We start from the raw sequence: 72089 nt of genomic DNA, 5'->3' as shown, positions 1-72089 counted from the left end.
AAATTGTTTCATAGGTGTGATATTCAAAAGGCAAATCCATACTTTTCTGAAAAGAGTATGCAAGAATTCCTCAATATCTTTGTGTCCAGAGTCAGTCAGGCTCAGCTGCGGTCATACAAAATCTACACTATTGTCCAAGGTCACCTTTTTTATAGTGAGAAAAGAGCTGTGGCTAACTATGAGTCTATGTAAATAAGCAAAAGAGGAAACCATAATAGAAAATTTTATAGATAAGAAACTTAGAGGTTAGGAAAAGGACCAGTGAGAAATATCAGGTCTCAAAATAATTGTTAAACCCTAAATTGTTGGCAGCGCTTTTAAGTTCTGTTAATTTCAGTACATTTTATCTGAATTTGGCATAATCACTGCTACTCCCAGTTGATGGTTATAGTTGGTTTGGGTGATATTAGTCCATTGCCATCATAACAGCTATTCAGCTGCCTGAATATGCTGTTATTTTTTTGAAAATAATCTCTCATTACAAATCAAAAAAGAAAACATAGATTTTTCTCTATTCAGCTTCTGGTGGTGAAAGACTAACATTCTCCAGAGTGCTGATAACAGAACAGCCAACACAGAGGCAACTGTAGTACCTCTGCACAGAAATATTTCAATCCATTTGAAGTAGGAGAATGATGGTGCAACAAACTTGAGACACACTCATAATGGCTGAAGAAAATGCACTGCCAGTTTGTGTCAGGAAGTACAATTGTTGATCTTACTTGGAAGTTTGGGGTTCACTGATAGCAAGTCACTCAATAAGCATGGATCAATGCAAGGTATTGTACAGGTTTATTGTTTAGTTGGTTTTTTAGTTGTATTTTTTCCCTTGAGAATATTGTGATCTAGTAAACAAATAACAATAAATAGAAAAAAGTAACAGAAATTGAGGTTCCAGTTAGGGAAACAAGAAACAAGAGAGCAGTTTCTAAAGTTTAGGTTAGTCAGGGAAAATCTCCTGCAGGAGCCAGGTAGGAGGAGGAGCTCCATGCTGGATTAGAGAAGGCAGGGACTGCCAGGCTTAGATTGGAAAAAGAAATAGTCCATCCTATAGCCCTAGCCAGTTTGGTTCAGTGGATAGAGTGTGGACTGAAGGGTCCCGGATTCGATTCTGGTCAAGGGCACATGCCTGGGTTTTGGATTTGATCCCCAATAGGGGGGTGTGCAGGAGGCAGCTGATCAATGATTCTTTGTCATCATTGATATTTCTATCTCTCTCTCCCTTCCTCTCAGAAATCAGTAAGAATATATTTTTTTAAAAAGAAAGAAATTGTCCAAATATATATATATATATAAATATATATATATATATGTATATATATTTATTTTAATTACTTTATTGATTAAGGTATCACATATTTGTCATCAACCCCCTCCCCCCGTTCCCTTCCCAAACCCCCCACACGCATGCCCCCCTCCCCCTGTTGTCCGTGATCACTGGTTAGGCTCATATGCAAGCACACAAGTCCTTTGGTTGATCTATCTCCCTTGTCCCCACCCTCCCCTGCCTTCCTCTGAGGTCTGACAGTCTGATCAATGCTGTTCTTGTTCTTCAGTCTATGTTGTTCATCTTTTCCCCTAGATGAGTGAGCTCATGTGATACTAGGAATATACTTATAGGAACTGAAAATGAGACAAGCAATAATAGTTATGCTGAGAGGCAAATGAATCAGTCTATAGTGAGTTTCTTTCTGGGCCAACAGTTCTTTTGAGTCCCGGTTTCTATGTCCAACGGTTGTTTATGTGTTCATAACAGCAATGATATTTCATTTCTGGATGGTGGACAAATGGTGGTAATGCAGGTCCGACCCTCTCTGGTTTGGTCCTGGGCAATCTGCAGTGACGCATATCTGCTGACTGCTAGTATGGCAAGGCGTCGTCAACGTCTTCCATCTCTGGACTGTTTCTCTTCTGACTTCATGGCTGGAGCACTCCTGTCAATTCCAGGAATCCACATGTCTCGGAGTTGTTTTCTGAAAATATACAAACATATTCTCGACCAAAAGTTAATAAAGGAATATTTTCTATAAATTTGACTCTGACCCTTTTTCATTTTTTTGCCCAAACGATTTTCCTTTGGCTTGTTTTGACACCATGTATATTTTACCTGGGTGACTTGCTGTTAGCATTACAAATGAAAGTTAATTTTCTAAAGTAAAAATTTTCTAGATGTAATTTATTTGCAGGATATTTTTCCTTACATGATATTCTTCTACTATCCCCCCTTTTTTGGTTTAAATATTGGGAGGCTTTTGGAAATTTTATGCTGTAATCTTGATAGCTTTTAAATTTTACTTTTTTTGCACTAAAATGTGACTGCTTTAGGTTCATTACATGTTATGCAATTTTAGAAGAAGGCAAATAATCCTCTCCACTAATAATTACAGGGTAAAACAAGATGGTTGTTAGAGTATTAAACTTGACAGTAAAATAGTAGTCAAGTTTTCAGAATAATTTAAATTGGCCAATCAAAATAAGCAAATACTCTAGAAAAATCAATTGTACTGGACAAAAAAGCTGCTACTAAAGTGTTAACTAAAATTTTTATTGGTAGTTCATCTCATGTCCAAATATATTTTAAATCTTGAGGTTTTGTATGCCAAGGGTTTGTTCAGTTATATCTGGTAGTTGCCTGAAGAATTGATTTGAGTTTAAAACAAATAGAACATCTATAAGTACAGATTATTTGTTTTATACAGAGAGGTTATTATTAATTTTGGAAATGTGATTTGTCTCAATGATGATCATGATACCTAGAATTGTTTGTATATATCTATATATAAATACAAGTACATTTGTGTGCTTGTTGTACAAAAATATATAATACTAGAGGCCTGATGCACAAATTCACGCACCAGTGGTGTCCCTTGGCCTGGCCTGCAGGATCGGGCCGAAACCTGTTCTCTTACATAACATAAGGGGTCCTGGATTGCGAGGGTGCAGGCCAGGTCGAGGGACCCCACCAGTGCATGATAGGGGCCAGGGAGGGATGCGGGAGGTTGGCCAGCTGGGGAGGGACCACGGGAGGGCTCCAGGGCATGTCTGGCCCATCTCACTCAGTCCCTATCGGCTGGACCCCAGCAGCAAGCTAACCTACCAGCCAGAGCATCTGTCCCCTGGTGGTCAATATATGTCATAGCGAGGGGTTGAGCAGCCTTAGCATATCATTAGCACATTACGCTTTGATTAGTTGAACAGCCAACGGGTCGACTGGACACTTAGCATATTAGGCTTTTATTATATAAGATATAAATATAAACATATATGTACTAGTGAGAATCAATTCATCTAGATTGTGTAAAATGGGTTTTTTCCTTTAAATACTTTAATGAAACATCTGATTTTCAGAAATCAATTGAACAATAAATACTACAGGAGATGTTCATATGCTTTAGTTAGAATTCTAAGTAAAACCATCCTAAAATTTCTTTAGAAGGGCCTATCTAGTGACAAAACAACCAATTAGAAAGTAGAAAATTAGTCAGTTAAACAATGATTTGGTAAACTATTTAGCAAAATGGAAATGCTTATGATATAAATTTATATGAAAATGTAGTACAGAATATAATAACTATACAATAGGTTAAATGTTGACTTATGGACAAGTATTAGCAATAAATTTACACATTTAAGAAGATAGTGTCATGGTATTATGGTTGATCATTGTTTAAAAAAAAGGTGGGAAGTTTGAGGGGTGGAGAGAGTAATTGGGTAACTTATATGCATATATGCATAGCCCATGGATACAGACAATAGTGTGGTGAAGACTTGGGAGGGGAAGGTGTAGGAAAGAGGAAGGTCAATGGTGAAAAAAAACAAAGGAGATATCTATAATACTTTCAACAATAAATATAAATTAAAAAGTAAAAATATAGGTTATTATTTGTAATTCTATAATTTTAAATGATAAGTCAATACAAATATGTTGAGAATTTCAATCATCATGTTGCAAAATAGACAAAGGTTATAGACTGGCTTATAGTCTAGGCACTAGATTAAGAAAACATAGCTGACATAGCAGTAACCTCGCCTGCATACCACCAGTCTGAAACCTGTGCTCATGACAGACCTCACTGATCAAACTTGGTCTTCTTTCCTTATCTACACAGAATTCCCAGTAGCTATTATCAATAACTCAGAATCTTCACAAAATATAAAGCGTCTGTGCCATCTCCAGCATATAAACAGCTTTCTATAGCAGATACTCAATTGAGAAAATTTCCCACAAAATAAAATAAAAGCAGAAGATACCATATTCCCACTTCTCTCTGAACTCACAGCTTCATTTACTTTAGGGCAAGATATGTCCAAAACACATTTGTTAAAATCTTATTTGGACATAATTAAACTGGGCAAAATTTTAGCAAGTACAAGTCTATTTCCATGTTAAGAATTTTGGAGAAATTAAAAAAAAATATATAGAAAACACAGTAAAGGATACTTGATGAATGCTATATTTTTATTAGCTTTGTCTACATAGCTTCCACTACTTTGGTGAATAAAATATGCATTTGCAGCTTCCATTGACAGAATATTTAAGAAATATTTGAAAATTTATTCTAGTGAGGAAACATCTACTAATGAACTTTCCCTCAATGGTGGAGTAGGCAGGAATGGGAAGCATCCAGCCCACAGACCGTACAGGCCCTTGAAATCATTTGGTCTCATCATGCCCAAGTATTAGGGGTGAGTTAATTAAATGTTTTACCAAATATAGCAGGCTAATTTTTAAGTTGATAATTTTATATTGGCCCTTAATGATGTTATAAATATCCAAATGGTCCTTGGCAGAAAAAAAGATTCCCCACCTCTGGGCTAGAGAAAGCTTCCCTTTTGTTGTTGGTGGTTTTTTTAACCTTAAAAACTGCTGAGGTACATTGAATATTTTTTTGTTTAAGTCTCTTGAATTGGTTTGCTGCCCATGAACTAAAAATCTCATCTAGAATAACAAGAGGGGTAAGTTAGTTTGTGTTATGACCAGGACACACATTTTTGAGAAAAAACACCTTGATTCTAAGCTGATCATTGACACTCCATCTCCATCCCTACCCACTGCTCCACTGTCATGTTCTAGCAATAACAGCAAACATAAAGGCAAGGTCTACATACAAATGAATGAGGAGAATATGACAAGCCTGGGCAATAATCCTTGGTTAAATTAAAGTCTCTTTTTCAAACTAGGAAAGAAATACTGCAAGGACCACTTGCAGCCAGCACTGAACAATAGCCACTCTTTAAAACATAATCCTGCCTTCCTACCTGTGGATATGCTCTTCACAAGGCCTGAGTTGACTACAATTCTTTTTAGTGCTGGATCAACACCTACTCATCTTTCATCACTCAACATACTTGCTGTTTTCTCTGTACTACTGCCAGAAACTCCAAACAGAGTTAATTACTTTTGTCTTTTAAGCTCTCTCATTGGCACTTGGTGTTTGCCTCTGATATAGCACTTACCTCAATTTATTAATCTATTAAATAAATTACACTAGTAATTTACACTAGTATGTGTAAATTCCTTGAAGGTAGGGAATATGGCTGGCCCAAAGCTTATCTCACTACCTTATTAATAAGAGTGTCACAATTCTTTGGTAATGGACTCTAAACTTTTTAGTGTTCAGTAATGCAACTTTTCCAGAGTAGTTGCTTCTCTCATGCAGAGTGAACATTATTTCTCTTCTCTGTACTTTCAGCAATATAATGATGCACATCATGGGAAGGGCTTATTTAACAAAATGACACATGCCAAAGGCAACTTCAATATTGAAAGAGACTGAAGTATGTTCCTGCTAACTTTGTAAATATTATCAAATGAGGCTATTTAGCAACACTTTTATTTAGGAACTGTCACTGTGAGAACTAGAAGCACATTTTACACCTTCTGAAATATTAGCCACTGGAAACTGCAGGAGGTATATCCAAGAAGAGAATTTCTCCATGTTTTAAATGCTCTGTTAAGGCTGGAAAAGGATTCCTCTTGGATTTAGTTTTTATACAAAGTGATATATACAACCAAAGACACTGAATGTACCTTACAGAAAAGTCAAATGTTAAGTTAAAAAAGAAAGTAACAATAGATAAAATTCTGCAGCACATCATTGCAAGATAGTCAGCCATGCAATTCTGATGTCTCTCAAAAATCAGAAAAAGGATTTAAGACAATAAAGTATCATTTATGAATTCTAAGGGCATCCTCCAAATTATTAGTGGTAAGCTCAGTACTAAAATCAAGTTTATTTCTCTATTTAATGAATCAGTCACCTGTTATATATTATGTCATTTTATAACCCAGGAATAATGGTTTTTAAGATTTTCATATTTGAATAGTTAGATAAACTATGATATAGTAAAGCAATAGGTGATTGCCTAACTATTTTAAAGGACATGAAGGTGGATGGCATATTATATAGATATTTATATATGAAATAGTTTCCAGTTATAGAAGCAAAATATAACAATGCACAAATACTGTATACACAGTCCAAAATATATTCACATTGCTAAAGATTGGAAGATGACAAGGAAAAAGTTTTGCATTTGACATTCTTACTTCATTTTAGAGATCACTGCTTAGCTGCACAATTTATATGTGAAAAACAATTTGTAATCTTTATATAAAATTGAAAAATCTCAAGATTTAAAGAAACCTTCAAGGTCATCTCGTCAAATATACCCTTATCCCCCTCAAATCTCTGTAAGAAACAATTTATTTCAGGAGAAAGAAACTATGTGCTGCTCTCAGGAAGAAATAGATATAGGTCTTTTGAGGATAAATGCAGGAAAAAGAATCCCTAAAACCATGGACATTGAGTAGCTGAAGAAATTTACTTAAGAGAAAAGATCAAAGGAGAAATAATAGGTGTATTTGACTACATAATGACTAAGGAGTTCCTGTCTGCAGGTATTTGAAAATCATAATAACAGATGGAAATTATAGAGATGATTTGAAGGGTATAATTACAAATAATTGGATTAAATTGAGAAAAGGAAAATGTACCTAAAATAGAAAATAAGTCCCCAATATTCAATGGATGAAATATATTAGACAAGGAAGTAATTTTCAAAGGAAGGCAGGAAAATCTTTCAATGCTCAGCACTTGAAAGCATCCTACAGGTCAAAGACGTGAAAGGAGAAACACTGCCCAGTTCTAGGCCATGGACGAAATGGCATGGAATGTGTTTGATCTTTTTTTTATCTGATTCTCTCTCTTGAGTAACCTCATTTGCCCAAAGTAATGATGGTTATCTTTTTATCTTGTCTTTTATTTCCTAACCTATCTGTCAAGGGCTGATGTACACCCTTGTGTGAGCAAACAAGTGAAAACAGAGGAGTAAAAATAAAGTTGTAGAAATCAAAAGGTAATTTAACTAAAGCTTTTTATTTTCCCTAAATCTGATTTATTTACTCTCCTATAGGGGTCATTTCCCCCCTGCCATCTAAAAAAGGGATATGTCTTTGCCACATAAATTAAATTTATATATTGTTATTATTACATTATCATTATTAAAAGCACATGGAAATAATAATCCAACAAGGACAGAAGGGTACAAAATGAAAGGTATGATTTTTCCCACTCCTGGTTTTTCTTAATCTATGGCCTGAATAAAGTTATGATGGTTGAGCTAAAACATCCATATGGATAGCAAGATGAAGGCTGTGTGTTGAGGATATAGCATAACAACATAATAAAAAGAGCCTAGATCCTGGATCATGTCAAGTCAACATACCAAACAGTCGTACCAACTACTTAAACTATTACATTAAAGGAAAAAAAATTATTTTGTCATTTCTTTGTCCCAGCAGCATAGTTTGTACTCTAAATAATAAAAAGTACCAATTTTGTATCTGCTATGAAATGTGAAAGATTTAACTCACCCCCACTACTACCCATCACTCTTTCTCTTCTTTCCAATTTTTGTATATTATGTTTTAATTTGAATTGTTCTCGTTCTGATAATATATATATATATATATATATATATATATATATATATATACCTAAGGGATCATTTGTTCGACCGTTAGACTTGTAGCTATGATGTGCACTGACCACCATGGGGCAGATGCTCAATGCACAGGCATGGAAACATGGAACAGACTGATGAATATCAGAGGGAAAGGGGGATGGGGGAAGGTGGAAAGACATTAACCAAAGATTTTATATGCATACTAGAGGCCCGGTGCACAGATTCTGTACATCAGTGGGGTTCCTTGGCCTGGCCTGCAGGGATCAGGCTGAAACTGGTAGTCCAATATCCCCTGAGGGGTCCCAGATTGTGAGATGGCACAGGCCAGGCCGAGGGACCCCACCGGTGCACGAATCCTTGCACTGGGCCTCTAATAACAAATAATATATTTAATGATTGTTTCTTGATCCATCAACTCTAGACAGTATCTCTTAACTCCCCACTATAGAACATATGTTACCATCTTTATATTTCCCTCTCTTTATGAGAGAGAATAATTGATTGGCTGCCTCCTGCATTCCCCACACTGGAAATTGAGCCCACAACCTGGACATATGCCCCAATCTGGAATTGAACCGTGACCTTCTGGTTCAGAGGTCGACGATCAACCACTGAGCCACACCTGATGGGCTATACTTCCCTCTCTTTTCCTTCTTATTGTTAAGCTGTATTGTATTTATAGCCTGTTTTTCAATTATAATTAAGTTTTCTGTGTTTTGGTTATAGATTGAGTTTAAAAACTGAAAACCAAGGAAACTATAAACCAATATCTCTCATGAACATATATGCAAATATCCTCAACAATTATCAATTTGAATCCCATAATGTATTTTTTAAAAATTATGCACCACAACCAACTGGAATTTATCCAAGATAACAAGATTGGTTTGACATTTGAGAATCAGTTAATATAACCCATCTTATCAAGAGTAAAAAAGAAAAAAAATCATATGATCACATCAATAGATGATGCAAAAACTTTTGACAAATTTCAACACCCATCCATGATAAAAAAAACTCTCAGCAAACTAGGAATACAGGGGAACTTCTTCAACTAGATAAAGAATATCTATGAAAAACCTACAGCTAATACGTACTTAATGGTTAGAAACATGAAGCTTTCCCACTAATATCTGGATGTCCCCTCTCACTACTCCTTTGCAACATCACTAAAAAATTCTAGTTAATGCTCCAGGTTCAAAGTCAAAGTTATTCTCCTTTTACAGAGTTCATTTTTGCTTAAAATCATTGCATATTTTTAAGTCATTTCATTTTGTTTGTTTTGTTTGTGGGGCATGACTCTCTGGTATCTAATTCTATTCTTCCTAAAATTATAAAGGCCTTCTATGTCTTATTTATAAAATGAATATATTCCTCCTTCACCATGAAATATCATTGAGCATCACAAGCATACTACTTGTAGAATGCAATAAAATGCTTTTAAGTCATGCCAGAGATTGCTAATTGCCCACCCCAAAATTAATGTTCACCCTGCTCCCAACTGGATATAATTTCCTTTACAACTAGGTTTGGCCAATGGCATCTAATTAGAAGTTGTTGGGTGGGCCTTCCAAGAAACTGACTTAATTGAGAGGTGCCTTTTGTTTTCCCTTTCTCCTGCTTTCCTATTTCAACCCAGAATGCCAATGTGATGGCTAGAACTTCGATATCCATTTGGAAATTGTAAAGTACTGTTGATACAACGCCAACTACCTCAACATTGTTTATAATATGATAAAAATAAATATTTGTGTATTTTAATTATTACAGTCAGGACTGTCATTAATAGCCAAACACAATTTCCAACTATTATACGGGAACTACTACACAGTTATCTTCCTGGGAATTATTTCTACTGTACTCATCAGTCTCACATTTTAAAGATTCTATTTCTAGTCTTTTTAATTTTATTGTTCCACAACCACAAAACCTTTCTGATCTTCTTAAAAGAAACTAATTCATGACTAAGTCTTTGCATTATTCAAATATTGCTCTCACTCTAATTTGTATAGGCACTGACTTCTAAATCCAAAATCATCATCCCTCAGAACTTTAAGGTATCGCCCCTTGTCTTCTAGAATTTCATGTCCCTACCTAGAAGTCTTGTCTTGTGCCAATCTTTTTATCATTATTTTGTAGATAATTGACTGTGTTTGTTTTGTCTCTTTTCTAGATACCTTTATATCTTATTCTTAATCCTTGTTATAACATCTTGTAAAGATTTGTCTGGGTATTTATTTTATTTCATCCATCATGCTCAGCAGCCAATGGACCCTTTCAATCTATAGAGCTTTGTATTTGTACAACACTGGGAAATTTCCTTTTATTTCTTTGCTACTTGCTGCTCTTCTCCCATATTCTCTGTTCTTTCTGGGCCTCCTAATCAGAAGGTTGTTTCTCCTTGTACCTGGTCATTAATGTCTTCTAACTTCCTGTCACATATTCTGCTTCATTTTCCCCCTCTGTCTTCTGAAAGCATTTTCAAACATATTTTCCAATCCTTATATTGAATTTCTTATTTTGGTAATCTTATTTTTAATTTTCCCAAACTCTTCCTTGCTTCTGATTATTCTTTTATACCAGAAGCCTACTTTTATTTTACAGATGTACATCTTATCAAATCTCTCTGAAAGAATAAACTAATTTTTCTAAGTTCTCTTCTTCTCCCTAAAAAACTACATGTATCTTCTGGAATAAGATGTAATTTTATTATTATGGTCCCTCTCTTTAGTTTCCTCAATGTTTTTAATGATTCTTGGTTTTCTGTTTGTATTTTTTTAAAAGAATATTTGATTAGGTAAGATAGTTAATAATTCCCTTTACTGTTAGCAGTCCCTATTATAAATTACTAGACCAAACTACACTTCTTTCTGCAAGTATAAATAACTTCTTTAATCAAAATCCTTGATTTTATTTATTTTCTCACTTTCATTCTACATAGCTGCTGTTTCTGGAGAATTGCACTGAGAAGAAAAATCTTCTCCTCTACTGGAACCTTCTTATGCAGGTGCTCTGACCTTTGTTCACCCTGCTCAGGATCATTTGTTAATATGGCCACCTGACTTTTCCATCCTCCCAAAATTCAACACAGCCCTTGTCCACTGATTACTCATCTATTTCAAAATGTCCTCCATATTTTCATTAACTTTTTTCCATTCTTTTGATGTTTGCATTAAATTCAAAGGATTGTGGCGGGGGGAGGAAAGAAAAGGTGAAAATGGCTTTCATCTAAAATCAGAAACCACAGATCTCTGCTTTTAAGAATTTTCTTAGTATAATTATGCTTTCATATTCAGTTACATAATCTATGGTTTTCAAATCTTTCAGATAACATACTTAAAGGATGGAATTATTAATTATATTAAAGAAAATCAATTGACTGAAGCTCTTTCATTATATTAGATTTCTATAATATTTATTAATATTATTTATATAAATCTTAGTATAATATAACATATTTTATGTTTTATTCTACAAATAATTTAATATTTTATTCTTACACCACCCTTTTGAAATAGCATTCCCAGAGTAAACAACAAATTCCCTACATAGCAGTCTACACAAAATTCCAAAATAGCACTACAAGCTAAAAATCAGATCAAACACTAAACTTCACAGAGGCATATTTTCTCTAACATTTACCTCAGCAACTCTAAATTGGGGAATAAATTCATTGAGAAATAAATCAATCTGGAAACCTCAGTGAATAACTATTAAATCTGTTTCCCTAGACACATTAATTGGTAAGGTTAGACCTCTGAACAGAAATGTCAAACAGATAAAAGGAATTTTGTAAGTGTAGCTACCATACACTTGGTGAAGGAGGAAAACAGGCAACTTGTTTTCTCTGTTTCCTGGACTTCAGTAAGAAAAACAAGCACATTCTTCCACAGTTGAGAATTCCCTCAAATGACAGGTGATTTGTAAAAGCCTCTGGCTGAATGCAGTGAAATTTCCATGTGAGACTTTATGATGCCATATATACAGCCTTTACCTTGAATGATGATTATATTACTTTATATAGGTTAAGTTTATGTTTCTGACCTAAAATCCAATTATCTGGAGAATGATTCTTTAACAATATGCATATTAAGAAGAAAGCAAGACATCAAATCCCATATATCAACAAAAAATACTGAAATATGACGTTTACTTTAATGTGTTTAGTGCAGGAAGGAAAGTGAATCTTTGAAAATGTCATAGTTCAGGTGAATATAGTTAAATTCTAATAATAGTAAGAGTGACACTGAACCACTTGAAAGTACAGGGAAAGAGCTAAAATATGAACATCTCAAGTTACTTTTAAGAACATCATGGGTGTGTTGAAGCAATCTGTTCTTAACTAACAAATGAAGAAGGGGCCTAAAGATGGGCCACATTAACCTTTGCTATACGCAACCTAATTGCTTTGATTTGTGTTTCATTGTTATGTCTCCTGAATGTGTGTGATGTTTTTAAAGCCTTAACATACTGACATAGCTACAGGAAGAGGATATTGTTTTAAGGCATCTTATTTCTCATAAATGTATAGCAATTACCAGTAAAATTAATCAATTCATTATACTCATACATTGAATTAATTAGACACTATAGAAAGACTGCAGATCCATTTCGATTACTGTAAGAAAAATAATTTTATCTGATATATTCCAATCACATTCTCTTTGGGAGTCTGCTAATATCTAGTGAGACAGCAATTATTCTTGATGTTAATGGCCAAAACAATTTCAATAGCCACTCAAGAGCAGCAAATGTATCAAGATACCCTGAGTGGCCAGATTATTATGATCACTGAATGCATAACAATCTGGCCACTCAGTGTATATCCTATATAATAAAAGGGTAATATGCAAACTGTCCCCTCGACCAGGAGTTTGACCTACAGGCAGGTCGGCTAACCGCCCATGTCCCCTCCCCCTGACCAGGCTGGCCGGACCCCACCCATGCACGAAATTCATGCACCAGGCCTCTAATATATATGTATATATGTATATATGTATATATGTATATATGTATATATGTATATATATCCTGATATCCTGAGTGGCCACATTATTATGCGTTCAGAGATCATAATAATCTGGCCACTCAGTGTATATGGTATGTAAAAAATGTCCTGCTAAATAGAGACCAAAAAAAGACAATACAAAATATCAATGAAACCAAGAGCTGGTTATTTGAAAGGATAAATAAGATTGATGAATCTCTAGCAAAAATAAACAAAATCAGAAATGAAAGAGGTGAAAGACCCCACAGAAATACAAAGGATTGTTAAAAATAATACTATGAACAACTTTATTCCAACAAACTAGACAACCTGGAGGAAATGGACATATTCCTAAAAAAATACAAGCTTCCAAAACTCAATCAGGAAGAATCTAAAAAGTTCAATAGGCCAATAACTATGGAAGAAATAGAAGCAGTAATCAAAAAGCTTCTAGCAAACAAAAGCCCAGGGTCAGACAGCTTTACAGGGGAGTTCTAATAAACATTCAAGGAACAACTAAAACCTATCCTCCTCAGACTATTCCAAAAAATTAAAGGGGAAGGGACACTTCCAAGCACATTCTATGAAACCAACATTACTCTAATCCCCCCAAAAGGTAATAACAACACAATGGAAGAGAATTATAGACCAATATCCCTCATGAATATAGATACCAAAATCCTCAACAAAATTCTAGCAAATCATATCCAGCATTATATCAGAAAGATCATATACCATGACCAAGTAGGATTTATACTGGGGATGCAAGGATGGTACAATATCCACAAATAAATAAACATGATAAATCACACAAACAAATTGAGAGATAAACATCACATAGTCAAATCAATTGATGCAGAAAAAGTGTTTTAGAAAATCCAACACCCTTTCTTGATAAAAATTCTCAGCAAGGTGGGTATAGAAGGCTCATACCTCAACATAATAAAAGCCATATATGACAAACCCACAGCCAACATCATACTCAATGGGTAAGAACTAAAACCATTTCCCCTAAGAACAGGAACAAGACAGGGATGTCCACTCTCACCACTCCTGTTCAACATAGTACTGGAAATACTAGCCATTGGGATGAGACAAGAAGAAGAAATAAAAAGCATCCAAATTGGAAAAGAAGAAGTAAAACTGTCCTTATTTGCAGATTACATGATACTGTACATAGAAAACCCCAAAGACTCCATCAAAAATTATTAGACTTAATAAATGAATTTGGCAATGTAGCAGGATACAAAATTAATTCCAAGAAATCTATGGCAGTTCTATACACCAATAGTGAACTTACAGAAAGAGAGACTAAAAATGCAATCCCATTTACCATTACACCAAAAAAATTAACATACCTAGGAATAAACTTAACTAAGGATGTAAAAGAACTGTATGTGGAAAACTACAGGACACTGAAAAAAAAGATAGAGGAAGACATAAACGGAAGAACATACTGTGTTCATGGATTGGTAGAATCAACATCATTAAAATATCCATACTACCCAAAGCAATCTATATATTCAATGCACTCCCCATTAAAATACCAACAGCATATTTCACAGACCTAGAACGAACTCTCCAAAAATTCATCTGGAATAAAAAAAGACCCCTAGTAGCTGCAGCAATCCTGAGAAAGAAGAACAAAGTAGGTGTGATCTCAATACCAGATATCAAGCTGTATTACAAACCCACTGTTCTTAAAACTGCGTGGTACTGGCACAAGAACAGACATATAGAGCAATGTAATAGAATAGGGAACCCAGCTATTGACCCAAACTACTATACTCAATATTTGACAAAGGAGGCAAGAAAATATAATGGAGTCAAGACACTCTCTTCAATAAATGGTGTTGGGAAAATTGGACAGATACATGCAAAAAAATGAAGCTAGACCACCAACTTATACCATACACAAAAATGAACTCCAAAAGGATAAAGAACTTAAACATAAGAAGGGAAACCATAAAAATACTAGAGGGATCCACAGGCAGCAAAATCTCAGACATATGCCAAAGCAATTTCTTCACCGATACCACTCCTAGGGCAATGGAAACTAAAGAGAAAATAAACAAATTGGACTACATCAAAATAAAAAGTTTCTGCACAGCAGAAGAAACCACCAACAAAACAACAAGAAAGCCCATTGCATGGGAGAACATATTTGCCAATGTTATCACTGATAAGGGTGTAATCTCCAATATTTACAGAAAACGCATACAACTTAACAAAAGGAAGATAAACAACCCAATCAAAAAATGGGAAACAGACCTAAATAGATATTTTTCAAAAGAGGACATAAGGAAGGCCAAGAGACATAAGAAAACATGCTCAAAGTCACTAATCATCCAAGAGATGCAAATCAAAATGAAAACAAGGTTCCATATCACACCTTTCAGATTGGTTATCATTAACAAATCAACTAATGACAAGTGCTGGCAAGAATGCGGAGAAAAGGGAACCCTTTTGCACTGCTGGTGGGAATGAAGACTGGTGCAGCCACTGTGGAGAACAGTATGGAGTTTCCTCAAAAAACTAAAAATGGAATTCCCATTTGATCCAGTGATCCCACTTCTAGGAATATATACACGAAACTAGAAACACCAATCAGAAAGGATATATGCACCCCTATATTCAGAGTGGCACAATTCACCATAGCTAAGATTTGGAAACAGCCTAAATGCTCATCAGCAGATGAGTAGATTAAAGTACTGTGGCACATCTACACAATGGAATACTATACCACTATTAAAAAGAAGGAACTTTTACCATTTGCAACAGTGTGGATGGAACTGGAGAGCATTATGCTAAGCTAAATAAGCCAGCCGGAGAAAGATAAATATCACATTATCTCATTTATATTGGGATACAATGATCAACATAATGTGATCAACAAGAATAGATTGATCTAGAGACAAATGGTAGGGGAGTGGGGGTGAGAGAGCAACCACAGGACTTATATGCATGCATATTAGCATAAACAAAGATCACAGACGCTGGGGGCTTGCCGGGGCTGGGAAGGGATGCAGGAGGGGGTCAATTGGGGAAAACGGAGAAATATGTAAAACTTTAAACAATAAAAAAACAACATTGTGGTACATCTACACAATGGAATACTATGCTGCAATAAAAAAGAAGTAATTCTTACCATTTGCAACAGCATGGATGGAACTGGAGAGCATTATGCTAAGCAAAATAAGCCAGTCAGAGAAAGATAAATATCACATGATCTCACTCATTTATGGAATATAATGAACAACATAATCTGATGAACAAAAACTTAGCCAGAGACAGAGAAGCATGGATCAGACTGTCAAACCTCAGAGGGAAGGTAGGGGAGGATGGGGGTAAGAGGGAGAGATCAACCAAAGGACCTATATGCATGCATATAAACTTAACCAATGGACACAGACAACAGGGGGGTCAGGGCATGAGTGGGGGGTGGGAGGAAAATGGGGGGATAAGGAAACATATGTAATACTTTAATAAAAAAACATTAAAAAAGAATTAAATATCAGCTCTTGCATAGATAAAAGGATTCCATTTGTAGAATCATATTCTCCTTTTATTATAGATTAAAATAAAATGAAATTATTTGAAACAAAGAAATTAGGTGAGATGTAATTCAATTCCATGGTATTTAGTAAGGCCTATATGTATGATAAAAATTATAAACTACAACACACCTTGATGATAGAGTTAACCCTTTGCACTCGCTTGCTTTTTTCTCAATTCCATTATTCTACTCGGGATTTAATTTTGAAAATACCCCAGATTTTACAAAGCGTGGCAGTAGAATAAAAAACTGGAGTTTCTTTTCATACAAAATTATTTATTTGGATTTTTTTATATTTCAAATTATTTATACATTCAAAGAGTATAAAAAGAGCTGCTACCGATGCTAACCATGTCGAGTCACACTCGACATCCGAGTGCAAAAGGTTAAATATAAAAGAATAGAAAAAAGCATCATTGACACAGTTAAATAACAAATTAAGTTGTGCATTTGTGTGTGTATATGTGTAGTTACTAAGGAGTTGTCAAAAGAAGAAGATTATACAGTTATCTGAATATAGGAGATGAATATAATTTATATTAGTGAAGAAGAGGATGAACAACCCAGAAAGAATTAACATAATTATAAAAATAGTAGAGCTATAGGATTGGTACCAACATAAATGGGGATATTTCTTGGGATGTAATGGAAGACATGAGATTATAGTAAAACTCCCTATCATTTCTAATGATCTTTATCATGTGTGAGTACATATTCACATATGTAATAGTATTGCTAGAATTATCATGCCCACTTGTAAAAAAGGAAAAGGCATTTCAGAGAAGAGAAATTATTTGACTGAGGCCTCATGGTTAGAATGGGGAGAACTAAGAATCAAACTTATTTTTATCTAATAGTATATGACCCTATTATGGAAGCTTTGAAAGCCAAGGAGAAGAATTTGATTACACAATCATGGATAAATTATCACAAATAAAAAATGGTTAGGCAGGAAAATGAACATTTGACTGATATCAGTAAATGTGTCCTTTTCCCTTGACTAAAAATATTTAACCATTAACCAACTTTTTAAATTAGCTTCACTTTTATAAGTCAGATTATTGGAAAACTAAACCTTTTGGCTATTAAACTTATATTTTCTCTAAAATCTCCCTCTTCCTATTTAATTCAATCTAATTAATTCCATAATGCCACTATCTTGTTGAACATTGAAATACCCAGAGTCACCCTGATATTCAATTTTCTTTGCCCAACTCATCTATTCCATATAAATCTCATTGTCTACCACATTGTGGTTCACACATATCTATCTTCAGATCTATAGCTATTACAATACTCCAGACTCTTACAAAAGCATGCTCAGAATATTCTACTGGTTCCTGTTTCTTTTTTTTAACACTTTCAGTCCATCTTTCTTCAGTGTTATGTAGACAGTGGAAAGAAAATATTCCTTACAAAATAATTAACGCCTCTAGTTGCCACTGTATTATCCTATATAATAAAAGGCTAATATGCAAATTGACCGAACGGCAGAACGACTGGTTGCTATTATGCACACTGACCTCCAGGAGGCAGACACTCCTGCCTCTGTCACAGTGTTAAGGATGTCCAGAGTGCAAGAGGGCACAGGCTGGGGTGAGGGACACACCCCCTGCAAGTGCACAAATTTTGTGCACCAGGCCTCTAGTATTAAATAATAATAATGACGATGATAATAGAATTCTAAAAGTCAGTACTATGTCTAAATTTCCAGTGGGGAAATAGTTTATTATGGGAGGTAATAACATGATTCTCTAGTTAGAAATACCTGTGATAAATTCTTGGCACTAGCATTTACTAGTTATACGACCTTGGGAAAGTTACTTAACCCTTCTGAAATGCATCTTCATCATTAATGCAATCAAACTATTAATATTTTACATGCTGGACTGCTAGGTGTATTAACTGAGATAATAAAGGTAGAGCACCTGCCCTAATATTATTGTATTAAACTTTCAAATAACATACAGAATCTAATCTGATATTCACAAACCTATGAAATAGGCTGTGTGTTATCATCAATTTGAAAGATGAACAAGAAAGGCAGAGATGCTTAGTGTCTGGCCAAAAGTCATTTTGAAAGTGTTCAATAATGGGGTAGGACTAAAAAAAGTAATATTTTGTGTAAAAACCCTAAGATGTCTGAATGGAGAAGAGGGTAAACTGTAAAGAGTTGTATACAAATAAGAGTTTATCATTGTATTGAGGATGGCGATCCTCACTGAGCACTTAGTAAGCCAGGCTTTGTTTTAAGTGACTTACAAATATATGCCATTCAATCCTCTCAATGATTCTAGGTTTGGGACTATTTGTTTCCCTATTTAATGAACTGAGGTTCAGAAATTCTGAGTACTTTTTGCCAATGGCACACAACTATTACATGGCAGAGAGGAAATTTGAACTCAGGTCTATTTTAGCTATTAACACTAAAAATACCAAAAAAAGGAGGTGTTTTTACACTGTGTTTCCACATTAATGCAACACAAATCTCACATACAGAAAAGTTTCATCAAAATTGCTTCTAATTTGCTGAGACAAATAATCCAAAATAACAATGTACTCATACACTATGACCATAATAATTTATGAAGAAGTCCTTGGAAGAAGTTATTTATATCCAAATATCCAAAAATCAAGAACTCTTTGTTCCTCAATTTTTTCTGAACACATGGACAAAGACAAACTAATAAGTAAGATGTTGTCCACACACCTCCCTCACATGCTTAGACTAATTAAAATGGATAATTGTTTGTTCAAATGCTGTTGTTTTACCCAAAGGCAAAAACCTCCAAAGTAATGAGTCATTTGTCATTTACAAAAATTTTCTTAATGTCCAGTTTCCCACATGTAGTTTTCCCCCCATGCTACTACTACAATCTTAAAGACCCACACAAGGAGGTACACCATTTACTGTCCTCAAATGCCCTTCCTTATTAAAACAAAGAACATTACTTAAGGTAGTACCCCCATTCAATTGTCCCTCTACACTTGGAAAGTGAACATGGGATCAGTAGTTTATTCCTTACATTTCTGTGCATGTATAATTTTATATGAGGGTTATTTCTGTGCTAACTGTTTCTACATTCTTGGACAAATTATCCAAAACTAAGGTATTATTTGCTACCAAAAGTCCCTGATGACTTGGGTAAAGAAACCCATCTCAAATGGTACTTGCCTCCACAATGACACTATAAAGAATTATGAGCAAAAAACAAGACAATTTGTCCTCAAACTGTACCTTATATACATGATGTGACTTGAAAACATAAATAAGGATTTATTTGTCCTCAGATTTTTTGTGTAACTTGGCAAAATGACCATAAATAAACCCTAGATTGTCCTAATATTAGCTCAAGTATTGGAAAACCTCTTGAAATCTGGAACAGTGATTCCCAATCATGTGGCCATAGTCTGTCACAAACACCAATATGTAATGCTATCAATTCTGCTTGTTCAAATGGAAAATCACTCTAAATAAGTATATATGTAACCTATATCAATTAATCTTCAGCAAATTAATCTAAAACAAGGAGCTCTCTATGCACAGTCAGTATCTACATACACAAAGAAACGAGTTAAAAATAAATGTTGTCCTCAAAACATCACTACACACATGGCCAGGGAACTCTGTATGAAAAAATATTTTATTTCTTAAATTTACCTGTCTATAGAGGTAAAGAGGCTTAGGAGATGTTGGTCTCTAGCTTGTCAATGAATGCTGGGTCAGCAAAATACCAATTCAGATTTACTCATTCTCAAGTTGTCCCTGAACACATAGAAAAACATTACCTCATAAGACTTTTCTTGAAAGGAGGAAGTATTTAAACTATCCTTGCATTCTCTGGCAATGAGCTTTGAGAAAGAAGCTATTTTCCCTAAACAATCCTTTATTCAATAAACTGCCAAAGATTTTATTTTTTATAAAACAGAACAATAATGTCCAAAATAAAACACACATATATACATACATATATCAAAACTAACCTTGTATTTGTTGACAAACATCCACTCATTTGCTCCTGAAGCCAAGAGTAGAGGATCAAGATCCTCCTTCAGAATTTAATACAAAATATGCCTTCAATAGACTACCATTTGTAAAACTTCTTTGCTTGATTGATCTGCTTTCTCTGAGTCTCTTAAGAAACAAAAGCCTACCCTTCTAGCTGCCCCAAATTCTTATATAATATACTTACATAATATTCAATGATGAAGAAAGCCATCTCTTTAAACCTACATCAGGAGTTGTCGGGATTAAAATATTTGATGTCAGCAAATTTAAATTACCTCCCTCCAAAAGTTTTACTCTAGTGATCAAAACAATACCAAGCTAAGATAAATACTGGTATGCATTATCTCTGCAAAATTTTGTCCAGATGCAACTAGATTGAGGAAGGGCTACATTCAAAGCAAAGACTTGCCTGGACAATAATGGAAGAAAACCCTAGCAAAAGCTCAATAAAACCTCAAATTCTTATTGGCATTTGCAAGATGGGGGACAGCTGCTACAAGATAAACCTTAAACTTATATACCCATAAGTACTTCACAATGTGTGCATGGACTGGTGTTGTGAGAAGCAAGCCACAAAGCTCTCTTATAGCCTGAAATCTGTGTGAGGGGTGCCACAACTAAAGCTGAGGATGCTTTCGTATCTTGCCCATGAATAGGATAGTGTTGCAAGAATAGAAAGGAGTAATAAAACAGAGAGAGAGAGAGAGAGAGAGAGAGAGAGAGAGAGAGAGAGAGAGAGAGAGAGAGAGAGAGAGAGCGCAAATTACATGAAAAGGAAACTGCCATTATCTCCATTTCCCACTCCAATATCTCATTTTACTTCCTACAGAGGGGATGAGAAGAATGTGCAGTATAAAGAGCAGTAATGATTGTGGAATATATTACAGTTGACTCAAACAATGTGAGAGGTTTAGGGCCGCTGATTCCTGTGCAATTGAAAATCCACATATAACTTTTGACTCCCTCAAAACTTAACTATTAATATCCTATTGTTGTCCAGAAGCCTTACAAAGAGCATAAACAGATGATTAACATATATTTGTATGTTATATATGCTATATACTGTATTCTTAAAAAGTATTCTAGAGAAAATAAAATGTTATTTAAAAATCATAGAAAGAGAAGAGTCATTTACAGTATTGATTGAAAAAAATTAATATATAAGTGGACCCACACAGTTCAAACCTATGCAATTCAAGTGTCAACTGTAGCTTTATATTTCTGTATAACAAATTTAGGGGTGTAAAGTAACACCAACTTATCAACTCACCATTTCCATGGGCCATGAGTCCAAAACTTGTTGGCTGGTTTCCCTGCACAGGGATTCTTAAGTCTGAAATACAGTGTTATCCAGGTATAGTCTCCTCTGGAGACTTGACTGGGGAAAGGTTTGTTTTCATATTCCTTCAGGTTATTGACAAAATCCATTGCCAGTGGTTGTGAGACTGAGGTCCCAGTTTACTTTGCTGACTGTAGATTGGACACTACCCTTGGCACCTAGGACACTTAAGCCCTTGCTACATGGCCCTCTTCATAGGACCTCTCACACATCAAATATCTCTTGCCTGGAAGAACCCAGACCATTTTTTTCTCTTACGGCATTTATTTATTAAAAAGTTCTCTGCCAAGATTTCACATTAGTTTAAAATTAAAATCAGTCTTTACATTTTGCTACTGAGGTATCCACCTCAGTGTATCTCATAAAAACACCTTCTCCAGCAATCAGTGTTATCATCATCCATATGGTGATCCCATGGTCAGCCTCTTTGTTCCCTAAGTGAACCAACTAGATGTTAATACTGCTCTGCTACAAGGTAAAACCTCATAACTCAAACTTATTGAAAAAAGAGTGAAACTTCTGCAAAGTGCACTTTAAGAAGAGGTACTTTTTGCTTCTGAAAAAAGACCAGTGAGTCCTCTAAAAATAATAAAAGGGAGTATTTTACAGTCAAGCACATGATTTGGATTGAAGAATTCAGATGTTGCTTTGCTGGTCTAAGCTGTTAATACTCTTCTTGTTCCTCCTGTGGGCCCCCTTCATCAGGTATAACAAAGCCTTCATCTGTGGCAGTGGTTCTCAACCTGTGGGTCGCGACAAGTTGATAACTGCTAGCAGCGTCACCTAAGACCATCGGAAAACACAGATATTTGCATTACGATTCATTAACAGTAGCAAAATTACAGTTGTGAAGTAGCCACGAAAATAATTTTATGGTTGGGGGTCACCACAACATGAGGAACTGTATTAAAAGGTCACGTCATTAGAAAGGTTGAGAACCACTGAGTGGCATAGAGAATGTCCACACTCCTCTGCAATACAGGGTTGTTTTCCCCCTAGTTCTCTTGGCAAATCAATTTAAAGGTCCTTACCTTTCCAAAGTAGAAATCTCTTTCTTTCTCCAATTCTTTTAGGGTAAGTTTCAATATGCTGACCTGCTGCATCAGTTCAGTTACTTCGTTGTCCCCATTGCTCACACCAGGATTCTTTCGCAGCACACCTGGGCCAGCCTTAGGGGTTACAGCAGTTCTGTGTGTAGCAATGGGCCTCTGTGGAGCTGCACTGCTAGAGCTGAGAGGTTTCTTCGGTTTGTTCATAGCTGGAGCAACAAGGTTTCTTCGGTTTGTTCATAGCTGGAGCATCAAAGCAGTTTCTTGATCTTGTCTGGAAGCTACAGGGTCATAGTCTTTTCCATCATAGTTTGCATCAAAAAACTTCTTGAACCACTGAATGAATTCAAAATTGTCCTGAAACTTTCCTTTTACTAATCTATCCACAGGAATAATTTTGTCAACACCCATTCTCTTAAAACCTGTTTGTAGTATTTTGAGGTTCTGGATGTATTCATATTCTAGCTTAGCTTGAAATTTCACTTTCTTCAAGGCAATGGAGCCAGGGAATAGCATGTCCATAAACTGACAACAGGCAGCTCCTGAGCACAACTGTTAGACCTTTGTCAGAGTCAATTGCAGGGACTCATTGATCCAGGCCAGCATGTCATCTCGACTTACCTTATCACTGGTGACTGAAGTTGAATATACGCTCACCACCGTGCCCGGCTCTGGTTCTCCGGTTCCATCTTCCTCTCTTCAAACCGTCCAACCCTGCCCGCCCACACGATGACCTCACACGCCCCCCTGTTACCCACCCACGTAAAGCACCCAGACCATTTTTAAGGATTCTTGTGATTAGATAAGATCCACCTGGATGATCACCCTATTTTAAATGATTTATGATTTAAACTACCTCTGTCAAATCCCTTTACAGCAGCATCTGTCTGATTAAATAAGTGGGAGAAGGTAAGTTTACAACAGAAATAAGAATCTTGGGGGACATCTCACACTTTTTTCCCATGACATTGAAGTAAGTGAAACCATGATCACCTCCTGCTAATGAGAACATAGGCTCAAATTAAGGCACCTCTCATTAATGGTTGAGCACTCCTCATTTCATATTAATTATGTATTCTCCATATAGACAATATTACCCTCGGAGGGGTGAAAATTGATTTGGATACAGGGGAGAAATCTTAGATAATACAATGGTTTGGATTCCTCCAAAGCTCTACCTGACAAAATTTAATTCATTGGTATTTAATTTTTCTCATTAGGGAGAAGTTAAATTAATTGAAATTTATTTTAATTCATTCATTGGATTTAATTAATGAATTGATTAATTTATATGGCATTTAAATTTAATTTGTTTTTTTCTCCTTTGCAGTCCAGTATAAGAGAAAGGTTTAGTAACTCAGTTTTTAAGGATTTCCCTGCATTTGCATTTTACACAAATTTCTATTCTCATTTCTGGAACTGTCATAGTTGTCTCTGTAGCTTTTCTTCCTTTACAATGACAGAAAATTTACTTCCTGCCACCAGTACAAAGTGCATGATAACTTAAACACACTTAAATATTGGTCAATTATCTTTATCATCCCCTAAAACTTTTAATTATCCTCAATAGGGGTCTGATATAACTTTTGGATATATTAGATACATATTGTCTGCCAGTTGTCCAATAAACATATGAAAGGATGTTCAATGTCACTAATCATTAGATAAATGCAAATTGAAACCACAATGAGATATCACCCACACCTGTCAGAAAGGCTATCATCAATAAATCAGCAAGCAAGTGTTGCTGAGAATGTGGAAGAAAGGGAACCCTGGTACACTGCTGATGGGAATGCAGATTGATGCAGCCACTGTGGAAAGAAGTATGAAGTTACCTCAAATTAAAAATGGAACTGTATTATGGCTCCGCGATTTCACTTCTGAGAATATATATGAAGAAATCTGAAACACCAATTCGAAAGAATATATGCACTCCATGTGTTCATTGCAGCGTTATTTACAATACCCTTATTTACAATAGACAATATTTGGAAGCAATGCAAGTGTCCATCAGTAGATGAGTGGATAAAAAGCTGTGGTATTTACTTGGTGGAATACTACTTAGCCATAAAAAAGAAGGAAACCTTACTCTTTGCAATGGATCTGAAGTATATTGTGCTAAGTAAAATAAATTATTCAGAGAAAGCAAGTACCATATGATTTTACTTATATGTGGAATCTAATGAACAAAATAAACTAATAATGTGGAGACGGTTCATGGATACAGAGAACAGACTGACAGCTTTCATAGGGGAGGGTGTTGGGGGCTGGGTTGGAAGGGTGCTCATCTACTGATGGACACTTGGGCTGTTTCCAGATCTTAACTATTGTAAATAGCACTGCTATAAACATATGGGGTGCATATATTCTTTCTGATTGGTGTTTCGAGTTTCTTAGAATATATTCTTAGAAGTGGGATCACTGGTTCAAATGGGAGTTCCATTTTTTTATAATTTTTGAGGAAACTCCATACTGTTTTTCACAGTGGCTACACTAGTCTGCATTCCCACCACCAGTGTATAGTAAAGTTCACTTTTCTCCACATCCTCACCAAAACTAGTCATTTGTTGATGATAGCCATTCTGACAGGTGTGAGGTGATACCCCATTGTCTTTTTAAAAAATGGGCAAAGGGCTTATATAGACACTTCTCCAAAGTGGACATACAGAAGGTCAAGAGATATATGAAAAAATGCTCAGTCATTGACTTCATATATTTTAATCTGGTGCCAGGTCTTGGTTTTGTATGTATCTACCAATATTAATTCCTTTATCTTTGAGAGTAATTATAATTATAATGAAGTATGTACACTGAGTGGCCAGATTATTATGATCTCTGAACACATAATAATCTGCCCACTCAGTGTATATCCTATATAATAGAAGGCTAATATGCAAATTGTCCCCTCGACCAGGAGTTCAACCAGCAGGCAGGCCAGCCAACCGCCCATGTCCTCTCCCCCTGGCCAGGCTGGCCGGACCCCACCCATGCACGAATTCATGCACCAGGCCTCTAATATATATATACTGAGTGGCCAGATTATTATGTGTTCAGAAATCATAATAATCTGGCCACTCAGTGTAGACTAGAGGAGAGAATGTATAAAATAGTTAAGGCAAGAGAAATGAGACAATCAAGAAATAAACTTCTCAGGAAGGAACCGGGGGGTGGGGAGCTATTGACATTTAGTTTCTTGAGATCAGTGATGCAAAACTTCTGTCAGTAAAGAGGTACTTAGGTGAGATTACCCAATTAAACCCAATAATTTTTGGTACCTTAACAAGCTTCAGGTTTGCCATGTGTATTTACCTTTGTTATTGGGAATGTAACTTTATTTTGGGGAAATTTCCAACCTCTAACCCCACCCCCTTTTCGGTAAGGGCTTGAAAGTAGTTATACTGCATCTTTTCTTTGTGTGACTGGACAACACCTGCTGGAATTTTGAAAAAGGTTGGTTGCTTTATTTTGAAGAGGTCTAGAATAAATGCAGGAGACTTTGTCCATGATCATCTTGGGTATTTTTTCAGTCAGTCTTTTCTCCCTGACACCTCCTTGTCTACCCCACCCCACACAAATACAAACATTGGATCTCTTTATTCAGATATGTTCAGGACATTTAGATCATAGACCTTGCATCATAATAAATAGGGACAAGAAGCTGGGTTGCCTAAACAAATCTCATTGAAAAGAAAACTGGATGTTGGTGCTTCAGCCAAGATGAATGAATATGAAATGTTGTAACCTATTACCAAGTTATAATCCAGAAACTTGATGTTCCCACTTCTCTCCACCTAGAACCTTAAACATGCCTTGCTTTTTTTTTTTCTCCATCCAAAGTTCAACGTAGCCAGTAGACTTTTTATGATAGGACTGGCTGTTTCCCAATTGTCACAGAAATTAACAAAAAGCCAATTAATACAAATGTTTTTGAAGATGTCCCAGAATCCAAAACAACAAAGAGACTCCAAATTATAGTCCTCTCATAATTCCTTATGAATATTAAATACCTACATTAAAGCAATATGCTCTCAAAAAACGTATCGAGTTTCCTTCCTATTGCATGAGATTAAGAATAATGTGCCCTTTCTGTATGATATGGAAAATAATCTATATTATTATGGAAACCCTTCTATATAACTAGAGTAAAATTATTTATTCTATGTGAAATGGATTCCTACCTCCATCCTCCTCAAATTCAGTTACAATAAATTAACCATGGCTGTCTGCCAAGTTGTATCTTGTTTTGTTTGGTGTTTTAATAAGCTTAAACCAGTAGCTGTGCATGTTTGTGCAATTCTAAACTCAGGATTTATATATGTAATTTTTAAACTGAGTAAAAAAATGTTAAACATATATTTAATTAACACATGGAAAGCCACTGAAAGAAATATACTGAGTGGCCAGATTATTATGATCTCTGAATGCATAATAATCTGGCCACTCAGTGTGTGTGTGTGTGTGTGTGTGTGTGTGTGTATAATAATATATATATATATATATATATATATGTATATATATATATATATATATGAGGCCCAGTGCATGAATTCATGCATGGGTGGGATCCAGCCAGCCTAGCCAGGGGGAGGGGATATGGGCAGTTGGCTGGCCTGCCTGCTGGTAGAACTCCTGGTCGAGTGGACAATTTGCATATTAGCCTTTTATTATATAGGATATACACTGAGTGGCCAGATTATTATGCATTCAGAGATCATAATAATCTGGCCACTCAGTGTAGGTCTTAGTTTCCACATCAAGTTCAACCTTATTCCCCTGTTCGCCAATAAACTTCCAGAAGCTGGTTTATAGTGAATGCTCAGCACTCCTGCATCCCTAAACTCATCGTTTTACCACTGGTTTGGCACTTAGTCTATATCATTGTCTGATGTCTTCCTTTCATATGAATGTTGTCCTTTTGTATGAAACAGAGTCAGTCATTGCCAGCAAGTAGCACAATAGCATGTTTCAGTTTCCCACATATGCCAGGCTTTTTCAGAACTCTCAGCCTTTGGTTATACTGTTACTACTCTCTGGAATATACTTGCTTATAATTTTCTACCTTAAAAATTTCTTCTCATCCTTCAGGATATAGCTTAGTTGTCACCATCTATGGGAAGCCTTGCCTGACCCAAACCTAATCCCATAAGGGCTCTTATCTGTTTTATTCCTGGCACTCTGCATGTGCCTCCATCTTATATCTATCACAGTGTAATACACTTGCCTGTTTAAGAAACTCTGGCTTGACCCAGCAGGCATGGCTCAGTGATTGAGCATCGACCTATGAACCAGGATGTCATGGTTCCATTCCTGGTAAGGGCACATACTTGGGTTGTGGGCTCTATCCCCAGTAGGGAAGGTACAGGAGGCAGCCAATCAATGATTCTCTCTCATCATTGATATTTCTATTTCTCCCTCTCCCTTCCTCTCTGAAATCAATAAAAATATGTTTAAAAAAATAAATGATGTTCAGGGAGCCTGAATAGTACCTGAGGGACAAATTGGGGTGACACTGGTTTGCAAAACCATACAGATCTCAAATGTACTACTCAACAAAACATCTGCACACTGGGTCATGTCCCATTTCCCTCCCTTTGCCCACCTCCACCTACCCACCACCCCACTTTCCATCTGGCTGTCACCACCCTGTTATCTGTGTCTATGTAATATATATCTACATGTATTATAGATATATATTATATATAGATCTATATATAATATATATAGATATATAGATATGTATATAGATCTATATTATGGAAAATTATATACATATAATGTGGCCATTATATGTATATAATTTTTCTTAATTCCTTAAATTTATTTCATCTACCACCCTCCCAATTTCCTTTTCCTTTGACAGCTGTCAGTTTGTTCCATGTATCCATGCCTCTGTTTCTATTTTATTCATTAAATAATATCCAAAATTCTGGTTTCAATAGAAGCTGAGGGTTATAGCTATCAACACAAGAAAGTCTAAGTTAAGAATAAAACAACTCAAATTATAATTCTGAAAATGCTTCATTGAACTATATTAATCAATTGATAGTCACTTATTCAAAAAGCCTGTATTTTACTTGATACTAATTAGTGAGTATAGAAGCAGATAAGTAAACTTGACATTATTAATTATCCCTAGTACATTGTTTTAGAAGAGAGAATATAGCAAGCATTGATGTGCTGAACAGGCTGATCGGTTCCATGAAACACACACACACACACACACACACACACACACACACCAGCTCTGAAATTGAATAGCATATGTTTTTAAATAGACTAATATGATAAGGCAAAATATGCTTGAATTTTTAAAAGATTAAAATCATAATTCAGTTAATGTTGAGGCTTGAAAATTTTCAGACATACTATTTAAGGGATTGTTATTTGATTCTAGTTAGAATTTAGTTAGCCCTTTAGGTACTTGTGTTTTATCCCCAAGCTTTAGAGACAAGCCAAAGTAGAGAGAGTTTATACATTTTTAAAAGTATATTTTATTGATTTTTTACAGAGAGGAAGGGAGAGGGATAGAGAGTTAGAAACATTGATGGGAGAGAAAGATCGATCAGCTGCCTCCTGCACACCTCCTACTGGGGATATGCCCGCAACCAAGGTACATGCCCTTGACCGGAATCGAACCTGGGACCTTTCAGTCCGCAGGCCGATGCTCTATCCACTGAATGAAACTGGTTAGGGCGAGAGTTTAAAAATTAAAAGATGACCCTGAGGGAACATTAATCCAGAAACTGTGCTGCCTCAACAATTTTATCTCAGAGAAATTGCTAAATAAAAAATATACATGTAATAATGAGTTGGTCTACATTCCACTTAGTTACATAGTTGGATTTCAATACATACATATTAAATTGATTTACTGAGTTGTACCTTATTTAAGGTGTTGTTAGATTTTAGAATCTACTTTTGGAAGAGTTATTAATATGGTAAAATGGCATCTATGGTCAGTCAATAGAGCAACTCCATTAACACAATATCATGAATAGACAGTAGACATTTACCACTAATATTTCTTAACCAATATTTATAGTAATTAGCATTTGATTTAATCAAGGTGAATAAAGTGTAGACATGTGACCAGCAAGATGAAAGGCCTATATTCAGGTTCTAAATGTGCTTCTGATTTGCTTTGCATGGTTTGGAAAAGTCATATAAAATCTGCATCTCACCTTTCCAGTGTGGCTCAGTAGTTTAGCATTGACCCATTCCTGGTCAGGGTACATGCCTGGGGTTGTGAGCTTGATCCCACATAGGGGACATGCAGGAGGCATCTGATCAATGATTCTCTCTCCTCATTGATGTTTCTATCTCTCTAACCCTCTTCCTTCATCTCTAGTATCAATAGAAATGTATTTTTTAAAATCTGCATCTCAATTTCCTCATCAGTAAAATTGAAGTAAATAGCTACCCTTGTGGTCACCAGAGTTTGGTGTGGCTTGTTACACATAACTAGACCCTCATTTCTATTATTGAATACTGTTCTATAGCAATGAATTTCAGCTTCTTATACTCTTTGATTATGGAGATAATCTAAAATATATATGTGTACAGTTTTATCTGAGAGCACATTTTGAGTACTGATATATGCATTTAAACCAGAAGTCCATCTTCTGGCTATAACACATGGATGCTAGAGTATTTTCAATTACTAATTTATGTTGACTGTTTTGCTATAAAATATAAATTATTACAAAACACTAAAGATCAAATAAAATACACTAGCCAAGGATGCCACTTAGAAAGTAGCTCTCCTAGTTTTCTGTATCCTCTTTCCAAATCTAAGTGTTGATAACTGAATGTATGACTAACTCTACTCGAAGGTATAAATAATCATATGAAACCCTTTGAAGGAATGAATAATCGAAAACAAACTCTATAATCAAGCCAAGCATATGTCTCCATAAAGTATTCCAACAGTAAATACTTTAAAAGAAATTATTCATTTCTTCTCTGTGAGGTATAAGAAACAGATTTAAAAAATCTACTTTTTCTTTTTATTCCTGGGCATAAATGATTTACAAAAATGCTTAGGTGCCCTGGTCAGTGTTGCTAAGTGGATAGAGCATCAGCCCATGCACCAAATGGTCAAGGGTTTGATTCCTGATCAAAGGCACATACATGGGTTTTGGGTTTGCTCTACAAACCCAGTTGGGGCACATGTAGGAGGAAACCAATTGATGTGCCTCTTTTATCTCTCTCTCTCCCTCTCCTCTCACTCTTTCTCTCTCCCCCTCTCTCTCCCTCCCTCTCTTCCACTCGCACTGAAAAATCAATGGAATAAAATATCCTTTAGTGAGCATTAGCAAAAAAAAAATATTTAGAAACTTTTAAAATTGTGTTGACAAACCAATTTCAGAGATTCAGAGTTTAGTGGATCTTTGTTTAAAAAAAAAAAAAAGGAAAAAAAAATACTTGATATAAAAAATAAGCTATTGCTTTGTCTTTTCCATCTTAAACATAGAGATGTTTACAGGGAAGGCATTTTTTAAAAAAATTACCAGGATACTTTCTTTACCACATACTGGAAATGTTAAATGATAATGACACTTAAAAACAACTGGTTCAATAAGAGTAGTCAAAGTGAACATTTTTTTCTTGTTCCCAATCCTATATAAAAAGAGGTAATATGCAAATTAACTATCATACCATCACAAGATGGCTGCACCCACAGTAGAGGTGGGGTTCCCATAACACAAGATGGCTGTGCCCACAGCAGAGGTGGGGTTCCCATAACACAAGATGGCTGCACCCACAGCGAAGGTGGGATTCCCATTATGAGCGATCAGCAGGTACCTGAGGCTGCATGGAGCGGGCTGGGACAGGGGACCTGAGACTGCACCCCCCACCCAACGGGGCTTGACTGAGGACCTCAGGCCACACCCCCAAACCTGGCCTGGGCCAGGAAAACTCAGACTACACCCCTGCCCCAGCGCCAGGCCAGGGGACCTCAGGCCATGCACCCCACCCCGGCGCTGAGCTGGGGGACCTGAGGGTGTGCTGGGGAACCTGAAGCTGCACCTCCCACCCAGCAAGGCTTGATGAGGGACCTGAGGTTGTGCCCCCCACCTGGCAGGGCTTGATGGGGCACCTGGGGTGCATCCCCTGCCTGGCACTGGGCCAGGGGACCTGAGGCTGCGTCCCCCATCTGGCAGGGCTTGACAGGGGTGGGGCCAGCTGGGTCTGGATCTTGCCCAATGTGGGTGGGGCTGGCCAGGTCTGGGTCTTGTGCAATTTTGAGGCATGCTTGGGTTGGTGAGGACTTGACTCTGGGACCCACGATGTGCTCCAGACTGACAGGAGGAAATTTTTCATATACATTTTACTGATTTTCTTTCATCTCTGACACTTCTATTATAGAGAAAGGGCAAATAGCAATATTAAAATATTTCCTCTAATTAATTCCCTTTTGATGTGCATGAATTTCGTGCACTGGGCCACTAGTCTTAGAATGAAAGTTTAAATACAATGGAAGTTAGTTGTAGGTTTTTGGAGATGGTTTTCATCAAATCAAGACTTTCTATTTTTATTTTTATGATAATTTTTATCATGCATGAGTGTTGAATTTTGTCAAATGCTCCTGAACATATTGATATGATTATTTTTCTTTAGCTTGTTCATATGGTTAATTACACTGATTGACTTTCAAATATTGAACCAGTCTTGCATCTCAGGAAGAAACTCCAGATGTGTATATGCTAAATTATTTTTAGGTTTTGTTAAATTCCATTTGCTAATATTTTGTTAAGGATTTTTTTTACCTCTAATTCATGATAAATATTTATCAGATATTTGTTTTGACATTTTGTCTGTTTCTGTATTATCATAACACAAGCATCATAAAACAGATTGAAAAATGTTTCCCCTTTTTCTATTTTCTGGAAGAAATTGTGTATTATTGGTATTAATTCTTTTCATAAATATCTGGTGTAATTCTCTCGGAAAACCATCTTGACCTGGGGATTTATCTTTTTTAATTAAAAATTCAGTTTTTTATTGTTATAAGGATATGCAAATTATGCATTTCATACTGCTTGTGTTGTGGTAGTGTGTGTTTTTCAGAGAATTGGTTCATTGACTAAAGAAGTTATATAGATGGCAAATAAGCACATGAAAAAAATGTTCACCATCATTAGCCAATAGTGAAACACAAATTAAAACCACAATGAGATATTACTTCACACTTATCAGAATGACTAAACTTTTAAAAATGACAAAACCAAATTCTGGTAAGGATGCAGAAAAGCTAAATCACTCAATCTTGCTGGTTGGAATGTAAAGTGGAACAGCCACAGTGGAAAATAATTTATCAGATTCTTTAAAACACTAAACATGCTATTGTCTGTGTCCATGGGTTATACATATATGTTATTTGGTTAATCTTTTGCTGTTCCATCTCCACTGACCCTCCCCCACTAAGGTCCATTATTCTGTTCCATGCATCCACACCTCTTGACCTAAAGGCCTGGGGTGGGGTGGAGGTTGGATGAAGGGGAGCAAAAAAAGACAGAAAATGGAAGACATCTGTAATATTGTCAACAATAAAATAAATAAATAAATAAATAAATAAATAAATAAATAAATAAATAAAGTTAGCATGCAACTACCATATGACACAGCAATTGCATTCCTGGGTATTAATCCTGGAGATATGGTCACAAAAAATCCTGAACACAAATATTTACACCAGCCTTATTCATAACTAGAGGCCCAGTGCACGAAATTTGTGCACAGGGTTCCCTCAGCTCAACCTGCACCCTCTACAATCCAGGAGCTCTCATGGGATGTCCTACTGATGGCTCAGGCCCACTCCCGTGGTTCTCTGCTTTCTGCGGGGCCTGGGGGTTTCACTGCAGCCATGGAGAGGAAGCCCCCATGCCCTGCTGTCTGCTCTCTGCCTGCTGCCACCATGCGAAGGAAGCCCCAATGCCCTGCAGTGTGCCCTGTCTGCCAGGCCTGGGGACTTCGCCGACACTGACACACTAAGGAAGCCCCTATTCCCTGTTGTCCTGGCTCTGTCTGCAGGGCCTGGGCGTGTTCCCGCCACCACCTTACTAAGGAAGCCCCCAAACCCTGCTGTCCGGATTCTGTCTGCCAGACCTGGGGCTTCACAGCCATCACCCTGCGAAAGAAACCCCCAAGCCCTGCTGTCTGGGCTCTGTCTGCCCTGTCTAGGGGATGATCCAGCTTTGCCCATTGGTCTGCATGAACCCCCGATGGGCTGACAGGCCCTACCGCTGGAGCGGGAAGGCTGGATCTGCCCCCTCTGGTGGACAGGCCCAGACACTCCAGCAGCAGGGCTAAGGGGACTGGGTGCCGCCATCTTGTGGCTATGGGAGGCTGCCATTTTTGTCGTGGAGTGATGGTTAATTTGCATATTAATCTTTTATTAGATAGGATAGCCAAAAACTAGAAACATCCCTGATATCTTTCCATGAGTGAATGGTTAAACTAATTGTCACATTCATACCATAGACTACTTCTGAGCATTATAAAGGAATTAACTACTGATACATGTAACAACCTGGATCAATCTCCAAATAATTATGATGAATGAAAAAATAAAAATCCATAAAGATTATATACTGTATGATTCCATTTATATAATACTAGAGGCCTGGTGCACGAAATTCATGCACGGGGGTGTGTGTCCCTCAGCCCAGCCTGCACCATCTCCAATCTGGAACCACTCAAGGGATGTCCAACTGCCGGGTGGGATCGGGCCTATAAGGGCAGTCAGACATCCCTCTCACAATCCAGGAATGCTGTTTCCCAACCACTCGCCTGCCTGCCTACTTGATTGCCCCTAACCGCTTCTGCCTGCCAGCCTGATCACCCCCTAATCACTCCCCTGCCAGCCTGATTGACCCCTAACTGCTCCTCTGCCAGCCCAATTGCCCTAACTGTCCTCCCCTGCTGGCCTGGTCACCCCTAACTGCCCTCCCCTGCTTGTCTTGTTGCCCCTAACTGCCCTTCCCTGCAGGCCTGATCACCCCTAATTGCCATCCCCTACCAGCCCAATTGCCCCCAACTGCCCTCCCTTGCCGGCCTGGTCCCTCCCAACTGCCCTCCCCTGCTGGCCATCTTGTGGTGGTCATCTTGTGTCCACATGGGGGTGGCCATCTTTGACCACATGGGGGTGGCCATCTTGTGTATTGGAGTGATGGTCAATTTGCATATTACCTCTTTATTATATAGGATTATTGAAATAACAAAATTATAGAAATGAAGAGCATAGTAGGGGTATAATGGCTGAAAAAGTGGTGAGGAAGTGGTAAGACAAAATAAATTGATGTGGATGTGAATTGGCAACATACAGGATTCCTGTACTGATAAAAATGTTCCATATCTTGATTATATCAATGTCCATATCCTGATTGTGATATTGTGCTATAATTTTGCAAGATTACCATTGGGTAAGGGTACAAGTATCTTTCTGTATTGTTTCTTATAAATGTATATAATATTTTCAATTACATTAAAATAAAGAGTGTTTTTTTAAACGAATGATAAAACAACTGATTCATACTAAAGTTTGAATTAGTTCAACAAATTGTTGGCTACTCTGATGTAGCTATGTGAAATAAATACTCCAATAGAAGTAAGACCTTAGAATTGAATAAACTATTAGGGTTATATTGCTTATAATTACTTAATCATTTATACATAAAAATTACATTAACTGAGTGACAACTGATTCCTAACTATAAGAAATTCATTGTAATAAAATATATAATAATATTTATTATGACTTAAATTAGTGATATTAGATATTATTTATCATTTATAACAACAGATCAGTTCATGTGGACATTTAGGGGACTTAAGACATTCAAGTACTACTTTATATTACTCACAGATGAATGACAATGCTACATCTAAAATATTTCTATATGGATTCCCATATACCAGGGAATCTCAAATACTATGTAGCAATGACTCCCAGAAGACAGTCTTTTTTTTTTTTTTATTGTTTTTTTACAGAGAGGAAGGGAGAGGGAATAGAGAGCTAGAAACATCGATGAGAGAGAAACATCGACCAGCTGCCTCCTGCACACCCCCCACCGGGGATGTGCCCGCAACCAACGTACATGCCCTTGACCGGAATCGAACCTGGGACCTTTCAGTCCGCAGACCGACGCTCTATCCACTGAGCCAAACCGGCTTCGGCAAGGCAGTCTTAATGAGCTAAGAAAATAAATGGGATGAGAAATCAGATATTCATAGAACCAGCCTGAGTTATATTCAATTTTATTCTAAGTAACATTTTTTAATACCTACTATGTGCCAGGAATTGTACACAGTGTCTTCATGCATTCAATTTCATAGCCACTCTGGGTGTCATGTGACAGGTGAGAGAACTGGGGTTCAAAGAGTTAAGTGTCCCCTAGCTTAACTATGGACACATTTATAGATCCCATAATCTGGAGTGATCTCTTACAGCCTTTTGTCCCACTTAAGGACTTTTGGTGGATACTAATTAAAATAAACATATGTAGATATTAATAATTTTCAATCTAGAAAACAAATAGAGCTAAGCAATAATACATGCTTGGCCAATATACAGAAAACTTTCTCCTCTACAGAAATCTATGACTCTCATGCAATTATTTATATATCTAAAATGCATATACTCCCCCATTCCATTTTTTCACCATTAGGGAGCCATTGAAGCAGAGGAAAAAGTTAGATTGACTTCGATAGCTGTCTGCAGAACAGGTTTTTGTAGAAAATTATATGTCTTTTCTTTTGCATCTGGGAATTGTGAAAGATTGATAGACGTGGCTAAAATTTGTAGCATATCCACCAAAAATGCAAATGGGATATATATTTCATGGACCTCTTCTTTTTTTAAAAAATATATTTTATTGATTTTTTACAGAGAGGAAGGGAAAGAGAGAGTCAGAAACATCAATGAGAGAGAAACATCGATCAGCCGCCTCCTGCATACCTCCTACTGGGGATGTGCCCGCAACCAAGGTACATGTCCCCGACCGGAATCGAACCCAGGATCCTTGAGTCCGCAGGCCGACGCTCTACCCACTAAGCCAAACTGGCTATGGCATGGACCTCTTCTTAAAAGCAACTTTTTATTTTGTTCTGTCATCATGTTTCATTAAAAATAATCATGTCCTTTATAGCACCAATTGTTTCTCAAGCTATATCTATGTGTTAAAAATAACCAGAATATGGTAAAGCCAAACAAAGACTGCCCATCTGAGGGATTAGTAGGGTATCACTGCAGGATTAATATGACTATAGATATTGATTATGAGAACAGCTGCAAAGGATTGATCTGCCTGGTTGGCTACATGTAAGCTATGCCTGCCATACCAGATTCTGAATAAAAGTTGAAAACTTTGAAAAATATTCAGATGCTTTGTCTCTACAATATCAGCATTTCAAAATTCAGAAACTCCTAAGCGCTTATTGAGTCAGTTTAGTTCAGTGATCCATATTAATATGAAGGAAAGGCAGTGTCCCAATTTGGTTGTTCAGAGGATTTAAACACACTACCCTATTGTGGGTACACACAAGATTACTTTAAGAGGATTAGCAGTTAAACAATAACCAGCAAGGAAGGAAGCTATTTATCTCCACATAGGGGCCAATTGTGACAGATGAGCAGAACACTCTGCATTTCTCCCAGATGGAAAGCCTACTTGCAGAATAAATATAAGATTTCCCCCCCAATAGCCTTAGATATGAACTCCATGCCTTTACCACAGAGGTTCTACTCTCAGATGCCAGTTAAAATAGACTAAGGCAAGATAATTTAAAAATATTGTTAGAAATAGAGGCAGCAAGGCAGCCCATTCCTCTGGTGATGTGTGTGTGTGTGTGTGTGTGTGTGTGTGTGTGTGTGTGTGTGTGTGTGTGTGTGTATCATCTGACATACTTAGGAATAGCTTCATTGATTTTGAATGCATCTCAGTGTATTGTGGCTGACTTGGTCTGGCAAAAGAATGGCTGGGCCCAGTTCAGTAAGGTGTAGCCAGGAAACTAAAAATGTCTGTTCTTACCATTCATGTAGCTATCTTCTTAAGAATAGAATGACAGACACCAAATATTATAATGGTGAACTATTATCACAAAAGAAATATAGTATTTTCTTTAGTCATAATGAAATCCAAACTCTTCAATAACTTATGGACCCTAGATAGTCTAGCCTCTGCCCACCCTCCAGCTTCATTTTCTGTCACCACCATGACCTCACCGCAAACCCCTCCATCCACTCACATTTACCAAGAAGCCCTTCTTAGAATCTATATAATCCCGATTCATAATAAAACCCTCCTATATAATTTTAATCTTCCATTTTGGTAATGTTACCATACTTGTTTAATATTCTTATCCTCCAATACATTTTAACTTCTTTAAGAACATAAATAATGTCTCAATTACCACTGTCTCTTTAGCACCTTGCACAGAGAATGGCACATAGTAGCCCCTTAGTAAATACTTATTAAAATCTAGAATAAACAAATAAATCCATGGGTGAGTAGAATTAGGTTCTGCTTTATTCTGAGAGCAAACAAAAATGTAGGATGACAAACCATCCTGGTTTGCCTGAAATTGAAGGGTATTCTCAGAGAATGTGGATCTTTCAGTTTTAATTGGGGCTGGTTCAGGTAAGCTGGGATGAGTTGGTCACCATAGATGTGACCCTTGCTTAGAAAGGGTAGAAATGTTGAATAGGCATCAGATATTTGTAGACATATTTTTTTCATGGATATTGCTGATTGCTTACTCACACAAAACTAAGCTAAACAACCAGAAAATAAAAAGAAAAAATAAAAATATATATATATACACACTGAATGGCCAGATTATTATGATCTCTGAAAGCATAATAATCTGGCCACATAGTGTGTGTGTGTGTGTGTGTGTGTGTGTGTGTGTGTGTGTGTGTGTGTGTATATATATATATATATATATATATATATATATATATATATGAGGCCCGGTGCATGTATTCATGCATGGGTGAGGTCCGGCCAGCCTGGCCAGGGAGAGGGGACATGGGCGGTTGGCTGGCCTGGCTGCTGGTGGAACTCCTGGTCGAGGGGACAATTTGCATATTAGCCTTTTATTATATAGGATATACACTGAGTGGCCCGATTATTATGCGTTCAGAGATCATAATAATCTGGCCACTCAGTGTGTGTGTGTGTGTGTTTGTGTGTATATATATATATAGAGAGAGATATCTATATCTATATCTATATCTATATCTATATCTATATCTATATCTATATCTATATCTATATCTATCTATCTATAGTGAGTGGCCAGATTATTATGACCACCTGACATTTGTAGGTAAATTATCTGTACACTGCATTGTATGGGATATGGAAGCCAAAGGCCTGTTTGAACACCTTTGCTGTCTGCAGTTACCAAGATAAAACGTCTCCAATTCGCACAGGAACACAAGGATTGGACAGTCGAGCATTGGAAAAAAGTTATGTGGTCCGATGAATCACGTTTCCAGTTGTCTGATGAATCACGTTTCCAGTTGCATCATGCAGATGGCAGAGTGAGAATTCTGCAGAAACAGCATGAAAGCATGCACCCCATATGCATGAGTACAACCCTTCAAGCTGGTGGGGGCAGTGTTATGGTTTGGGGCATGTTTTCCAGGCATGATTTGGGCCCTTTAATTCTTGTGGAACAAAGTCTGAATAGCACAACATACCTAAGTATCGTTGCTGATCATTCATCCTATCATGTTGATGGAGTATCCCAATGGAGATGGCTTCTTTCAACAAGACAATGCGCCATGCCATGGTGCTCATATTGTGCAGGAATGGTTTCAAGAACATGAGGGAGACTTTACCTTGCTTAGGTGGCCCCCACAATCACCAGATCTCAATCCAATTGAGCATTAGTGGGACGAAGTTAAAGGAGCCATCAGGCAGGTGGTTCCACAACCATCAAATCTCACAGAATTGGACAGTGCTATTCACCAGGCATAGTGTCATATTCCTCGCATCACCTATCAACATCTCGTGGAGTCAATGCCAAGAAGAATCGCCGCAGTGTTGAAGGCAAAAAGTGGCCCAACGAAGTACTGATGGAGCGGTCATAATAATCTGGCCACTCAGTGTATATATATTATTTTCTCCTGAACTGCAGAAATTTTAAGACCCTAGTTTTCCAAGTAATTTCAAATAAAGAAATCATTCCTTCTTAATCAGCCAAATAACAATAAATATTTGTGACCAATGAATTTTGACATAAATTCATGAACTTGGATAATATATGTCAGGTTTTCTTATTTCTGTACTCTCTTGAAAATGAATTCTTGCTTTTTCTGCTCAAATCATGATAGGAAAATTTCCTTGAAGCATTCAGAAATACATCAAAACTGAACTCACTTGACAGTTGAATCATAAAATAAGAAACTTGATGTCTCACCAAATGACCTCATTGGTGGGTATTGTATATCAACACAAAACATATTTTAGTGCACTTGTTTAGCTACCTTGGTTACACTCAAAGACTTCTCAAAATACCTTCTCTTTAGATCAATTTCCCTTTTTGTAATGTACCCCCTCAAAAAAAAAGCAGAAAAATTATTTTTAAATGTTATCTGTTCTTTAAATGTTGTATCTTCCAGTATTTCCTTTTACTCTCTGTAAATTTAGGCAACTTGAACTAGGAAGAGTGTTTATCTCAGAACACAAAGACAAAGAAGTCAGTTCTTAGTTTCTGAATTTCAAAAGCAAGACATTGGGCCTTGGCTGGTTTGGCTCAGTGGATAGAGCATCAGCCCTCAGACTGAAGGGTTCTGGGTTAAAAGGGTTCTGGGTTTGATTCCAGTCACAGACATGTACTTTGGTAGCAGGTTCCCTGGCCCTGGTTGGGGTGCATGCAGGAGGCAACCAATCAATGGGTCTCTCTCACATCAATGTTTCTCTCTGTCTCTCCCTCTCCCTTCCACTCTCTCTGAAAATCAATAGAATAATATCCTCAGGTGAAGATCAACAAAAACAACAACAAGCAAAACATTGGCTTAAACAATATATATGGGAAGACATCCCTTGATATGTTCATCCACCTGCCCACCTATCAAGACAAAAGTTAAAGTTCAAAGAAAGCTTAGACTAAAAACCAACAGGTTAATAGAAAAGTCTCAAAGCTTTGAGAATCAACAGGACTAAAATAGCCATGAAGTCAGGATGGAGGAGGGTAGACAGAGAGGGATGAGGATGTGTCACTCCATACCAGAGTTTAGAGTACAACAATGGGGAGCAGATGCACACCTCACCCTTAATCACTTGGCACAAAATAATTTCCCCAAACATAGGTGAAGGAAATGGGGAGCCCAAATTAACTACATGTTGTTTTTTTAATAGAGAGTTGAAGAAAATTGAAAGATGCTTACCTGATTTTGTGGAATTGACACTATCTTCTGTTAAAATTCAAATGAGGAAAACATTTTTTAATTGTTAGGTCAAAAAAGCATATAAGCAGGTGATCCAAGAGTTTCTAACTCTTCTCTGATGGCAAATTTTAAGAATGATTTTAGGTAAGTGGTTTTTTTTTTTTTAAGTTGTAAATTTTCAAAAGAAGATGGAAACAAGGGCAGTCTCCATCATATTTTATGTCCTTTTTAAACTTGAATTCATGACTTAGCTATTTGCAAATAATGTGGCAGCTTGGTAGTTGCAAAAAAGCAAATGCTTATACTTAATTACAAATTTGTTTCAGTCAACTGTAGGAATTACTAATTTAGGTTTTAAAATCTGTTCTGCAAAGTTGTCTAACAAAGGCTTAGACTTCTATAAGATAAGATGCTTCTGATTTCAACATTCTTTATTCCCAGGCTTTCTGCTTTCCCAGTAATATCCCTTACATGCATTATTTTTATTACATGCTTAGGAATGGTTTGTGACTCACAAATTATTCTTCAGCAACTATCACATTTAAATAATAGTTAATGTAAACCTGGGTAAGATGTAAATAATTAAATTTTCTTTCTTTTAGTCATCAGTTTCATAAGTCACCTTGTCCGCCTCCATAATTGGGCTCAGTGGAACCCCTGGGGTTGTGGTTCCAGGTGCATATCGTAACTCAAATTGAAAAAAAAAATGTGTTGCTTTGCTCTAAGTCTAAGCTCCTTGGTGAATGTGTAAGTTTTAATTAGAGAGCTACTTTGAGAATGACCAAGGATACTGGAATCAATCTGGCCACTAAAACAATTTAAATACCACCCCTTTCCCCTAACCTCTAAGCTAGCCTTCTCTTTTTAGTTAAATAAACTCAACCAAAACTATGCTTTTACAACCCAAAGAGGCATTTGTGTCTCCATGTATTTAGAGTAGGACCTGTATTTAGAACTAGGTGTACCATTGATAATGCGGATTTTGTAATCCAAGAAAACACGATAATTTCAAGAGAAACATAAAAAGTGCTTAATTCAAAGTAATGCCCATCTCTAGCTACACATTTCCCCCATCTTTCAGGTAATTTGTGGATACCATCCCAATAGAACTTTTCTTGTTTTGAGGCAAACCATTCAGAGACCCAATTTTCCACTTCTTCGTACGTTTTGAAATGCTGCTCAGAAAGTACGTGTGCCATCTATTGGAACAAGTGGTAATCTGAAGGAGCAATGTCTGGTGAATGCTGTGGGTGGGTTAATACTTCCCAGGCAAGATCTTTTAATGTGTCTTCTGGCCCTTTCTGGTCGTTTTACTATCAAAGCGTGGTTCAAATGGATTATTTGTTGTTGGTAGCAATAAGCATTAATGGTTTCACCTGGTTTTAGAAGCTCATAATACACCACACCTTCCTGATCCCACCAAACGCAGAGCTTTGTCTTCTTTCTGAAGCGATTTGGCCTTGCAGTAAATATTGCTGGTTGACCTGGATCAACCCATGATTTTGTGCATTTGGGATTCTCAAAATAAATCCACTTTTCATCACCAGTCACAACTTGATGCAAAAAAGACTTTCATTCGTGCAGTTGAAGCAACGTTTTACTGATGACTTTTATTTTTTCCATTTGTCTTTCGTTCAGTTGATGTGGCACCCATTTCCCTCCCTTTAAAATCTTTCCCATTGCTTGTAAATGATTGGAAATTGTTTTCTGAGCAACGTTTAATCTTTCTGCAGGTTGTTTTTGAGTTTGACATGCATCTTCATCCAATAATGCTAGTGATTGTTGGTCTTCAAACTTTTTCAGTTGACTTGGACGTTCTTTGTCTTTCACATTGAAATCATCACTTTTAAAGCATTTAAACCAGCGTTCACAAGTTTCTTGTGATGGAGCATGTTCACCATAAGCTTCCTGAAGTATACGATAACTTTCAGCAGCACTTTTCTTCAAAATAAAGTAATGAATTAAAACTTTCCACAAATGCTCTTTTTTGGCACGAAATTCGACATTTGTAAGCATAAAAATATCTATGATGTTAATACCTTCAGCAAATTTGAGATATGAAGTTTTGAAGCTTGCTGTCAATACAACAAAATAGCGTACATATAAAATTGCAAATCCGCATTATTAACTGGTACACATTTATTAACTGTTCTTAATTCAGCTTAAATTGTCTCTCTTTCAAGTGCTATCAATTAATACTTAATTAGCTCTAAATATAGCATCCTTACAGTCTAATAATTCGACTGTTTTAGAACTCACTGGTATTTCTATGGGGAAAAAATATGCCTGGTTCATAGCTTACTATATAGTTGGCTCAACAAAGGTACCTGAAGGAATTGGCTTGTTTTCCTTCAGAAAGAATGGTGACAGAAATTTCCCTAGAGGCCAGCCCCTTAAAAAAAAAAAAAAAAAGAAGAAGAAGAAGCCAAGGTGTGGCTAAATAGAATTATTTGATGAATAAAACTCAGTAACCAGTGGTTATCAGTGGCTAAGAGGGTTGAAGGAAATAGGGAGTTGTTTTTCCATAGGTATAGAGATTCTAATTATGCAGGATCAATAAATTCTAGAGATCTATTGTACAATATTGTGCCTATGGTGAATAATATGGGATTGTGCACTTAAAAATTTTGGTGGATAGATCTCACAGATTATTTTCTACTGGCAATTTATTTATATTTCCAGATTTATTGAGATAATTGACATGTAACATTGTGTAAGTTTAAGCTGTCTAATGTGATGATTTGGTATACATATATATTGCAAAATTATTAACATAATAATGTTAGTTAACATATCTGTCACATTATATACCATTTCCTTTCTGTGTGTGTGTGTGGCAGGGGGGAGAATATTTAAGATCTGCTGTATTAACAGCTTTCAAGTAGTCAATACATTATTTTTAACTATAGTCATCCAGAACTCATTAACCTTGTAACTGGAAGTGTGTACCCTTTAACCAACCAATATTGCCCCCATTCCCCTCAAGCTCCAGCCCTGGAAACCACCAATCGACTCTATATGAGTTTGGCTTTTTTTGGATTTCACAAATAAGTGTTTTCATACAGTATTTGTCTTACTCTGTCTGACTTATTTCACTTAATCTATCGCCCTCAAATTTCAATCACGTTACAGCAAAGGTAAGATTTCCTTCTTTTTAAATGTTGGATATACTGGTGGTCTAATTTCTTTCTTTTCTTTATTTTTATTTTTTGCATGTATCTGTCCAATTTTCCCAATACCATTCATTGAAGAGATTGTCTTAACTTCATTGTATGCTCTTGTCTCCTTTGTTAAATATCAATTGAGCATAATAGCTTGGGTTGATTTCTGGGGTCTCTATTCTGTTCCATTGATCTATATGCCTATTCTTATACCAGTACCAGGATGTTTTGATTACGGTGGCTTTGTAGTATAACTTATATCTGTTATACTACAGATATAAGTTAGGGATATTGTAATCCCTCCAACTTTGTTCTCATTTCTCAATATTGCTGCAGCTATTTGGGGTCTTTTTGGTTCCATATAAATTTGTGGGGTATTTTTTCTAGATCTGTGTAATATGCCTTTGGTATTTTAATAGGGATTGCATTGAATCTATAGATTACTTTAGATAGTATGGACATTTTAATTATGTTAATTCTACTAATTCATGAACATAGTATATTCTTCCACTTATTTATATCTTCTCTCTCTTTTTTCAACATCCTGTAGTTTTCTGAGTACAAGTCTTTTACCACCTCGGTTATGTTTATTCCTAAGTATCTTAATATTTTGTTGCAATAGTAAATGAGATTTTTTTTAGTTTCTCTTTCTGATAATTCATTATTGGTGTATAAAAATGCCATCAATTGCTGGGTACCTAAGATCTGAGAACAGCCCCATTGCCCATCAGTATATGAGTGTATAAAAAAGCTGTGGTACATTTACAACATGGAGTACTATGCAGCAGTAAAAAAGAAGGATATCTTACCCTTTGAAAGTGTGGAGGGACCTGGAGAATATTATGCTAAGCAAAATAAGCCAGTCAGAGAAAGACAAGTATTACATGGTCTCACTCATATGTGGAATGTAAAGAACAAAATAAATTGATGAACAAAATAGATTCAGAGACATAGAAGCATGGAACAGACTGATGAATCTCAGATGAAAGGCAGAGGTAGGTGGGTGGGTGGGAAGAAATTAATCAAAGAACTTATATGCATATATGCATATATGCATATATGCATAACCTGTGGACACAGACAATAGTGTGGTGAAAGCCTGGGGTGGGGGTAGGGGGTGGCCAAGAAGGAGTCAATGGGGGAAAAAGGGGTACATCTGTATTACTTTCAACAATAAAGATACACTTTTTAAAGTTAAATATTTTATTTAATAATATACAACATTTTCTTCATCCGTTCATCTGTTGACTGACAGATTGTTTCTGTCTTAGCTATTGCAAATTATGCTGCAATGAATGGGGTTTGTATATACCGCTTAGAGATTGTGATTTCATTTTCTTTGTGTATATATATCCAGAACTGAGACTACAGGGTCATATGGTAGTTCTATTTTCAATATTTAAGAAATCTCCATACTGTTTTCCATTGTGGCTATATGACTTTATATTCCCACCAACACTGCACAAGTATTCTCTGTTCTCTACATTTTTTTCCAACACTTATTATCTCTTGTCTTGATGATAGACATCCTAACAGGTGTGAGATGATATCGCATTGTGGTTTTGCTTTGCGTTTCCCTGATGACTAGTGATATTGAGCATCTTTTCACGTACCTCTTGGCCATTTGTATATCTGCTTTGGAAAAATGTCTATCAGGTTCTTTGCCCATTTTTATTCAGATTGGTTGTTTTGTTTGCTTTTGGGTTGTATGAATTCCTTATATAATTTGCCAGTGTTCTCTCCTCTTCTATTTTTTGGGAAGAGATTGAGAAAGATTGGTATGAATTATTCTTTAAATGTTTGGTCCCCTTCACCAGTGAAACCATCTGGTTCGGGATTTTCATTGTTGTTGTTTGGGAGGAGGGATGCATTACTGATTCTATCTCCTTACTCATTATTAATCTGTTCAGATTTTCTACTAATCATGATTCAGTCTTGATAATTTGTATGTTTCTAGGAATTTATCCATTTCTTCTGGGTTGTCTAATGTGTTGGCATATAATTGTTCATAGTAGTCTCCTATGATCCTTTACATTACTGTGGTATCAATTTTAATGTTTCTGCTTTCATTTATAGTTTTATTTATTTGAGTTCTCTTGTGTTTTTTTTTTCTTGGTTAATCTAGCTAATTTTTTTGTCATTTTTTTAAATTCTTTATTTCATTTATTTTTTATTATGGCCTTTCTTTTGCTAACTTTGGGCTTAGTTTGTTCTTCTCTAGTTCTTTAAGGTATAAATTTAGGTTAATACCTTTCTTATTTTTCTTTATGTAGGTACTTAAAGCTATAAACTTTTCCCTTATGACTGGTTGTGATCCAATCCATAAGATCTGGTATGCCATATTTCCATTTTCATTTGTTTCAAGATATTTTTTTAATTTCTCTTTTTATTTATTTGGGACCTATTGGTTATTCAGGCATATGTTGTTTGATTCTATGTGAATGTGAACTTTCCAGTTTTCTTCCTGTTATTGATTTTCAGTTTCATACAAATGGAATTATAGACGATATAATTTAAATATTTTTGTGTTTGTTAAGACTTTTTATGTGCATAACGTATAATTTACCATAGAGAATGTTGCATGTGCACTTGAGAAAAATGTGCATTCTGTTGCTGTTGAATGGAATATACTGTATATATGTGCAAGGTCCATTTGACTTAGTGTTGTTCAAATCTTCTGTTCTCCAAATCTCATGTTAAGTGCTCTTACTACAATAAAACAAAGCCACAGGGGACACAAGAAAATTCTAATAGGTGTTGCATATGTTTTTTATCTTGATTGTGGTGATAGTATCAGTGGTGCTTGCATATGACCAAACTTATCAATTGTACACGTTAAATATGCATTATTCTTGTATATCAATTATACCTCTACAAAACTGATAAGAAAAACAAAAGCTATTCTTGATTTCTTAGTACTGACAGCACAATCAATGCAATATATCTATTTCTTTATTCAAAATTGAGAAAATGTCACATCTATATTCTACACCCACAGGATAATACAAGCTGGGGCCTCATGTCATGATGGCCACATATTTCTGTTCTTTTTTTTCTTCTCATTTTGCCCTTCCCAACATTTCCATTTCATCTCTCAGAAAAGATTACTTTGATTCATGGCTACACATAGCTCCCACATAGAAAACTATGCATTTTTATTGTTGCTTTTATTTAAACCATTCTTGCAATTTATAACTTGATTCACAGTCACAGCAACACTGCTCTTCTTAGAGACTTTGCCCTCTTCTGAACTTTCAAAGCATAATTTGAATACAGAACAAAACATATCCCTTTGAAACAGATAAAAAGACCAGTGGTTTCTCAAGTCCACAAATCATGACAAATCCCCAATTATTGGATGGAAGCAAAAGAGAGTATAATGTTTCAGAAAACAACAAGGCCATTGGATGAGCCCAGAGCCAGCCAGTGAAGCCCAGGGGCCAAAAGTCCTGGGTGGATTTATCTATAGAGCAAAATAATGATTTCAAGAGCATCTGTGAGAAATGTAAAAGGAGCTGAATAATTCCTGATTGATGCGCAATAGTCAGAGTTGCAATTTGTAGGACCTGAATGAACGTGTTCTTAGTTTGTTTTTTTCCTATTTGTTTTTTTTCAAATCCAAATTCTCTGCCAAACCATTCCTTTGGATACATTCCTTTGCAGTAGTCACTGTACAGTCATAAGCTATACAGTGACTACTGCAAAGCATCATTTTTTGCTATCCTATCTAATAAAAGGGTAATATGCAAATTAACTGTCACTCTGTCACAAAAATGGTGGTGCCCATAGCAGTCGGGGCACTGGATGCTGGTGGCGTCGCCCTGGTGATGAGCCCCAGTGTCTCACACACCCTGGCCTGTGGAGGGAGGGAGGGAGGGAGGGAGGGTAGGTGGGCGGGCCTCTAGCTAGAGGCCAGCCGGGGCATGTGTGACGCTGGGGCGGCGTCGCACAGACCACGAGCCCCAGAGTCCAATGCGCCCCAGCCCATAGGGGGAGGGCAGATTGGCCTCTGGCCAGAGGCCAGCTGGGGCGTGGGATGCTGATGTCATTGCAGTCCGGGCTAAGGGACCCCCGCCAATGCACGAATTTCATGCACCAGGCCTCTAGTTAAATAATATTTCACAAACACCCCCTAATCCTAATCCAATTTCTTTGTGATGTATCAATTCTTTAATGACTATGAAAAACACATTCTTATAATATTAAAAGAGACTAGTTTAATATAAGTATGGGTTCATCAGTGAGTTCCAGTATTTCATAGTCTCTGAACCTCAGTTAATCTTAATCATGTGGTTTCCAGGATAGCTGAGCATTTATTGCTTTAAGCTCAAAAACTTGATTTTAATCATTTACTGTATATATATTTTTCAAGCAGGGTATACTCTTCCCTGCCTCCATAAAATGAAAAATATGAATGGAAGCTAACTATTTCCCACTGTCTTAGGATACTGACTCTGAATGCATTATTATACTTTATTGCAATATAATTTGGGCTCTTGTGAACTATTTATACATATTTAGGGTTATTTGCCATAGATCGCTTTGTGATATGTTTTAATAGTTTTCTTACATTCTTTTGTCTGTCAACTATCACTATGTGCTTCAGTCAACAGCTCAACATTTAGAAACTTATCTCCCTTCTAATTTACTGCCTCTAATATAGGGTGGATTTAGAAACATTACAATCCATGCATATTACTATTGCAGTTGAAATAAGAAAAAAAAAGGTGCTGAATCTAAACAAGAGAAACTTTAAATTTTATCAACATTATTGGACATCCCAATCCATATTTTGCATGAGTAAGATTTCTAGTTTGGTGAGATGTTACTATATTTTTTATATTGGTACTAGAGACCTAGTGCATGAAAATTCATGCACTGGGGGGGGGGAGTCCTTCAGCCTGGCCTGCCCCCTCTCACAATCCGGGAGCCCTCAGGGGTGGGAGGTGACCTGGCAATCAGGGGAAGGCAATGCCCTATCTCACCTCTGCTGCTGCCACTGCTGGCAGCACAAGCCTTGGCTGGCCCTGGTTACCTGAGCCTTGAGCTGGCCCTGGGAAGCTGGGCAGCTGACATCTGAGGCTTGCCTGCACCTTGGGCTGGCCCTGTGCAGCTGGGCAGCCACCATCTGAGGCTTGCCTGTGCCTCGGGCTGGCCCTGGACAGCTGGGGGGCTAATGGGACTGGGGGAATCTGTAGGCAGGTGCGCGAAGCAGCCGGGCCAGCCTGGGGGCGGGCCTGGCCTTGCCACATGACTGCCATCCCAGTGGGGCTGAGGGGACTGGGCCCCACCATCTTGTGGCTGTGGGTGCCACCATCTTTGAGGGAAGGTCAGTCAATTAGCATATTCCCTCCTTATTGGTTGTGGGTGCCACAATCTTTGTGATGGTGTGAGTGTCAATTAGCATATTTCCTCTTTATTAGATAGGTACTTCAAAGATTAGAATTTTGTTTATTTTGATTTTGTAATTCCAAGTAACTCCTCTGGTCTATTAATGAAAAATATCAAGAAATTTGATTTTTATCTACACTGACATGATTGCTTGTATTTGAATACAAAATAGATCATTCTTATGGAATACTAATATTTAGGAAATGAGTTATGCACAGGTCTATTTTCCTTTCATTACATTTTATCTAATCAAGAGTCATTGATCTCAACTAAGAAAGTGCATTTTGCTGGCAACTGCTTTTTCTATTTCTGAGCTAGTTATTTTTTTAAAATATATTTTATTAATTTTTTACAGAGAGAAAGGGAGAGGGATAGAGAGTTAGAAACATCGAAGGACCTATTGGTTATTCAGGCATATGTTGTTTGATTCTGTTTATGTGAACTTTCCAGTTTTCTTCCTGTTACTGATTTTCAGTTTCATACCAACGTTGTCTGGAATTATAGACAATATAATTTAAATATTTTTGTGTTTGTTAAGACTTTTTATGTGCATAACGTATAATCTACCACAGAGAATGTTGCATGTGCACTTGAGAAAAATGTGGTATGGAATTGATTTTTGTTGTGTTTTTTACTTGAGAAAAATGTGGTCTGGAATTGATTTTTGTTGTGTGTTCTACAGAGAAACATCAATCAACTGCTTCCTGCACACCTCCCACTGGGGATGTGCCCACAACCAAGGTACATGCCCTTGACTGGAATCAAACCTGGGACCTTTCAGTCTGCAGGCTGACACTCCTTCCACTGAACCAAACCAGTTAGGGCTGAGCTAGTTCTTTTATATATATATATTTTCCCTTTAGTCATTTTACTCTCAATGGACAATTTAGTAAATTTTTCATATTTTAATTTTAAGTATAGAACTAGTAATACTAATATTTTTACATGATTTCTCTCAAACCACAATACTTTGTCTAACTAAATGATGCAAAACAGAATAAACATTGTATGCTATTTTTTTCTTTCTTAGAGATATATAGATAACTTTTAAAGGGAAATATATTAAAGTGAGATATAACAGGCTTTTCTATATTTAATTGTTCAACAGACAGTATGATGATATTTGTTTTCACTCCATATCAGATTATAGCTTCTTTTTCTTTATAATGTTTACTATTCTTCTATCTCTGTGTGTATATGTGTGTGTATGTATGTGATGTGTGTGTGTGTGTGTGTGTGTGTGTGTGTGTGTGTGTGTGTGTGTTGCATTGGGGGAATAATATTAGAGTTTGGATAGGCTTTTTACCAATATCAGGTGCCATATAGCTATATTTAGAGGTATAATGTTGCTTTATGTGAGAAAGAGTAGATTTTGGAGAAAGGCAAATCTAGATTCATATATCCTCTATCCCAAATATTAGCTGTGTGACCTTAGGTTATGTTATGTCTCTAAGCCTCAGTTTTGGATCACTTGTTAAATGAGAATAATAATGCATACTTTGAAGGATTTGGGAGATTAGAACTGATATGTCACACATAAAGGAAAGGATAGCCCTGGTTGTGTGGCTCAATTGTTTGGAGCATTGTCCCATACACCAAAAGGTTGCAGGTTTGATTCCTGGTCAGAAAACATACCTAGGTTGCAAGTTAGATCCCTGATTGGGGGACATACAGTAGGCCATCAATCCATATTTCTTTCTCATGTAGATGTTTCTTTCTCTCTCTCTCTCTCCCATCCTCTCTTTCTCTAAAAAACACAACAAAAATCAATAAGAAAAATATATCATCCCTAAGGAAAAAAAATGTACACACACAACAACAACTGGATAAATAGTAATGATCATAAACCTTATTACCATACCTAATTAGGAAACCGGATAAAATCCAACTCAAACCTCCGCTCTTCTACTTACTAGCTGTTCATATCTGAGTCATGTTAAACTGAACATTTATGAGCCTAAATTTTATCACCTACACCAAATAAGATTATACTTCTTAGTGTCATTATGAAGATTAAGTGAGATAATGTATATAAAGTGCCCATCATGGTGCCTGGCTCAGGTTGAGCTCTCTCAAAGATTTAGTATCTTTTCGACTCTCCTTTGAGAACATGATGAAGGATAGATTAATAATGTGAATCTAACCAAGGCTTTATTATCATTCCATGCCTTGTAATGAACATTCATAGAGCCTCTTTTTTTTTTGTCTTACTAACAAAATAAAGACATCTACAATGTGCAAAACACTTTGCATGTTTATAAGACGCAATGTTTAAATCAAACATTCTATGTCTCTTTCTCTAACTGGCTTATTTCACTTAGCATAATACTCTCCAGGTTCATCAATGTTGTCACAAAGGGTAAGGTCTCCTTTTTTTATTACGGAGTACTCTTCCACGTGTACATGTACCACAGGTTTTATATCCACTCATCTACTGATGGGTACTTGGGCTGTTTCCAAATACCATATGATTTCACTTATATGTGGAATCTAATTAAGAAAATAAACTAACAAAACAGCAACAGACTCATAGATACAGACTGACAGCTGTCAAAGGGGAAGGCATTGAGGGGCTGGGTGAAAGGGGTGAAGGAGTAAGCAAAAAAGCAAAACAAACAAAAGAATATGTTCATTACCAGAGGAGAAAGAGGGGTTGAGGGAAGTAGGGAAGGGTAAAGAGCAGATAAATGCTGATGGAAGAAGACTTGACTTTGGGTGGTGAACCCACAATACAATATACAGATGATGTATTATACAATTGTACATCTGAAACCTGTATAATTTTATTAAGCAATGTCACCCCAATAAATTCAACTACATTTAAACAAATATTTAAATTATCTTGGGTTGTAAGTATATATGCAGATTATGTTTCTTCCATCATATACTGGTTATTAGCCCTAGGCAACTCTTTGTTTGACACAAAAAAATATTTGGTCACAAACCAGAAGATAAAAGAGTACTCAACATGGATTTAAGCTTTTCAGTTCAAATAGTTCTGTCTTATAGCCAGAAATATTGATATTTAATAAAGTTTAATTTAATGTGATTAAGTGATTGTACATGAATAAAACATCCATTAAATGATTACAAATTAATTGGGTATAAAAATACATACTGTAAAAAATCTTCTCATTCTCTCCCTCTCCCACCAGACAAACAATATTACATTTTCTTGTGTAGTCTTGGAGGAAACTTAAAAAGTTGATTCTCATTTATCCTGTGTCTCTCTCTTCTCTATAATTTCCTGAAATGAGTATGTAATAATTATTCAGAAAGACTTATGCAACTTGCCCAAGGTAAAGAGCTAGGGAAATGGTAGATGCTATTACATCAATGTTTTCACCGTCATTTCATTTATATCAAACTAGAGGCCCGGTGCATGAAATTTGTGCACGGAGTTGGGGGGGGGGAGGGAGAGACACCTTAGTACTGCCTGCACCCTCTGCAATTTGGGACCCCTACACCTTTTTCTTATCTAGCTAACCTCTTCACATTTAAAAAAAATTAACTGAAATATCACCTACTCTAGGAAATCCTCTTTGAACAAATGTCTTTACAATCTGTATTAATTATTTCCATAGCATACCATTCTTTTTCTTTAACAGCTACTTAGAGTGGATGCAATGTGGTTTTCATTCTTGCATCTGAATTTTTTCTTCTTGCTCTTATAATAGCAAAACTTATTCAATTTACATTTGCCCTTCAAGGGCTTATATTTGGTTCAGTTTCTAGTTGGCTCCCTGCTTTATTTTTAAGCAATAAATTTGGGTTGTGATAGTAAACCTCACTTGTAATCAAGCCTGTAGGTCTCTCTATCTGAATATTTCTATAATACCTATCACTTTAGCATACCAGAGATTGTCTTCATTTATAGAAAATAACAATAAATGTCACCTGCTCATTTGACCTTCTAGTAATATTTTATTTTTTATATATATTTTATTGATTTTTTACAGAGAGGAAGGGAGAGGGATAGAGGGTTAGAAACATCGATCAGCTGCCTCCTGCACACCTCCCACTGGGGATGTGCCCACAACAAAGTACATGCCCTTGACCGGAATCGAACCTGGGACCGTTCAGTCCGCAGACCGATGCTCTATCCACTGAGCCAAACCAGTTTTGGTAATCTAATAATATTTTATAGCAAGATGTATTATTCTAGTAATTTAACTATTACAAAACTGAGGCATATAGAAATAAATTACATTGAACAATAAAGAATGACTCAAATATCAAGGCATTGTACACTTAGGGCCTCCCTTGTCCTGTACCTCAGATATCATAGCATAGTTCACAGTTCACATGGAACTCAGCTTCCTTTAAAATAGAAAGGGATGCCATACTCATGAAGCAGCTACTTCCACATATATATTTTTAAATTTAATTCATAGCACATACTCTTTGTACTAATTATTGGAAAACCATCCTAGCAATTGCCTCTGTTCCTCTCTGTATTGTTGCCTTACATTCTGATGTTATTACTTTGCTTTTATCATCCACTCGCTCTAATAAGATAGTGAATTTAAGGGCAGAGATCATGACTTGAGCTTGTGTTTCTCTGTCATGGTGCCTAGATAAATACTCAAAGGTCATCCAGTCCAAATGACTTGTGATGAGAGAGGCCCACTGTTGCTGGAGACCTCTAATTTTTATTTAAGGGCCTCACTTGTTCTGTGCCTTTACAGAGGGGTAAGTAGGGGCTGAGGGAATTTGAGGAAACCCAGACAGAATTCTCTTCCTAAAAGATTTTGCTAAGCTGGCCCCTCTGGGACCACTGGGCATTTGTCCAATTAAAACCCAGACACACAGCAATAACAAAGGCACTAGTCCGTGGGGATCAAACCTGCAGGAACTCACCCCTGCATTCAGGACCAGGCCACTGGGTAGACCTGGGCTGGTGCTCCTAACTCTGGGGACAGGGAGAATTCCCTTGGCTGCACCCCGTCATCTCAGGTCAGCTCTGCCTGGTCTGCTCTGCTCCCCCATGATGGCGATGGTGGGTTCGGCTTGGCCTGGCCTGTTCTGCTCGCTCCGTGATCACGATCCTGGGTCTCTTCTCTGCCTTCTCTGCTTGCCCCATGATGGCGACCCTGGGTCTCTTCTCTGCCTGCTCTGCTCGTCTCATGATGGTGATCATGGGTCTCTTCTCTGCCTGCTCTGCTCGCCTCATGATGGTGATCATGGGTCTCTTCTCTGCCTGCTCTGCTCGCCCTGTGATGGCGATCATGGGTCTCAGCAAGGCCTGGCTTGCTCTGCTCACCCCGCAATGGCGATTGTGGGTCTCTTCTCTGCCTGCTCTGCTCGCCCCTGATTGTGATCACGGGTCTCAGCTCGGCCTGGCCTGCTCTGCTGGCCCCGTGATGGCCATCGTGGGTCTTGTCTCTGCCTGCTCTGCTCACCCGATGATGGTGATCACGGGTTCCACTAGGCCTGTCCTGCTCTGCTAGCCCTGTGACCGCCATCGGGGTCTCGGCTTGGCCTGGCCTCTTCACCCTGTGATGGTGGGGCAGGGCAGCTTAGGGCGCTGCCCCCTGCCACCTGCCCAGGTCCCCTTGAATCCTCCGGAGGCTTAGGGCACTGCTCCTACAGCCTGCATATGCAAATTAGCCTCCATTTTTGTTGGGTTAATTTGCATACTCACTCTGATTGGCTGTGGGCATTGCGAAGGTACGGTCAATTTACATGTTTCTCTATTATTAGTGTAGATGATAAAATCAGCTAAAAACCTTTTTAGTTCTACAGTCCTTGAATGCATCAGAGATTTCCCCAGTGAGAGGCCTCAAGAAATTAAAATGAACTCTGTTGCTGTGTTATATAGCATTCTAGGATAGCTCAAAATAAACAAGTCATAGTAGCAAATATACCACAGAAAATAGACATCCTCCCAGAGAACACATTCATCTTGACTTTTCAAACACATTTGTGTTCATTATTTTAAAGAGAGTTCAATTTTCTTTCCATATATTCATTTGAAGTTACCTGGTTAACTGCTATTTGCCTTCGAAAACTTAGTATTACTCATGCTTTTTAAAAAATAGACATTATCTGAAGAATTGTAGGAAACAAATTATCTGCTGCAACCATCTTTTTCTTTTTTAAGCTATTTCATTGCTGTAAGCAGTGTAACATAATTAAGGTTTTAGTGGTTTAATGAGTTGAATGACATGCTTTAGAAACAGATAAAGCTGAATTCAGATTTGGGCTCCTTGTCTGCTGAACCCAACTAAGTCTCCGCTTTCTACATGTAAAATCAAGATAATAATACCTACATGCTGCAATGCTGTAGTGGGGCTTTAAAGGAACCACGTCATATAACACTAGAAGTCACTTTAAAATAAATAATACTGGAAAGCACTCAAATGGTAGTTGTTGTTGTTGCTGTTCATGCTCTTGTTCTTGTTATATAAAGCAAATTATGCTGAAACAGGCAAGCACTTGCTTTGAGCACAATTCAGGAAGTAGAATTGGGGACAGGTTGTATTTATAACAATAATACATCATGGTGATTCTAAACTTCTCAGAATCAACTGACTGGTGATAGCAGCCACAAATTTAGTAACCTAAAGACTGGAGAGGGCTTTCAATGCAGTGTGGGTAGTAGGGGGAGATTCAACAATATGGATAATCCCAAATGCTGTCAAGGGTCTGAACAAAATGAGGTGGAAGGAATTCTAGACTTTAAGAGCAACTTTTTTTGAGGGGTGCCTAGCCTTATTGCTGTATGTGTGATTTCAGCAAATCTCACCTCCAATTAGATTCTCTACACACTTATGATAATCTCCAAGAACTTCTATTGGGAGTATCAATATGATAAAGGGTAGGAGAGTCTTATACAATAGGGAAGACAATAGAGGTGCTTTCTGCTTATTGGCTCTTCCATAAATGCCTTGGTGCCTGACATTTTCCAAACTTTGTCCTCCCACGTTTTTTTCTTAATCTTATGAGTCCCTGATATTCTTCCAATGCCTTTTTTATTTAGCAAGAGTCAGCTTCAGTTGCTTGCAATCAAGAAACTTGTCAGATATATTATCCTTGAGTTACAAAAGTGGGTTTTTAATGATTTTGTTATTGACCAAAAAAATTAATGCTATTTCTTCTGGATTTTTGTCTGTGTTTACATAGAAATAGCATGCTATTAGGATAATTTAAAAGATAGTCCATAAAAGAGTCTCCTAAGTTTGAAAAATATAAATGACTCTTTTTCAGAGATTGCAGTCTAAATACCATCCGTGCTGACAAAACAAACAAACAAACAAAACAAAACAAAAAACAAATTAATGTTATGAGTTGAAAAACAGAAATCTTTGTTGTGGAGATAGTTTGATACTCAGTCTAGCATATGATACAGCAATTCGACTCCTGGGTATATATCCAAAGAAATTAAAATTAGTATCTCGAGATACTTGCATACCCACACTCAATGCAGCATTATTTACAATAGCCAACACATGAAAAGACTGTAAATCTCCTTTGACAGATGAATGGATGAGTGAAATAAGCTAAGTGAAATAAGCCAGACAGATAGAGATAAATACTATACAATGTCACTTATATATGGAATCTAAAAAAGCCAATTTTATGGAAATAGAGAATAGAATGTTGGTTGCTAAGGGTGGGAAGGGGGGAAATGGGGTGATATATGTCAGAGATATGAACTTTCACTTGCAAGGGAATAAGTTCTAAAGATCTAATATATAGTACGGTGACTATATTTAATAATACAGTATTGTGTACTTGAAAGTTGGTAAGAGTAGATCATACGCATCTCACCACATACACAAAATAAGAGTTAAGTCTGTGAGGTGACAGACTCGTTAATTACCTTCTTTTTGGTAATCATTCCACAATGTATACATATATCAAACCACAGTGTACACTTTAAATATATACAGTTATATTTGTTAATTATTCCTCATAAAGTTTTTTAGTGATGGAAACTTTTTTAAAAAATATAATTTGTGATCAATAGTAAGATAACTTGAGTTATTCGGTGATTGCATGCTTTACATTTTAAAGTAAAAATCTATTCATCAGTAAAAAGGAGAAACATATATAAGAAAAAATAAAGTACTTTCAACATATTCTATAGTTGAGCTATTAAATTATCTGACTTCATAATCAAGAAACATTGAATCTCAGTATAATAACAAGGAAGTCCTATTCAAGTGTTCAATGCCATTCATATAATAACTACAAGTAAAAATAGTGCATAGTTTATAAAATTACATAACTTATTGAATCTTACTCCAAACTGAGAAAGGCAGCCTGGAAAAGCAAAGTCTGAAAAGCAAAAACTCTCTTCTCTGAGATCTTCAATAGAGTTGATGGAGGCCACCATTCAAGAGCTCCTCTCTCTGAGACCCCTGGTCATGTAGGTTGTCCCAAGATTTGGGGATTGTGGTAGAAAATAAGTATCAGGAAGGCATAGAGACGAATTCCATGTACATAGATATTCATAGACAAACAGTGCTGAGCAATACAAACAAAATAAGACAATGCAATAAAAGAAAAAAAAATAAATTCCAACCAAGCTACTACTAGTAGATAGTATAAGAATTAAGAGTTCAAGTTCATGAATCAGCAGGCTTAGATTTCCATAGTTTTCTCATCTGTATAATAAAGATAACAGCATCTGCCTGATATAGTTGTTCTTAACCTTTGATTAAATGATATACATCAGTATTTGATGCAAAATAAGAACTCAATGAGTATAACCTCTCTGAGCCTCAGTTTTGCTATCTCTAAAGTGGTATAAACAAGTAGCACCTGCCTCTTGAAGCTGTTATGAGTATTAAATGAGATAATGCAAGTAAATCACTGAGCACTCTGCCTGACAAATGTTAAATGTTCAGTAAATATCTATTATTATTATTATTATTATTATTATTATTATTATTTATAATCCCTTTTTATCTCCCACTAGATGTTCCATTGCCAAGCACACTACCTGTGTTTTCTACACCTAAGCTACAACTCCTTTTCTCTTAATTGGTCTAGTACTGGTGGAGGTTGAGGCAGAGAAAAGCTTAAGGTTTCCCTAGGAGTTAGGGTACATGGCCAACTATAGGCTAAGATGTTCTCTTCAGCACCCATGTCATTTTTATCAGCTATCATCAGAATAAGTGCCATCAAATAGACAGGGGGAACAAGCAAGGAAGGCTGTAAATAAGGGATTATGCTTGTTCCTAATGCAAGTATGCCCCCATACCCTCAAAGCTTCCATTCAAAAGCCTCACAATTGAGACTTTCCCACATTTTAACAAATAAATCCCTTTAATGTAAAAACCATTTGCATGCAAAGATAGCAGAGTTGATAGCATTGCATAATGAGGAAAATATTTTATAAACTAATAGATAAAAAAGAACAATGACCCTAGCCGGTTTGGCTCAGTGGATAGAACGTTGGCCCGCACAGGTTGAAGGGTTCCAGTTAGATTCCACTCAAGGGCACATACCTCAGTTGCAGGTTCCATCCCCAGCCAGTCGGGGCACTTGTGGGAGGCAACCAATGTGGATGTGAGATCATATGGATGTTTCTCTTTCTCTGTCTATCCCCCTCCCTTCCACTCTCTCTAAAACTTAATGGAAAAATATCCTCGGGTAAGGATTAACAAAACAAACAAGCAAAAAGAACTATGTAGTGGTGTCTGAAATATTTCACACTTTTGATGTCTGGCAAGCAAGCAAAGATTGGGTTCTGAGGCTGTATTTGTAAAATATATATTACTGACATTTGATCCTAGAGATAAAATTAATCAGTTTCCACTAACTTTTAAGAGTAGCTCCCTGCATTTCTTCTAAAATTTTCGTTCCAAGTAGAGAAAGAGTAAGGGCCCAGGGAATACAGAGCATATTCATGAGAAGGAAGTTGATTCTCTGTGGCTAGGCAAAACCATAGAAGGGAGGACTTAGCAAAAAATAAAGCAGGAAAGGAAGGCTTGAGTTAGATTGTGAGGTATTGAACACCATGCTTTGGATTTTCAAATGTTTCGAGCTGGAATGTTAAGCAAGCTTATCTTAAATATATATGTTGATTATGTTTTGAGTTGTATAACTTGGTAAACATGTCTGAAGGAAAAGAAAAGAAGATATAGGGCATTGTTCAGCTTTTCTATTTAGGTGGATAGACATTATGAAGTACTGTAAAATTCTAATAATATATTTTCCAATAAGTCAAGCATTTCATTACACTTTAGAGTATAAGACTGGTAGTTATTTGATTTGAGCAAGGTGTCAAATATGTACATTTCTAACTGTTTCACCCATTTTATCTCCAAATTTCTCACATTGATGGGCATTCTTCCTCTTAGAATCATATATTCTAGATCTGTTTTGAGCATTGTTTTCCATCTATTATTTCAAATCCAAACACTTTGTCAGAGTACTCTCTAGATTTCCCTTGGAAACATTTTGAAAATATAAAACTGAATATTTTGAATGAAAGCTTGAAATACTTGCATTTAAGTAATCTTTGAATATGTGGAATTTCATTTGCTAAACTTAAATAACAGGTCTTAATACTTAGAATGCTTAACCATAAGACATCATAAGCACCCATATCAAATAGCCCAGGAGACTAATTAGTTTAGAAAACTAATGGTCTCAAGTCTTTCTCTTCATCCCCACACCAACCCAGGGTCATTGTTATTTACTAGGTTTTAATCTGAAAGAATATATAAGGCTAAATTGGAAAAGCCTTAAACTAGCCTTTAAAAATATTGACAGGCTTTTAATTATGTCAATAGTATAAATAGAAAAGTACCCTTAGACTATGCATTACTTTTACAAATGCTTATAATGAACTTCTTTATAAAACCATGCCAGTGTAGAGCTAATTTAACTCAGTTTTCAATTAAAACTCAAAAGAACTATAGTCTATTGCCTGTAATTATTTTCTCAAATACAGTGCAACAACTTTCATTTTAATTATCCAGTAGTTAATTCAGAAGAATAATGCTAACTTTAGGAAATAATTAAATAATCTGCAACTGCATGTTGTCAGCCATTTCATATAAGATTCTGCTTCTAATAAGTTATTACAATAAGGCATTATAATAATGATTCACTCCCATTAAAAAAGTGTGGTGTGTATTTGTGTGTGTGAATGTGTGTCATGGTATAAAGCAAAGTTTGGCAAACTATTGCCCTTTGATCAAATCCATATTACCACCTATGTTGAAAATTAAAATTTTATTGGAACAAAATCATGTCAATTCATTTGTGCATTATCTATGACTGTTTTTTCAATACAACAGCAAATCTGAGTAGTTGCAACAAAGACCATATGGTCCAAAAGCCCTAAAACATGTACTATTTTGTCCTTTCAAAAGGGGTCTGCAAACCCCTGGTTTTAAGGATCAGATATAGATACCACATACTAAAAAAAAGTCTATTCAGTATCAAATATATACACATGCATGCAAAATGAAGACATTATGCAAGTAATCTCTCTGATAAAGGATTATGTTTATCATAATTTCAAATAGTTACTAAAGATTCACAGGCACATCAGTGAGAGATAATATGCACAGACTCAATGTAGCACACTTATATCTCTTTAGATGTATGGACTAGGATAATTCATGAATTGCATTCATTTTGCATAGTGTTCTCTGAGTTTATATACACATGGGCTTGAACAAATATTTGTTTAAAGAAAAATTCAGTAAACTTGTTATTCTTCACATAAACCATGTAAAGCTAATTTTTATTTCCCCTATAGAATAATTAAGCATGTTTTGACAAATTACAGTATGTCCTTGAACAAAAAGATCAGTAGTCAGACAATTAAAGCTTTAAAAATAGTTTAAATAGCTCAGAGTCAGCCTTATATAGTAGATAAAACTCACAAATTTATTAACAGACCAAACCTCAACTCCTGATTATGCTTCTTTTCAGAGTGTAACCTTAAGCAAGTGGTTTGTCCTCTCTCTAAGCATGTTTTTTTCATCTGCTTATATCTACTTCACAAGGTACATGTAAGGATGAAATGAGACACGTGTATATAATACATACTGCAACACCTGGCATTTAGTCAACAATCATGAAAACATAATGTCCTTCCCTTTACAAATAATATCTACTTTTTAAATTGCTTATTCACATACATAAAGAACTATTGAAAACTGAGTGCATTTTGACAATTATCATTACTGAAAAAAACACACAGATCGTTGGGGTTAAAATGAAACTGATATAAATCTAAGTCCAGAGCAAGAAGGAGTATATTCAAATAGACAGAACTTTCTAGAAGGGATATATTCAAATAGAATGTTCACATTACCAATTGCTTGCTTTATCAATGATACATAATAGTTTGTTCTTTCTTTTCTTTTCTTTTCTTTTTTTTCTAGAAAGAGGCTAAATGTCCATACCTGTCATTGGAACTACCATCTTTTCCCATGATAGGCAAAAATCCAACTTAAACAAGTTTTAGATGGAGCCTGTTTTAAATAGAAAAAAAGAGCTACTCAGAATCATGGAGATAATTCTAGCAATGATTTACTTAGTGGTGGATTTTTTAATTTGACATAATTTAATAACATACAACAGTAGAATTGTAATATTTTAAAAATATGGCATGGAGTTAGAAAGAACACAATAGCACTAGTCTCATTATTTTAAACTGAGTGGATAAAAAAAAGCTGTGGTACATTTATACAATTGAATACTACTCATTGCTCAGCCATAAAAAATAAGGAACTCTTACCCTTTTGATAGCATGGATGGACCTGGAGAGGATTATGCTAAGTGAAATAAGTCAATCAGAGAAAAACAAGTATGATTTCCTTCATATATGGAATCTAATGAACAAACGGAATAACAAGCAAAATACAAATGGACTCTTAGAAAGCATGCTGACAGCTGGCCTGGGATATGGACTGGGAGGCTAAATGGGGCAGTGGAGGGATTGAGCAAAAAGGAAAAAAGATTAAAAAGAAAACTTATGGACAAAGACAACAGTGTGGTGATTGCTGGAGAGAGATGGTGGGAGAGGTGGAAGAGGGTATATGGAGGATAAATGGTGATGTAGAGCCTTGACTTGGGGTGGTGAACACCCAATACAGTGTACAGATGATGTATTATGGAATTGTGCACCTAAAAATTGTATAATTTTTTTAACCAGTGTCACCCCAATAAATTCAATAAAAAGAAAAAAATAATAAAATATCATTTTAGTTAAATTATTATTATTGTTATAAAATGTTACATTGTATTAAAATTTATAGTCTATTATATCCTTCTAGAAATATGTTTTATTGGATTTATTAGAAAAAATATACATGTAAAGTATTGTAAAATTTATAAATGTAAATTACATTGAAATTTTTAAGTAAATATAAATTAAAATATTTAAAACAAAATTTTTAAAAATACTACTTTAAGACTAAAATTTTTTGGAATGAATAGAAATATCAAAATGGTAAGGAGAAAAGAATCCCCAGTAGCATATATTATGGCAACATCTCTGGAGAGAATTCTTTCCATTTCCAGTAAAAGACAGAGATTAATGTATTCTTTGATTGGTAGATTAGAAATGTAAGAGAAGGGCACTAATCATTCATTTAATTCAATTATTTGAGGGTAACAAAAATTACGTCTTTGGGAACTGAATAATTTGATTATTATAAAGGCAATTTCAAATGTCTGCTTGCAATCCATATTTATTTTATATATATATTAAGGATAAATTATACCACCTTATTTAACAGAAAAATAAAATAATTTGGATGCTTTCAGAAAAATTAAAGTTCTTATGTGTGGTCCCTTTTATTCAAGTACGATCAAGTTCATTTGTAGAAAAATCAGCAAATACATGAATTAATATTTTAAAAGTATCTAACACTATTATCAAAGAAATATTGCACCTGGGGCATTATTTTTGAGATCCTGTTTAGAAGTTTAAATGTATTTATACAATTGATGTTTTTGCAAATTAGATATTTGGAACCATAACTCTACTTTTATATCAATAATAATTGATATGATATTTAATAATCTTAATTTGAGAAAGATGTCAAATTAAAATCAGACTTGCCATTCTATTTTTTAACATTTGGAGGGTTTTCATTTCCCTTGTGTTTTTATTCTTTAAAAAATCCCTATGCAGGGCATTTTAATGAAATAATTTGCTTACTCTTCTGGCTTACATTGCATAAAGAAACCAGTTAGAGTACAGACTTTGTAGTCACGTGAGCCTAAGTATATATCCTCCTTTGGCCCTTCTTGACTGTATGACCTTGGTCAAGTTTCTTTACCTCTCTAAACTGTGGTTTATTTTCTTTTGTAAATTAGGGATAAAAATAACATCAGTGTCATGGATGGCTGTGAAGACTTAAATAAGTCATGCAGATAAAGCAATAAAAACAAATATATGTAAATACATTATAAATGTATTTATAAGTACATTAATATATATATATATATAAATGCCTAAGTGACCTTTGCAACTGAATGGACAACTGAACAGGCTGCGTAAGGTGAATAGGCCAGCAGGGGGGTTAGTGAGAGGTGACCAAATGACTGAGCAGCAGGCTGCGTTGGGTGACCAGGCCAGCGGGGGGGCAGTGAGGGGCAACCAGGGCAGTGGGGGGCAGTTAGGGGTGACCAGGCTGGCAGGTGGAGAGTTAGGGGAGACCAGGCAGGCAGGCAGGTGAGCAGTTAGGAGCCAGTGGTCCCGGATTGTGAGAGGGATGTCTGACTGTTGGTTTAGGTCCAATCCCAAGGATTGGGCCTAAATTGGCAGTCAGACATCCCCCAAAGGGTCCCAGATTGGAGAGGGTGCAGGCTGGGCTGAGGGGAACCCCCCATGCATGAATTTTGTGCACTGGACTTCTAGTATATATACATAAAGAGCCAGGGTCTGTAACATCCAAAACGACTGAAGGCTTGACCTAATGCCCAGGCTGCGCGTGCAGCAGGCTCTGGTGGGTGGGACTTGTGGCAGCGGAGATGGGGCCAGGGGAGGCAGGGCTGGCACTCACACTCATTCACAACTGCACACACACACAGACACACACAGCGCCCACCAGCTCACAGCCTCTTCTCCCTTTCTATCCCTCCCTCCCAGCTCACTCTAGGAGCCTCTCTCAGAATGAGGCACCAGGGTGGGCAGAGGGTGGAGCTGCCCCTACTGGCCCTGCCCCCTCCCAGCCAGGAAAGAGGAAGAAGGAGAGAGGAAGGCAGGGAGCCCTGGAGGACTGCTGAGAAAAACAAAGAGAGATAGAGACTGGGAGATACTGGGATGGAGAGATGAAAACAAACCAGACTGGCCCTGAAGAGGCCTGGATGGAAGGGAAGGTGGGCAGAGGGTGGAGCTGCCCCCACTGGCCCCACCCCCTCTCAGCCAGGAAAGAGGAAGAGGGAAAGAGGGAGGCAGGGAGGCCTGGAGAACTGCTGAAAAAAAAAAAAAAAAAGAGAGACAGAGACAGGGTCTTTTTAATTGTACTAGATTTATTATCAAAAGATTGTGACCTAACATTATTGAAGCTGAAGTATTAACAGGATCTGCAGAAGGAGAGGTTGTTCTGATTCCAAGAATTGATTTGTACCCATCTGACACTGGCCTCCCATTTAAATTAATTTGAAGACAGTTTTCAGTGATGCCAGCATTTTCGATGACTATTAATAAATCACAAGGACAAACTCTAGACAGAGTAGGAATATTCCTACCTGAACCCGTTTCGCACATGGTCAGTTATATGTTGCTTTCTCTTGAGTTCAAAGAGTGTGTGACATTAAAATTAAAGTTGTAAATACTTCAGAAACCAAGATGGCGGCCTAGGTTAAACACCTAACCTGCAGCCTTGCACAACAATTTCAAAAATACAACTAAAAGTCAAAACGGACATCATCCAGAACCACAGGAAAGCTGGCTGACTGAAACGCCCACAACTAGAAGGAAAGAGAAAACCACAAGGAAAATCAGAGGAGCCGTAAAAGCCTGAGATATGGAGACACGGGTGGAGACACAAGCACGAGCGCGTGCGGGGAGGATGGAGCTGGAGAGGAAGGGGCGGCTGACAGCCTGGCCGGCGTTCTCTAGTGGGAAGGAGATAAAAGCTCCAGATTGCGCTGAACCCCAGCTCCGACTGCACTGAACCCTAGTTCTGGGCGAGACCATGGGGACCCAGCCTCATACTGGGGGAATCTGGGCTGTAAGGCGGAAACGCAGAGGAGTGGTGAAAGGCAGAGCTCTGGAGGCGCGCACGGGAATGCGAGCTGAGGATGGACTGTTGACAGGGCCACTGAATTACCCTAGTGGGAAGGAAACAAAAGCTCCGGACTGCGCTGAGCCCCAGTTCCGACTACACTGAAACCCAGTTCCGGGTGAGAATCTGGGAATCCAGATTCATTGGGGGAGAGACTAGACTGTTTGGCAGCGGGCGAAATTGCAGGGAGTACAGAGGGAAACTGAGGGACACTGAGACCCAGGAACCTCATAGGGCGGGGCTGACGGGAAGCCAAGGCTGTAGGCTCCACCCTGAAACTCCACCCCATCCAAGCTGAGCACAGAGGCTTTTACAATTTTGCAAGTCTAGTTGAATAAGGCTGTCTCCCGGCATAGACACAGCTGATCCTCACAGCCAATTGGACTGGAGGTAAAATCCTCCCAGTGTACCAACAGCAATCAAGGCTTAACAACACCAAGACTTTGCACTCAGCCCACAAAGGGGGGTACCAAGAGCGACCACCTAGGGAGATTGGGGAAGCTGAGCAACCGGCCCCTATAGGTCACTGACCACACAAAGCCACTCCATCAACATAGGGAGGCAGCCAAAATGTGGAGACACCGAAGCAGGTCACGAATAGAAGAGATGGAGGAAAGTAAACTAATGGATGACACAGTGTTCAGAACCACATTTATATGGTTACTTAAGAATCTTTTGGAGGACCAAGATGGCGGCATAGGGCGGACGCCTGATTGTTGCCTACCACAGCAATTTTGAAACTACAACTGGAAAACAGAGCAGACACCATCCAGAGCCACCGGAGGGCTGGCTGAGCGGATGCTCTACAACTAGAATAAAAGAGAGGGGGACGCGGGATGATGCTGATGCCGGTGAGCCAAAGATCACACTTTAAGAACTACGGCTCTGGCGACACAATGGCGGCCTGGAACGTGCTCAGCAGTGTTCCCCCGGCGGTCTCCAGCTGAGGGGACGGCTCTGCCCGTTGCCAAGCATGGACAGATGAGCCCCTGGGGGACATGGGGTGGGAGACTCCGCACTTGCTGACCTCCGAGTCATTCGAGAATCTCTGCACCCCGGAAGTGGCCAAGTGCACACACCCGGCGACCGGCCACCATTGCAGACCCGAGCGCTGTCGCAGCAACCAAGGACCAGCCCGCCGCCGCACACCAGGCGCACCAGAGCCTCGCCAAGCCCGCCGCCCAGCAAGTTCTGCGGCAGCCGCCCCGGAACTTTGAGAAAATGGCCAGAGGAATTGCTGAGAAGGAATTGACCGATGGGAGTTGGGATTGGGAAGACGAGGCCCCGCTGGGTCCCGGATCCAGGGGCGCTTTCCCGGCGACTGGTCGCCGCTGCAGACCCGAGTGCCACCTCAGCGAACTCAGACCAGCCCGCCGCCGCGCACCAGGCACACCAGAGCTTCGCCAAGCCCGCCGCCCAGCGAATTCCGTGGCAGCCGCCCCGGAGCTTTGAGAAAATGGCTGAAAGAATTGCTGAGTGGGAATTGACTGACAGGAATTGGGATCAAGAAGACGAAGCCCCGCTGGGTCCCGGGTCCGGGTGAGGCCACGCGCCCTTGGGTCCGGTCGAGGCTGGGACCCGGGTCAGGGTGAGGCTGAGTCCCAGGTCTGGGTAAGGCTGTGCACCCCTGGGTCCAGGTGAGGCCATGCGCCCCTGGGTCCAGGTGAGGCTGTGTCCTGGGTCCGGGCGAGGCCGTGCGCCCCTGGGTCCGGGTGAGGCTGGGTCCTGTGTCTGGGAGAGGCTGCGCCCCTGTGTCCGGTTGAGGCTGGATCCCGGGTCCGGTGAGGCCGCGCACCCCTGGGTCCAGGTGAGGCCACGCGCCCCTGTTTCCGGGTGAGGCTGGATCCCAGGTCTGGGTGATGCCACGCACCCCTGGGTCTGGGTGAGGCCATGTGCCCTGGGGCCCGGGTGATGCTGGGTCCTGGGTCCGGGTGAGGCCACGCGCCCCTGAGTCCGGGTGAGGCTGCGCCACTGGGTCTGGGCGAGACCAAACCAGAGGGAGTCGGACCTGCATTACCACCATTTATCCACCATCCAGAACTGAAAAGTCAGTGCTGACATGTACACATGAGGAACTGGTGGACATTGAAATTGGGTCTCAAAAGAACTGTTGGTCCAGAAAGAAACTCACTACAGACTGATTCATATGCCTGTCAGCATAACTATTATTGCTCGTCTCACATTCGGTTCTTATAAGCATATTTCTAGTAACACATGATCTCACGTATCTAGGGGAAATGATGAACAACACAGACTGATGAACAAGAACAGACCCAGAAACAAGGAGGCATCGATCGGACTGTCGGGCCTCAGAGGGAGAGTAGGGGAGGGTGGGGGTAGGGGGGAGAGATCAACCAAAGGACTTGTGTGTGCCGAAATCGGTTTGGCTCAGTGGATAGAGCGTCGGCCTGCAGACTGAAGGGTCCCGGGTTCGATTCTGGTCAAGGGCATGTACCTTGGTTGCAGGCACATCCCCAGTAGGGGGTGTGCAGGAGGCAGCTGATTGATGTTTCTCTCTCATCGGTGTTTCTAACTCTCTATCCCTCTCCCTTCCTCTCTGTAAAAAATCAATAAAAATATGTTAAAAAAAAAAAAGGACTTGTGTGCATGCATACGAGCCTAACCAATGGTTAAGGACAACAGGGGGTAGGGGCATCTGTGGGGAGGGGTGTCGGATGGGAATGGGGGGATGAGGACAAATATGTGGTACCTTAATCAATAAAGAAATTTAAAAAATAAATAAAGTTGTAAATACTTCACCATAAGGGAAATTAGTCAAGCACTCTGAAAGTGTTTTCACTCTTAATGTGGTATACAGGGAGATATTAGAATAAGTTTAATCAATTTATTAGTCATTGTTTGTATCAGTGTTGTTTTAACATCATGTTTTTGTTGTTTTTATGTCATGTTTTTTGTTGTTGTTATATCATGTTGTGATTGTTTACTTATTAATAAATTTATATATTATTTTAATATACATTTTACTAATTTTCTTTCATCTCTGACATTTCTATTGTAGGAGCAAATAGCACTATTAAAATATTTCCTCTAATTAATTCCCTTTTAATGTGCATGCATTTTATGCACCAGGCCACTAGTATTATATATGATACATTATTTACAAATACAAAAACTGTATGTAAAATTAACTAACATTTGATGTTTATGTCTGCACAAACAACAAATGCTTAATGTGTATACATAGAGACATATGAATAATATGCGTGTGTTTGTTAGTGCACACATGTCTTTACACCAGGATCTAGCAAATCCTAGATTTTATAGGGAAAAAAATTACAGGATGCCCAAATAAATTTAAATTTCAAGTAAACAATAAATTATTGTGCCTCCTGTATTTTGTGTGCAACTGTAACTAGGATGCTTTATTGTTAGTTTTCAATATTGTTAACTTTCATTTTGTATGCTAAGTTCGTACAGTAGCCAGTTTATTTAATGGTCTGTAATACGCCCATCCCAACTCTGATCAATCTACTCTTCTACCTCTTTGTGACATCTCTCTTTGAGATCCTATTGTTCTTTAGCCACTTGTAAGAACTGTCTAATTTTCAGTTATTTGGGATCTATTTAAGATAGCTACTTACAGGCACCCTCCATCTCAGGAGCCATATCACCTGGTTTGGAGAGACAAGGAGAAAAGTCAAAGTCCAATCTATTTCTTCAAATTCCCTCCAAACAATTTGTCTTTGAGTATCTTGTCTTCTCTGAAATAAGCTAGATTCAGATAGTGATGGTTGAACTTCTTTTTTTCTTTTAGCAAATCCTACATGGATGTGTCTAGTACCTTTCTTTAGAATGTGTGAACACTATTTTATATTTAACAGAAAAAAACAGCAAATACATGAATTAATTTTGGGATCCAGCCAAGATTTGAAACAATAGGGAAAATTTCATTTAACATCCTGATACATTATTTAATTCATACTGACTAATAGAACTAATTTAATTACAAAATGTCAGAATTTTTCAACTTCATTAATAAGCATCATGCATGATGGTTATTGACAACTTAAAAACTGTATTCAAGATAAATGTAAACTGTAATCATTTGATCTCAGTGAAGCAGTCATTTTAAAATGATCCACTCTATTTTGATATTACATGATCTATTATCATATGATTTGGAGCTCTGCAGGAAAACTAGTCAGATTGAGTTTTATACATTAATTATTTCCTTTCTTGACATTTAACTTAATTTTTTTTGTGAGAGAACTTATCTTTTTATTATTTTAAATTTATCTTTATTGTTGAAAGTATTATAGATGTCCCCCACTTTTCCCCCATTGACCCTCTTAATCTCTAAATTTCTTCTCTGGAAAGTCCTTAATTTAGGGCTCTGTCATATTCCTTCTTTTATTCATAGATTTTTTTTTATTCTTATGGTTGAGAATTCCACTTAAAAGTGTTAACATGTTTCAATAATCCCAATATTATCTATCCTAAGAAAATACTCTTAAATAGAGAATACAAGTTTTATGCACAGAAATAGCGAATACAAGTTTTATGCACAGCAATAGGCACTGTGACACTATACAAAAATACAAAAATAACCTTTAAAATTATCTATGAATAGCCCTGACTGGGTATTTATTGGTTGGAGCACTGTCCCATACACCAAAAGGTTGCTGGTTTGATTTCTGGTAAGGGCACATTCAGGCACCCTCCAGGGTGTCATTCTGTGATACGTTGTGGGTTCCAACCCCAGTCGGTGCACATATTGGAGACAACTGATTGATGTTTCTCTCTTACATCAATATTTCTCTCTCTCCCCCCCCCTTCCTCTCTCTCTAAAATCAATTAAAAAATATATCTTTTGGTGAGGATTAAATTTTTTAAAATTATTTATGAATAAAGAATTAGTGAAGTAAATTATGACACATATACTAAATACTGTATATTGCATGGTTATATTAAGTGTTATTTATAAAGAATTTGGGAACATAGAAAAATACATTTTATTTTGCAGTAAGTGAAAAAAAATTATAAATGAATCTATGTTGTATGAGTGCTGAATGCAAAACAACAACAATAATAATAGGTCAGTAAGAAATATTTTAACTAAGTTTGGCTTGGGATGTAGACTATGCTGATAATTTTCCCTTCTCAACATTTAATTTTCTATTTCCAATTTATTGTATATATTTCTATCGAATAGAAAAAAAGTTTATTTAAAAAATTACTTTCCAATAAACTTTTAGATAACTTCCTTCTTTCTATTTTGTAAATCAAATACATGATACAACTTCTTCCTTTCCTCCTCCTCTTTCTCTTCTTCCTTCTCCTTGTTTTTCTCTTCCTTCTCCTTCCTCTCTTCCTTCTTTTCTTTCTTCTTTTGGTTTGATATTAAATTCAGTTTGACTTCAGGTAAAAGCCACAAATGGTTGAACAAATGTATTCAAATAGCTGAACAAATGTATTCAATTATGTTGTGTTTTTTAATCTGATGACTAAAATTTAAAATTTTCTACCAGCTAATTTGGTACCATGCAGACATAGCTATGAGGAACCCAAACATAAGGGAGCTATTTTGTACCATCATACAGTCTTCATTTTAACAAAAACTAATTCTTAATCTTTTTAATCCCATTTTTAAATTTAGTATTTTTCTTCATAAAAGGTCTAATTGTAGCCAATATATTATAATCATCTATTATTACAGTGTAACAATAGCTGGCATTTAGTGCTAACCATAATCCTCATCATCATCACCTATTTATTGAAGACTTTATCAACTAGACTACTGAAATTGCCTTCTAAGTGACTTCCCACTTCTACCCTTGCCACCTAACAGTCTATTCTCAATGAGTATCCAGGGTGTCATTCTGTGGTATGTTTTAAAACATTTCAAAAACTGAAATAGTCTTCAAAGTCATCATGTCATTCATCTCCTTCAAAAGCCCTCAGTGACTTCCTATCTCAGAATAAACGCCAAGGTTTTATAGGGGACTATCAGCCCCTTTATTACCAGATCCCATTATCCTCTCTGGCCTCACCTCC

General features: G+C 37.2%; 1 pseudogene; it reads right to left on the bottom strand.

Annotated features, from left to right (window-relative positions):
• Window positions 1-22518: 22518 nt before the first annotated feature.
• LOC103301844 (microtubule-associated protein RP/EB family member 1-like) lies at window positions 22519-55090 on the bottom strand (annotated as a pseudogene).
• Between the last annotated feature and the right edge of the window lie 16999 nt (window positions 55091-72089).

This window comes from Eptesicus fuscus, chromosome 1 (genome assembly GCF_027574615.1).
Source record: "Eptesicus fuscus isolate TK198812 chromosome 1, DD_ASM_mEF_20220401, whole genome shotgun sequence".
NCBI classification, from domain to species: Eukaryota; Metazoa; Chordata; class Mammalia; order Chiroptera; family Vespertilionidae; genus Eptesicus; species Eptesicus fuscus.
This window is presented reverse-complemented; position numbering and strand designations above follow the sequence as displayed.